This window comes from Antennarius striatus, chromosome 1 (genome assembly GCF_040054535.1).
Source record: "Antennarius striatus isolate MH-2024 chromosome 1, ASM4005453v1, whole genome shotgun sequence".
In the NCBI taxonomy this organism is placed as follows: Eukaryota; Metazoa; Chordata; class Actinopteri; order Lophiiformes; family Antennariidae; genus Antennarius; species Antennarius striatus.
The window spans coordinates 20,278,666-20,344,849 of record NC_090776.1 but is presented as its reverse complement, the minus strand read 5'-3'; the positions used below and the strand labels follow the sequence as shown (position 1 = coordinate 20,344,849).

General features: G+C 39.8%; 6 protein-coding genes across 9 annotated transcripts in view; 2 read left to right on the top strand and 4 right to left on the bottom strand.

Annotated features, from left to right (window-relative positions):
• pde8a (phosphodiesterase 8A) overlaps positions 1-2,440 on the bottom strand; it is a 45,830-nt gene extending 43,390 nt beyond the window's left edge. Inside the window, exons 1-3 of one of the 4 annotated variants that reach the window (XM_068324044.1) lie at positions 2,209-2,440; positions 1,889-1,964; positions 1,311-1,428 (exon numbers count right to left, since the gene is read on the bottom strand). In XM_068324044.1, coding sequence (XP_068180145.1) covers positions 1,311-1,428; positions 1,889-1,905 — 135 coding nt within the window. In that variant the 5' untranslated portion in view covers positions 1,906-1,964; positions 2,209-2,440. Of the gene's footprint in view, positions 1-1,310; positions 1,429-1,667 lie in introns of all 4 variants that reach the window. The other 3 variants (XM_068323876.1, XM_068323960.1, XM_068324196.1) reach the window with 3 other exon arrangements.
• Positions 2,441-15,611: 13,171 nt separating this feature from the next.
• Positions 15,612-20,550, bottom strand: gatm (glycine amidinotransferase (L-arginine:glycine amidinotransferase)). Its single transcript, XM_068318358.1, has 9 exons — positions 20,415-20,550; positions 19,386-19,604; positions 19,039-19,234; positions 17,974-18,164; positions 17,583-17,720; positions 17,188-17,352; positions 16,999-17,062; positions 16,806-16,922; positions 15,612-16,655 (listed from the first exon to the last, which is right to left on the bottom strand). The coding sequence occupies exons 1-9, from the start codon at positions 20,481-20,483 to the stop codon at positions 16,543-16,545; spliced, it is 1,272 nt and encodes a 423-aa protein (XP_068174459.1). The 5' UTR covers positions 20,484-20,550; the 3' UTR covers positions 15,612-16,542.
• A 7,226-nt stretch (positions 20,551-27,776) lies between these two features.
• Positions 27,777-36,824, top strand: LOC137600576 (long-chain fatty acid transport protein 2-like). The gene is made up of 10 exons (XM_068322280.1): positions 27,777-28,822; positions 29,812-30,021; positions 30,120-30,278; positions 30,485-30,609; positions 30,733-30,927; positions 32,466-32,556; positions 32,655-32,853; positions 33,005-33,102; positions 33,389-33,519; positions 33,609-36,824. Exons 1-10 carry the CDS (start codon positions 28,342-28,344, stop codon positions 33,780-33,782), a joined length of 1,863 nt encoding a protein of 620 aa, XP_068178381.1. The 5' UTR covers positions 27,777-28,341; the 3' UTR covers positions 33,783-36,824.
• A 1,832-nt stretch (positions 36,825-38,656) lies between these two features.
• Positions 38,657-45,631, bottom strand: hdc (histidine decarboxylase). Its single transcript, XM_068316651.1, has 12 exons — positions 45,562-45,631; positions 45,316-45,488; positions 45,123-45,236; positions 44,444-44,566; positions 44,200-44,337; positions 43,503-43,646; positions 40,851-40,917; positions 40,600-40,762; positions 40,391-40,481; positions 40,208-40,306; positions 39,984-40,085; positions 38,657-39,587 (listed from the first exon to the last, which is right to left on the bottom strand). Exons 1-12 carry the CDS (start codon positions 45,587-45,589, stop codon positions 38,982-38,984), a joined length of 1,848 nt encoding a protein of 615 aa, XP_068172752.1. The 5' UTR covers positions 45,590-45,631; the 3' UTR covers positions 38,657-38,981.
• Positions 45,632-54,638: 9,007 nt separating this feature from the next.
• usp8 (ubiquitin specific peptidase 8) lies at positions 54,639-65,340 on the top strand. The gene is made up of 19 exons (XM_068312666.1): positions 54,639-54,712; positions 55,418-55,578; positions 55,802-55,946; positions 56,087-56,172; positions 56,278-56,416; positions 57,407-57,449; positions 57,533-57,704; positions 57,847-58,009; positions 58,348-58,489; positions 58,994-59,280; positions 59,373-59,870; positions 60,131-60,205; positions 60,331-60,626; positions 60,853-61,074; positions 61,160-61,370; positions 62,350-62,586; positions 62,723-62,865; positions 63,061-63,193; positions 63,868-65,340. The coding sequence occupies exons 2-19, from the start codon at positions 55,475-55,477 to the stop codon at positions 64,024-64,026; spliced, it is 3,255 nt and encodes a 1,084-aa protein (XP_068168767.1). The 5' UTR covers positions 54,639-54,712; positions 55,418-55,474; the 3' UTR covers positions 64,027-65,340.
• Positions 65,341-65,481: 141 nt separating this feature from the next.
• Positions 65,482-66,184, bottom strand: part of LOC137593216 (uncharacterized) — a 6,329-nt gene continuing 5,626 nt past the window's right edge. The window contains exons 7-8 of the mRNA XM_068311926.1: positions 66,165-66,184; positions 65,482-65,763 (exon numbers count right to left, since the gene is read on the bottom strand). The exon at positions 66,165-66,184 is cut by the window's right edge and continues 116 nt beyond it. Of these exons, the coding sequence (XP_068168027.1) occupies positions 65,575-65,763; positions 66,165-66,184 (209 nt within the window). The 3' untranslated portion in view covers positions 65,482-65,574. The remainder of the gene's footprint in view (positions 65,764-66,164) is intronic.

The window sequence follows — 66,184 nt, the reverse complement described above, 5'->3', positions numbered from 1 at the left end:
AGAACAGGCTTTAACCATTTCCATCAGGAGGAGATTTGTATACCATTAGCCTAACTAAATCCAGAGACTAATTCAATCAAAGGCAGTGGACATCTTGACGTTGGGGGTGGGGTGTGTGTGTGTGTGGGGGGCATCTGTCACACTGACTTCTCACTGCATCCTTACAGTGACATTTGGCCACAAAATTCATCTTGACAGAGACCTCAAATAGCCCGCGGTCCGACAGACAACCGGCACACAGATGTACCCACGGCCTGCCAAATTCACAACATCACACTTTTTTTTTTCGTACTGGATGTTTTGTGTTTATGGATTCCTGCAGAACATGCAAACATTGCAGCGTGGCCTCTTTTCATATTATTAACAGTGTCCCACTGCTTGAAGTGAAATCATTACTCTTAATTTTGAAAATGGGTTAGCTGTTAATACTGAATTTCTGCAAAAAATGATCATTTTTCTCTCCTCTAAACACAGATCTACCTCTTAATCTGAACAATGCAGTTGGTTGCTCTTGTGTGCATATGCAACCAAATAATAGCATGAATCACCGTGATTAAAAACACCATTTAGTCCCTGGGTAGATGCAGGAGCAGCACATTTTGTTATCCTCTTGTTAGCATCGTTATTTGTGGCCCAGTAAATAAATGGGACTGATATTTATGCAGTGATGTAACACGCCGATGGCAAAGTTTTCACTGTCTTGAATTTAATCCCATTTTTCTACCTAATCCCATTCACGTAACCCCCATCCTCCCAACACACACTTCAGAGTTGGATATTTTAATGAATTAATTGTGTCTTTCTCTCCAGGAAAACAGAAAGATGAGCAGATAAGGCGTCCTTGAGAGTTACCCTGGTCAGAAAGGTGAAGCGGAGGCCAAAAGGAACCACGTTTGGCAACGGATGGAAGTGTTTCACGCTGACGTTTGGGTTCATCCCTACAGCTGTTTTTTAAGTTTACACACATTGTGTACACATAGAAGGAAATAAAACTGCTACACTTTACCAGGAATCTGAACAATAAGTCGAGCAGGCCGGTGCAGCGGCCTCTGACCGTGACCTTTCACTGACTGTGCATCATCATCAAGTTCCTCTAAATTAAAAACGCTGTGATGTCATGCATGTGAGTGAAGGAATGGCTTTCAAAAAAAAAAAAATCTATAGCTGTAACTTTATTGTTTCTCCAGTCTATTATCTACTAAGATTTATTTTTTCATAAGATCGCCATAAAATAGATTTTGAGAAAATGAAAAGTTCATCTCACAGACATTCAAACACACATTTTATGAAATGATTGTAGGTTCCCTCACCTTGCAGCTCAGGGGTTTTAGGGGTAGTCCGGAGGCAGGATTTCCTTGATGCTGAGTGGTATTTGTCTGCTGGGGTGAGTGGGAATCCTCGGACTCTTTTCCACTGTGGTACACCACCCTATCAGAGATATGAATACTTGAAGCACAGCCCATGCTTCAACCCACTTCAGCCTTTTTTCTTTTTGCGCAAGTGCTTCACTTTGAGGCTTTTTGTGTCTTTAAGGTCCACTCTTCCTCTTAAGGGTTCATTTTTTTTAAATATATATAAATAAATATTTACGTATCATCTAGGCCACAGCAAAGCCGGTTCTCCAAATGCTATGACACAAGGCATGAATAATATATTTATCCCCTCACCCCCCAGATCAGGAAGCAGATTTCCTCTCTGTCTTTTTTCACTTGAAGTTAATTGGAGGTCTTTTAATCGGGGCAGCTGTCTTTTCCACGAAAACTTTTCAGCTATTTCTAAATATCCCCAAAGATATCATCCCTCACTCCGGCTCCTCTTTAAGCTTTCTTCGTACCACATCACCATTTTCTCATCAACTTTCCTGCTATCAAGTAGGCCTAAAACACACCATGCAGCTGGCTTCATGCAATAGTTTGATCCATTTTTCTGTGTCCAAGGTTTCACTTGTAGTCATCCTCCCCCTCCTGGAGCCATCCAAAAAAACAAAAAAACAAAAACAAAATAAAAATGATGTTTTTTCTCACTCTTAAACAATCTTGGTTGCTCACTTCAGCTCAAGACACAGTCCTGAGCAGCTCATCATCAACAGGCTGAAATATTCACACAGCAGGCTGTTATTCTGGCCAGTCGCTCCAATGTCAAACACCCTCCATAGATCATAATGCCATGTAGTCCCACAGGACATTCCATTTATCTGCTCAAATTCACCAGTTCAGGGAGCGTAGAGGTCCTGGTGGATATCTGACGGGTCTCCATTCATGCATCTAACCCGGTTGAGGATGATCCGCTTCATGTAAGAGGTCCAAACCTGGGGTGCATTTGGCCAGAGTGTCACCAAGCTCCGCGATGTTCTCTCATGATCTCTGGAAAACGGATGTAGAAGCTGTCTGATTGTAAAATGTGGATGTACCACCTCTGGAGAATGCAATCCCTTGAGAAAGAGAGAGAGGGAGAGAGAGAGAGAGAGAGAGAGAGAGAGAGAGAGAGAGAGAGAGAGAGAGAGACAGAGAGAGAGAGAGAGAGAGAGAGACAGAGAGAGAGAGAGAGAGAGAGAGAGAGAGAGAGAGAGAGAGAGACGCAGAGAAAAAAATACAATAAAAAAAGAAAAGAAAAAGACCGCTCCGTGTTCACAAGTTTCGGATCTGAAATCGTGGATCATCCAGGAGAGCGGAGGGTAAGGCAGACAGGAGCTACATAATGCTGATTTTATGTTGGTTCTTTTTTCCCTGCCTTTTCTGGCGTTTGCCCTTCCAATTCTTCAGCACTGCTTGACAGCGGCACATCCAATAAAAGCACCCGCAAGGATTGACCTACAGCCTTTACTGACGTCAATGCAAATAAGCTCCGTTCAGCCAATCGGCGTCGTGCTCGCCGCCGCTGGGCGGTCCCTCGGTTTATGTGGGAAGTATGAAAGCAGGAAAAGAGCTTCGCTAATGCTGGCTGTCGGAACGATTCCACCACAAGACACACGTTACCCAGACAAAAGCTTCTTCCAGCTGGGCTTCACGCTTCTTTCTGCTGCTAAAGGTTAATAAACTACAGAGGCAATTTAACGCGATTGAATAAACAGGAAAACATTTCGGCTACGGGAAACTACGGGAAGCAGGTGGGTCAAAATTAAATAGGTTTATTTGCGAGTTGTATTAATACCAATCTAATGTTTGTTTCTGATCAGCACGTTTAAATACATATATGCATTTGAATGTTTTAAGTGGTTATGCATGTGGTAATTAAACCTTCATCAATAGTATTATTACAGCTAATATTGGCATAAATCTATGACATTTAATCCATCTGATCAGCTGCATTTTCTCTCAGTTGATGTGTTGCAGAACAAAACTAGGAGCTAATAATTGAAAATCTGGATATTAGGACTAAGAACTACAATACAGCCTGTGTTCCCTTCATATAAGACTTATAATTTTTTTGCGGCTCCCAACAAGTTTGATTGTAGATTTTTGTTGGGTCCAATTTGGCTCTTTGGACATTTAAGTTTGCCAACCCCTGGTCTAGAGACAGTGTCACTCAGGAAAAGACAGGAGACAGAGCTGGAGGTAGCAGAGATGAAGATGCTGAGGTTCTCTCTGGGAGTGACCAGGAAGGATAGGATCAGGAATGAGCACATCAGAGGGACAGCATATGTTAGAGGTTTTGGAGATAAAGTCAGAGAGGCCAGACTGAGATGGTTTGGACATGTCCAGAGGAGAGATAGTGAATATATTGGTAGAAGGATGCTGAGTTTTGAACTGCCAGGTAGAGGAAGACCAAAGAGGAGGATTATGGATGTAGTGAAAGAGGACATGAAGGTAGTTGGTGTGAGAGAAGAGGATGCAGAAGACAGGGTTAGAAGGAGACAATTGATTTGCTGTGGCGACACATGAAGGGGGAAGCCAAAAGGAGCAAAAGAAGAACTAGTTTACTTTGAAGTGTGACACCCACATCCACGAACCAGTTCCTCTAATCCCACAAACTGTGTCAGAATATCATAAACTACGGGAAAGACAGAGCATCAATAACAGTAATAACAATAACAGACAAGAGTTTACTGTGAAATGTGTCGAGATGTGAGAAATTCACTCCAGACAGCAGGTATTTGCTGGTGTCCTGCATTAAGCGGTGAAATCTGGATTTTGCAGTCCTCCTGAAATTTAAAATTAAAAGTTCTTTTTTGATAATAACCTTTAAATTTGATGAATTCACAACCAGGTGAGAGTAATGTTGCTTTCTTATTTTTAAATATTTTATTAAAAAGTTCAGGTGTTAACTACTGAAAATGTAAGCAACATTAAGTGATGAATTTTTTTTGGGGGGGGGGGGTTAGCCGCGCAGCCGGATTATTTAGTACATGTTAGAGTAGCTAAAAATAACACAGGTGAAATAAATGATTATTTACCTCTGTAAAGCAAAGTTGGGGTTCTTCTGTGTGGATTTTACACATTCTCCCTCTTATGTGTGTGTTCTGTCACGGGACACCACCCACAACCAAGCAATTTATGTGAAAGGTTCAATCTATAAAGCTTGTAGGTATGAATTATTGTTTGTTTGTCTTCTATTGAATATCAGAGACATTTTTGAGGGGGAAAAAAGGAGCTGATTTTAGGAAAGTGACTGCCATGTGTCCAACCACATGTCTTCAAGCATAATAAAATCGTTCAACTGATTAATGTTATCTATGTCCACGTTCAGCTTTTATAACCTCCATCTATGGGACAGTAACACTAATGACATACTTAAAGGCTTAGACAAAATAAAAATTTAAAACTAAAATGAGCCTTTGTTTGCATTATGCCCCCCAATGACCTCTTATTTCACAACAAGCTTCAAACAAACAGTCCATTATAATAAAATTAACTGCTTTGTGCAACAGTTAATAACATCATTTTAGGTGACTGATCTGTATTTATTTGTAAATGTTCAATTGCTTTTGTATTTTTATAAAAATCACATGTATTGGTGTATGTGTGATGTTAATGTAAGTGTGAATGAGATTAAATTAATTAAAAACATACGGCTCCACTTCTATCTATGATCAAAGTGAGATTTGAATTGTAATTTCTTTTTTGTGAGGATAATCTATTGATGCATTGCATATACATTAATTGTATTTTTTGTTCAATGTTGATTCTGATGTCATCGCTATGCTTTTCACATCTCAAACAATTAAAGAGAAATTCAGGTTACAGATTTTTTGACTTTATCTCAGACTTTGTGCTGCTTTAATTCATACTTGTTGGATTTCCAAACACGAATAATTTCAACACAACACAACATACCCCAAATATTTTATTTTACTAGTCCCTATGCATAATAATGGTGTAACAGTGTAGTGCTGAGAAACATTATCTAATAAATGAAAATAAATAAGAAAAATAAAAAATAATGACTTTTTTTCTAAATCAAGATTAAAATAGCAGCATGTTTCACAATTTTCAAATAAATTCAGTAATAAGAACGCCTCAAGTAAACATTTTGTGAAGTTTTGAGCAGCTGCAGGGGGGGGGGGGGGACGAGGCGGCTTCAGCTGATCCATTCTCTAATCATTCTGTTTTTCTGATGATAGATCCTCTGCTCACACGTTTATTTGAAATTGCATTTATTCACATTATTGTTTCCCTTGAACACTGTAGCGCTGTGTGGTCCTTATCCACTTTGTTATGACTGATGAGAGTCTGCAGCCTGTCAGGGACACGATTTCTGAGATTTACTCTTTTAAACCTCAATTCTCAGGTCAAAGCTCACCTTAACAAGAATTCCCACTGCTCTGACTTTTATTTTTTTTCAGTGTCTCGGGCTAAGAGGACACCCAAATAATTTCCAAAATTATTAATTCTGTGCAATAATAATGAACATAGGACATATATTAATTATGTTATTATTTTGTTTTGGGTTTTTTTTTACAGCAAACAGATTCAAGAAAAACAAAAACATTTTAATGAAGATCTCTAAAATTGATAATTATGAGTCTTTGCCCTCTTGTGGACAAGCAATGCAACAGATATAATATTTCCTGCTACTTATTCACTAACAATACCCTAACACCACTATCCAGTATCTATTACCTATAAACACACACACACACACAGACACACACACACACACACACACATTGGTCATTCTGAAACCTGGATTGCTCTTTGTCCCTTGCATGTTCTAATTCTTAACACTTCCTGTGGTGGACAGTCATCGTTTAGTTTTAAGCAAACAATCATGAGTATTCCAAAGTTGGTTTTGACAGAACATGAACAGAAACGAAAACATCAGTAAGATTAAATCACCGCCTTAATGTTAAAATGTTAAGTGTTGAATATAAACCCCTGTCAGAGTTGAGACAGACGGTCAGCAGCTTGGATTCTCTACAAATCTTCAGTAAAATTGGATACATGATTCACAAGGGGATGACATATTTACTCTTGAACTCGCTGCACTTTTGCACATTTGTGTGTGTTTGGCTGTCATCACTGTACTTTGTACCGTTTATACAGTATTTATTACGAGCACTGCAGACTTTTTTGTCTGTTTAATTGTTACCTTTATTTGATTTTAAGTCTCACAAAACTTGTGGATTCATTTTCACTGTACACAACTTCTTTCACTTCTGTTTTGTGTTTCAAATGTATTGTACAAATAAAATGATTTGTCTTGACCCGTTCTGCATTACTCTTGTGCTGGGACCCTGTAAAATTAGACTTCCAATATGTCAATGTGTGGTTAACTATCAGGATGCCTTTAGTGCTTAACTATAAAATGAAGATGTGAATTTCAAGGTTTTTTTATACTAATAAGTAGTCTAAAGCAAGCAAGTTTGCATATTTACTGTAATGGAGATCACAGCATTGATTTGTTTTGTAAAAATTCATCGGACAATAACGGAAGCATCTGTAGGCCAGTTATTTTTTACCAAAACAAACTCCTGAATTAAAGGGGTCATAGTATGAAAAACACGCTTTTTTTATAGTTTGTACATATATAGTGGTCCTCAATAACCCTACCAACTCCTAGAATTAGGAAAGCAAACGGGTCCCATATTGGCTGTTCATTTAACCTTTCAGTCTCCAAAATCACAATGAGACTTTTTTCATCAATCTCCAACTAATAAAATTAAAACGACACATTTTTTACAATAGACTAGATGAAAAACATGTCAAACGATGTTAATGACAAACGTCATTGACATTGATAAATTTAGGTTTATTTCTGATCACTTGTGCTTTCAAAGTTAAATGGTAATGATGAATTCATACATATCCGACAACATAAACCGTTTGGCAGTGAGAGGAACGCTGCAGGCTGGCTGACCACAGATCACATTGTGCCGAATGAACGAGGAATTCTAGTGATCCATACAAAACACAAGTCCAAAGACAAAGTTTCCATTCCATTGAGCTACAGTGAATAACATACATGCTTGCAGTATTACAGTGAGTTAGTTACTGTAAATTGCAGGGCCCTGTTTTGTCTGCTTTTCAAGGTCATTATAAACCTATGGGAATCCAAGGACTTGAATAGTCTACCTCACAGTCCTGCACCCTTTTTCTTTTCGGACAATGTGAGTCATTTCAGCACCAAGTTCCTGGGTGTGCACATCTCCGAGGACCTGTCCGGGGACCGCAACACCGCATCACTGGCCAAAAAAGCCCAACAATGCCTCTACTTCCTCCGTAAACTGAGGAGAGCGAGAGCCCCACCCCCCATCATGCTCACCTTCTACAGAGGCACCATTGAGAGCATCTTAACCAGCTGCATCACACTGTGGTCCGGCGCCTGCACCGTTTCTTGCCGTAAGACCCTGCAGCACATTTTGAGAGCAGCTCGAAAGATCACTGGTGTCTCTCTCCCTTCCCTCACAGACATGTACAACACCCACCTCACCCGCAAAGCCATCATCATTGCAGGTGCACCCCTTTCAGCCTGCTGCCATCAGGTAGGAGACTGCAGAGTCTGCAGACCAGAACCAGCAGGCTCAAGGACAGTTTCTTTCACCAGGCGGTCAGGAGGTTCAACTCCCTCCCTGCTCTGCCCCCTGCTATAGCCTTGAACTCTACCCTCACACTTCCCTGCCCTCCCCCCAGCACCTGACTATCTATCTCTCTCTCCCCCCATCAACTCAGGGACTACGCACACGTCACTTCCCCTTCGGGATTAAAGAGTGTATAGAGATGTTTACCATCCCTTGTGTTTTGTCCAATACTCCGTGCTGTACTGTCTGCTGTACTGTCTGTGTTGTACTACTGCCTGTTGTACTGCTTGTGTTGTCCTGCCTGTGTTGTCCTGCCTGCGTTGTACTGCCTGTGTTGTACTACCTGTGTTTTCCTGCCTGTTGTACTGTCTGTGTTGTACTGCCTGTTGTACTGCCTGTTTACCGTGGGTCTGTTCTATCAATATAACAAACTGATCAGCATTTTCTGATTGGCTGCATTAAAAAAATGCTGATGGAAGTTAGCATTTTTTACGTTAATATGACACAAGCCATCAGTAAATGTCTCACAGCCTCACACTCCTGACACGCTACGATAAGTAGGGTCATCCCCAAAGTGACATGTAGGTCCACACAAAATATCATTACAACACTGATTGTACGGGCACCTATGGGCAATTTGGAGTGATTAATTCACTGAGGGTATATGTTTTTGCAGGTGAGGGGAAGCTGGAGAACCTGGAGACAACCCACGAAGACAAAGGGAGAACATACAAACTGCACAGAGCGTAGTTCCAGTGTAGTTCCAGTGTAAACCGTTAAGATCACTTGTGATTCACGCGATCGCTCTGAATTCAAACAGTTTACGATAAACTTTTGCTTTCTAAATACTACATGCTACAGTACCGAAGAGCAAAGAAGGGGGTAATTGTCAGTCAGAGGCAGAGTCGTAATCAGTGAGATCGTCGCCACTACCACTATCTTCACTAGCCTTTGCTTTATCATCCATGATAAACAGTATCCAAAGTACAAAGCCACCACAGAGACAACATACAACAACAAACAGCAACAACAAGAGGATAGACGAGGGCTTGAGATGCACAAACACATCTCCAGCGTTTGTGCACGTGCCGCCATATCCGTACAATAGCCGTACAATAGCCGGATATGGCGGCACGTGTTTGTACTTATCTTTGAATGTTCGTAAGTCAAATGTTTGTAAGTTGAGAACTGCTTGTACTTTAATTTGTGTTTTCCATGTTAACAAATAAAGTTAGTTTCCAAACGATATAATTGATAAAGTTGACCCATACATGTATATTGAACAAGAGGTGCCAGTGTGTCTAAAGATTGTAGGGTTGATGGCTCAGTGTATTTGTCTGAGTTAATGGTTACGTTTATTTTTTTGTGTTTAATTCTATTCTACAATTCTACAACATAAAATTTGAGACAACTTTACTGATTATTCTAATCTATTTGTCTAACTAGAGTAGTATCCTCTTTAGACGAGTACAGTAGTATTTTTCAGCTACTTAAGGTGCGAACCTGTTGATCCTGTCTGGTTAACACTTCTGGACCTAAATCAGATGCACATTACAGCTGGTGTCCTGCAGAAATGGAGACCTGATCATTACCCCTACACCCCCTACACACCACCTTCTCCCAGCAGAGAAGCACCTTCAGCAGCAGCCTGCTGTCACACAGCGCCTCCACAGAGAGGCTGAGGTCCTCCTTCGTGCCCTGTGCCATCAGGGGGAGGTGGCAAGGTCTTCACGCGGTGGAATGGAGGGGATGAGCCTGTGCTGCAGTGTAGTGGGGCCAAGGTGTTGGGATGTTTTGAAATTAGATAGTGACGCCTTTTATTTTTGACCATTGTGAGATATATATTAGATGTTGTGATATGTAATAGTTGTGACATTAGATAGATTTTGTGATATTAGATAGATATTAGATGTTATGATATTAGATAGTGATGCCTTACTTTGTTAGAAGGGTGTACCTTACCCACCATGTTGGCCTCTTGCTAATTTTCACTTGCACTTTTTATTTTTATTAATGCTATATTATTTTATTTTATACTGTTTATATTTTAGTGATAATTTATCTATCTATCTATCTATCTATCTATCTATCTATCTATCTATCTATCTATCTATCTATCTATCTATCTATCTATCTATCTATCTATCTATCTATCTATCTACTAGTTATCAATGAATATTGATAACTGCTGCATTGCACAATTGGATAGCTGCACAAAGAAAGCAGTCCATATGAAGAATGACTGTTCAGCTGTGGAGATAATCATCTTGTCTTCACGTGATCCTGTCCTGACAGACGGTCACCTTCAGTCCAGAGTGTGACACCACAGCTGTAGCCAGACAGCGTTGGCCCAGTAGAACCTGATCCAAGCCACACTGTGGCAAAGGTGAAGCAGTTAAATAGGCAGCATGCTTGCGTTGACTGTCAGAGTACTGTACATAGTCAGTACCATATATGTCGACTGCCAGAAAACTGCTCAGGTCCCATGGAAGGCATTTACTGTCACAGCAGGGTTAGAAAAGAGTTAATGAGACAAAAGGTACTAAAATTTAAGACGGACATAACATAAACTCCTCGCAGTAATAGTCAAGCTTTTAAAAGGAGTAAAGAAGTTGATATTGGTTAGCTGGGCCTTCACTATGTTGCCTTCTCAATATAAATATAATGTTTTCTGCTGAAATATAATGACATTTAATTCACTGTGACTTGTTTGAAACTTTTTTAAATTGTGCTGTGTACACTTCTTACCACTAGATGGCAGCAGAACGTAGCAGACGTCAAGAGATTTCAATTAAACGCTTTTGCTGATTTTAGATTACATTCTAAATGTCATCTTCTTGCAAAGTACATAGATTAAGATTGAGACAGCAAAGTGCCAAAGTCAAACAATACACTTAGTACTATAAGATGCTAAATATATATTTTTTTTTATTTGGCAAGAGTTAGGTATGATGTTTAATATAAAGCAGAAAGGTCGGCCCTTACAATGAGAAAAAACATCAATGGCAGGATCACTTGTTCATTTTGTAAATCTTTTGGCTTTTTCTGGTCTTCAGTTGTGATCTACTGAATTCTCTTTGTAAGCACAATACTTTATGGACCCTTGTAGTATCTCAGGCAGACAGACAAACATTAATTTATTCTATTTAATTTCATTTTGGCGAATGGTCCATCTACACAGAAACTAACTGTTAAGTTACAGAATCACTCAGATATCCAACGTTTGTTAGATATCAGCTAAATAGAGCAAATAGAACACTTTGTTCTCAAATGTGAAAAAAATCCCCAATAATTGAAGCATTGTTTGTTGTTCAGTTGTAAATAATTGACTTGGATGGAGTAACTGATGCAATATTTTTCCGACTGATGATATGATGCTGGTTAATGTTTCCAAACATAATTGTGTTATAATAAATGTGTCATGGAGCAAACTGGTGACATATAAACCAGTTGGACAGACGTAAATTTATGATGCCTGAGTGAAACAGAATGGTTGACTTCATTCAGCTGGAGGTGGGAGAATATGTGTGTGTGTGCGCGTGCGTGCGTGTGTGTGTGTGTGTGTGTGTGTGTGTGTGTGTGTGTGTATATATATATATATATATATATATATATATACATACATATATACATACATACACACACACACACACACACACACACACACACACACAACATGGAGGGACAAGCCCCTACACGGTATGTACCACCGTCAGATAGAGGAAGTGGCTGATATCAAGAAGACCTACCAATGGCTGAATAAAGCTGGACTGACAGACAGCACAGAGGCACTGATCATGGCAGCACAAGAACAGGCCCTAAGTACAAGAGCAATAGAGGCCAATATCTACCACAGTAGATCTGACCCAAGGTGCAGGCTATGTAAAGAAGCCCCAGAGTCAGTCCAGCATGTGGTAGCAGGGTGTAAGATGCTTACCAGCTCAGCATACATGGAAAGGCACAACCAAATAGCTGTGATAGTATGGACTAGAAGTACCTAAATCCCAATCAGCTTCCAGACCGACAAACAGCTGCTGGCTAACAAACCGGACATAGTGGTGATGGACAAAGAGCAGAAGAGAGCAGTGGAGATAGATGTGACGATTCCAGCTGACGCCAACATCAGGAAGAAGGAACACAAAAAGAATAGATACCACCCCACAAGGGTGAGAGGGACTTTTTAAAAAATATATATACTATACACACAAACGTATATATGTATATCTAGTCAATCCTGTATATACTGTATATAGTATATACAGGATTGGCTATATACTGTATATATTAGGATGTTGCTGTACCCTAGAACCCTAGAATCTGGAAAAACAACAGTTCCTGTATGGACAGTACGACAGAACATTGTCCAAGAGTCATAATAAACCTAATTCGTTTCAAATTATCGCCCGTCATGATGTAACAAAAGGAGTGATTGATGGAGTGATTGACATATCCTGAGCCCATCTGCGAGAACACCCACCCCCCCTCTCTGCCCTGCCCTGTGGTGAAGTTTGGTTTCAGGCTAAGGTAGCAGTGTGTGGCAGAGAAATGGCTGAGAGCTAGACACTGAAAGTTCCTCTCAAGCTGTTGAAGTCAGCTAGCACTTGGCTAACTAGTTAACTCTGCTTTGCTTTATGTATGTGTGTATGTGTCTGTGTATCGTGTATCCTCAGCATCATAACAAACAAGCACACACACATCCACACGCCACTTTTTATGTAATTTACAGTTGATTATGACCATAAGTAAAGTCAGCTTGTATTTGGTTCAAGAGTGAGTTCCACTTCGGTCCGTGTTTGTGTGGCCTGACTCTGTTTGCTGGTATGATTGTGTATGACGCACAATTAGCCTTATAGCGAACGCATACACACACACACACACGCAAACACATTCACACACCTCACTTTTCTATCTTATTTACAGTTACTTATGAATATGAGTGAAGTGCTTTGGACATACTTAATTAATTCCCGAAGTGGGAATCTATTTTTGTTATAGTTATTCTGCTCCAGGAAAAAGAAAAAAAGAGAATGTCAGAATAAGGTGAATTTAAGAATGAAGAACTAAAAAGAAAACTTAATAAAAAGAGAATAGATAAGAGAATAAGAATTTATACACAGGTATATACAGTATTTCATAGCTTCCATTCGTCCTCCTCCTCACTGTGACATAGGGTTAGCGGACGGAGGTCATGTAGGGATGGTCTCCAACAGTTCAATGTAAATTCATGAGAACAATGCAAGACCTCCATGTTTGGTTTTACCACTCTGGTACCATCCATGTTGGCACAAAGTCTGGAAGCCCTCAATGCAGCTGTGTGAAACTCATTAAAAAGAATATAATAAGGAACCTTTGAAAATACTTGTTTAGTACCATGAACTTGAGTTGCAGGATTTTCATTTTTGTAACCATGAATTAACAGATATTATATAAAGATGATGTTTGACATCAAGGAACCATCACCTTATCGTGGTGGAGAGGTTAGTGTGCCCTAAGGACCCAGAGAGCTATGTTGTCAGGAGTCTTGTACTTCTAGTAGGGTCACCCAAGGCAAACAGGTCTCAGGTGAAGGGCCAGAAAAAGAATGGTTCAAAAGATCCCATGAAAAATCAGAAAGGGAAAAATGTGACCCTGCTCGGAGGAAGCCTGGGGCCCACGTCTGGAGCCATGACTGGACGCAGGGCCCGTCAGCGAGCGCCTGGTGGCTGGGTCTGCCACGGGGCCCGGCCGGGCTCTGCCCGAAAAGGCAACGTGGACTCTTCTCACCCCTGTGGACCCACCACCCACAGGGCAGACCGATGGGGTTGGGTGTGCTGCCATATGGGTGGCAGTGACGACAGGGGGTCACGACGGACCAGACCAGGGCGGCAGAAGCTGGCTTTGGGGACTTGGAATGTCACCTCACTGGCGGGGAAGGAGCCGGAGCTTGTGTTGGAGGTGGAGCGCTACCAGTTGGATCTGGTGGGGCTTACCTCCACGCATAACCTCAGTTCTGGATCCAAACTCCTGGATAGGGGTTGGACGTGGTTTTACTCCGGACTTGCATCAGGCGTGAGGCGCAGGGCAGGTGTGGGGATACTCACAAGCCCCCGGCTGAGCGCTGCTGTGTTGAGAGGGTTGCTTCCCTACGCCTTAAGGCTGTGGGGGGGGGAACTCTGACTATTATTTGTGCATACGCACCAAATATTAGTTCAGAGTATTCGGCCTTCTTGGGGTCCCTAAATGGGGTCCTTGATGGGATCCCTGCAGGGGACTCCATTGTTCTCCTGGGGGACTTCAATGCACACGTCGGCAATGATGGAGAGACTTGGAGGGGCGTGATTGGGAGGAATGGCCTCCCTGATCTAAACCCGAGCGGTGTTATGTTGTTGGACTTCTGTGCTAGTCACGGATTGTTCATAACTAACACCATGTTTGAACGCAAGGATGCTCATAAGTGTACTTGGTACCAGAGCACCCTGGGTCGGAGGTCAATGATCGATCTTGTGATTGTATCATCTGACCTCCGACCGTGTGTTTTGGACACTCGGGTGAAGAGAGGGGCAGAGCTGTCAAATGATCACCACCTGGTGGTGAGGTGGGTCTGTTGGCGAAGGAAACCTTTGGATAGACCTGGTAAGCCCAAACGAGTAGTGCGGGTGAACTGGGAACGTCTGGAGGAGGACTCGGTCCACAAGGCCTTCAATTTGCACCTCTGAAGGAGCTTCTCGTGCATCCCTGTGGAGGCTGGGGGCATCGAACCTGAATGGTCGATGTTCAAATGTTCCATTGCTGAAGCTGCAGCTGACAGCTGTGTTCTCAAGGTCTTGGGTGCCTCAAGGGGCGGTAACCCTCGAACACTGTGATGGACCCCGGTGGTCAGGGAAGCCGTCCGACTGAAGAAGGAGGCCTTCAGGGGCATGTTGCCCCTGAGGACTCCTGAAGCAGTTGCAGGGTATCGACAGGCCAGAAGGACTGCAGCCTCGGCTGTGATGGAGGCAAAACAGAGGGTGTGGGAGGAGTTTGGAGAGGCCATGGAGAAGGACTATCGGACGGCACCAAAGTTGTTCTGGAGGACTGTCCGACACCTCAGGAGGGGGAAACGGGGGACCAACCAAGCTGTATACAGCAAAGATGGGACACTGTTGGCTTCGACTGAGGAGGTTGTCGGTCGGTGGAAGGAACACTTTGAAGAACTCCTGAATCCAACTACCCCAACTGACCCGTCCTCTGTTGCAGAGGCAGAGCTGTAGGATGATGGGGGATCCGAGTCAATCTCTCGGGGCGAAGTCACCGAGGTAGTTAAACAACTTCACAAGTGGCGAGGGGCTCAGAGTAGAGCCGCTGCTCCTTTGCGTGGAAAGGAGTCAGCTGAGGTGGTTTGGTCATCTGGTGCGGATGCCTCCGGGACACCTCCCTAGGGAGGTGTTTCTGGCACGTCCAGCTGGGAGGAGACCTCGGGGCAGACCCAGGACCAGGTGGAGGGATTATATCTCAACACTGGCCTGGGAACACCTTGGGATCCCCCAGTCAGAGCTGGTGGATGTGGCCTGTGAAAGGGAAGTTTGGGGCTCCCTGTTGAAGCTGTTGCCCCCGCGACCCGACTACGGATAAGATGGAATGGAATGGATGTTTAACAATAAATGCGCAATAATTAAATGTGACGCACTTCTTTTTAACTTGCATTTAATAGTTTTGCATAACACAGCTTTAATTTACCTTGAATTCATAAGAAATAACAAGGAAGTAAACATTTTATATCCAACTAGATAAGCTCCAAAGGATGAGTAAATGTAAATTTTCACAACATTATTGAAGCATATTTGCTTTGCACACAACAGCAGTCAAGCAATGAAAAATGACAAGTAGCATATAACTGGCCCAGATTTTCAATAGATGTAAACAGAAGAGGCAAAGGTACACAATATCTGATATGGATGCATACATGAATGTAAAAATATAAAAAAGCAACATTTTTTTCGGGAAGTCCAATAAGGAAACTTGAAAACATTCTTTTTTTTCAAATAATATACTGGCTATATAAACTATTAATATTCAATGACCTAACTAAAAACTTTTACACATTTCTTAGAATAGAAAATATTTTTGGAAAAACATAAAGTGAAGGTTTCATGACTTTTCATGAGGAGGTAGCTTTTTTCCTCCTGTGTCCTTGTCTGATGATTTTCACATACCAAATTGTACCTTGTCTTCAAAATCATTATGACTTTCAGATGTTTAAGTTATAAATCATTCAGCTTCACAATTGCCAGGCCAGAAATGCAGTTAATATTGAGATTTTCAAGTGATGAAGTGATTTATTGCTATTGAACGTACTTTGTATGTAAATGTGACCAAAGCTGTTTGTAAATACACAGCAATGTCAGATCAAAAGTTGGAAGAAAAAAACTGTGAAGCGTTTAATTTTCCTTGGCAGCAAATAAGTGTAGTTTTGAAGCGAGTAATTTTGCAGAATTTCCCACTCTTAATTCACCCGTGAATACATGCATGATTCATTGGCAATAAACTAATTGACAGTTTCAGTGCTATTAAGAGATTGAGGCTATGATTTTTCAAAGCTCAATATAAACTGCCTATTTCTGGCAAGGCTAATAGAAGTAGGACTGCAAGGTACCACGGCGGCGGACATCAGTTGTCCAGCAGTGGAAGCCGCCACCCAGGGAATTGGCATGACGAATGCTCACCTTTATGGTTTTGATACCTGCAACAAAAAAAACAACACTTTTTGACCCCAGTACACAGCAGACAGGTCTTATTTTCTGAAAGTAATAACTTAAAGTAGAACATTTTCTAGTAAATTTATTCAAAATATCTGTTAATATTAAAAATAAAATGGAAAATATGGACTTACCAAGATTTTCAAACATTTTTTGAATGGTGCTTTCATTGGCATCGACCATAACGCGCTTCTCATCCAACATCAGAACGTTCATGGACAACCATTTGGAGGACATCCACAAGGGGTGGTCTACATAGATAAAGAAGTCCTCTTTTAGTCAATGTATAATATATAAGAGAAGGTAAGTTATAGTTGAAGTACCCACCATCAGGAATCAGAGGTGTTGGAGGTTTCACAATTGTCCAGCCAGCTTTCTTGAACATGTCAACCTGAGGTAAAAATCAAACGGAAACGCAAAATCATGGAACAATTTTATGTTGAGCAGTTAGTCCACAAGAGTGCAGCACAGGGTGAAAAAAAAACAGAAGACAGAAAGCTTCTCTTCTGTAAGTACCTGTTTACAGGGACGATCAGGGTTTGACAGTACCAATCCCGGCCCGATGATGTTAAAAGTGGCATCAATGTGCATGGGGTTGGGGTCCTTGAATGAGACTATGTGGATCTTATAGTCTGGAGCCAGATGACGACGCATCCATTCAATTCCCATGTAGTTTGTAACCTGCAAAGAAATGAATGAGAATTCAGATGAAAGAAGTCCAGAATAATTCTATGTATTTATGTTTTATCTGGATGAATGGTAATAGTTCATTGAGGAAACTACTATTGCATTCCACTAGTAAATATTTCTTTCTCTATCTTTGCTTCTGCATGTGACCGACATTTGAGACAGAAAGAATTTGCTACTCCATCACATTGCAGACATAGCTGTAAGCTAAAAACCCTTCACACCTGACTCCTCTGGACAAAAATATCCCTCCCAGCTCGGATGAAATCAGCAGCATCAAAGCAGGGTTCGTATTCTGTGGTCACAAACTTCCCCTGGGCAGCCAGTTTGTGTCTGTCCTCCACTGTTCGTATCGGGTATTCCTGAATGACAACATATCATTTTGATTTTCAACCTGGGAACCATATATTGATGTATAAAATCTTGGCAGGGAGTGCAACAAAAATAGCACAGAGCAAAGTGTTCAGAGGTCACATGAGGATGTTAAACAAAGCCTTTTCAACCAACGTTATCATAAAGTTAATCGTCTCATTGCATAAAGAAATCATCATACAGTTAATGTGTGGCCAAGTCTGGATTTACAATATCGATAACTCAATTTCCCCTAAGCCTCACCTGATCATAGAGCTCATTGGCCATGGTGGGTTTAGGAGCAGTGGTCCATTTAGCACCTTTTCTGAAATATTCCTTGATCAGAGGTCTGTAGGCTCGGTACTCAAAGAAGCGAGACCTCCAGGCCATAGGAGCTTCGATAATCTCATTTCCCACAACAAGAAGGATGTCTCTCGGCATGGCAGCATACATACCTGCAACAGGCAACATTAAACTCTAAGTTTCCATAGGATTTTCTTATAAAATACAATGCAATGCTTCAACATTGTTCTCATATGCAAATAAATGTGTGACCTGTACTGTAGGTATAAATACTAGAAATATTAAGAGATAATTCTTAAAAGATAATAAAGAAATAATAAGTTTCTGCGCCTTTTCTGTCAAATGGCTCTCTCACAGAGAGGATGCAGCTATTGGTAGCATCAGGTTTAAGCAGATGTTGTATCCATCCCCTAACTACTGATAGTGTCTAGTTAGGGGACACCGTATGTCGGATTTTCGCTTGCATGTCAAACAAAAATATGCTTTTATCTCAAACATCAAGCAGCTTGTATGTCAAGCATAAGCAGTTATGTTGATTTCTATAATCTACAACTGAACAACTTGTGTGTTGTTTTTTCATAAACTGATTATATGCCTTGTACACAAAACTTGCAAGTAACTAGAGATGAGACATATTGAAGCCAACAATGTAAAGGGTTAGGGTTAGGATTTTTTTTTTTTAACCGATATCGTAATAAATTATTGTGTAATCAGCCAAAACTTATTACTTTATGGTTTCAGGACTTTAATTGCATTATTGGCCAGTTATTATGTTATTGGCCTATTATATTTCCAAAAACAGCCAAATTTATTACATTATCTGCTGCTATTACATTAGTGGATTTTGAGTCAAATGCAGCCTTTAATATTCATGGAACGTTATGGAGAGGAATTTGTAGAACTTGTAATACTTTGAGTATAAAGTATCTTTTCACACCCATTTTCCTCATATATTATATACATGAATGGATGTTGAAACTGAAGCTGAATGAGTCAGTAATAGCTCTGCTTCAGTGCTGTTGCTACCTGATGAGGTGAAGTCTGGTGTTTTGTAGTCTTGTGACCAGTCGTTGAGTTCTGGCCTCCTCACAGTGACACCCTCATGGCGTAGAATATTGCACATTTCTTCAATCTCAGCGACGGCTTTCTTTAAGTGGTCCTCAGGAAAAGAGTGTCCCCCATATTTCTGATAGAAGGGCCAATACTTCTCATATGTGTTGGCCTGTCGAGGGTGTTCAGAATATGACAACGTGAAATTAATCTGACTAATAATTCAAATGAAGCATCATGTAGTGTTGATACTTCATCATACAGCAGCAGTAGGACGTAATATGCATGTTTTACATAAAATGCATCTCAATATCACCACTTACTTTCACTTCCACGGTGAAGGCAGGGACATGGGCATTTTCAGCACGACCTACAATCACCTCTTCAAGAGGATCCCACTCATTGTAGCTGGAAACAGGGCATTGTTGCTCAGTGGGTTCAGTAACATGTTCCTCAAAAACTGCATGCTGCGTCTGTGCGGCTGCAGCACTAGAAGTGCTCTGGAAGAGCTTCTGGGTCCATCCAGACACAGATCGGCCAAGCTGAGGGCGGAAAAATGACTTGTTGTTTAATTTTGTGTTGAAATGTGTTGCAGGAAAAAGTTTGGATAGACATTCCCTTTCATTTGAACAAGATGCAGGGTCCGGAAATACATCCACAAATAAGTAGAGAATGAATAGAAGAAGTAGGGTATGAAAAATGCTTAATCTAATGTGTTTTTTTTTACAACTTATATAGTTTATATTTGATTACAATGCGTCCGACCTTCATTTATTTATTGCTCTTTTTTTTTTTTAAGTTTTATGTCAGTGACATTCAGAATGAGCTGTTATTGTTAAATACACGGCAGCTCACATACATCAATAAACTTAAACGGTAGAAAAAATTAGATAAGAGTAATGTTTTGACCTTGGACATAGATAAAATAGATAAATGCCCTCAGTTTATTTGCTGTCGGTGAAGTCGAGACGCGTTATCTCCAGCAGCGCCTGTGTTGGATCAGAACCAGAACCAGTGTCCCGCAGTAATAAAAGGAAAGAAAACACTGAGAAAATAAAAACATATCAGTCATTTCAAATGATTTCTAGACAACTTGACAGCCAATATTTTATTTTTAGCCCAGCTGGTGCTAGTCTGGAAAGCGTTTTCGGGATTTTCCTAATTTAAATCCCTAAAAACGCGATGAATTCTTTAAAAATTGAGCTCCAGTGAGAAGAAGCGGTTTAGTGACCAAAATGTCAACATATATTTTATTCAAGTTGATTTACATGTGCTTTTTAAACAAAATAAAATGGTCTTTCTTTTTTTTTCCCCTAAAATTTATAGTAAAATGAAACCACCATAATACCAACCATGGCTCCGATCAGATGGGCAGCCTCGGCCCCCCTGCTACCTCCTCTCAGACACCTGACTCGCAGCATTGTCCAGTAAAATGGTGAGTGTCAGTAAAATCACACAGCAGTGCAGGATCCGTGTCACGGTTTGGTCCTGGGTGGAGAAGCTCCAGCTTTATAGGAGTCGGTCTCAGTCGATCTCAGGTCATTGGTCGCCGTCGCGTTTGGGCGCAGCGTGACCCGACAAAAAATGTGTCTGAAACCAGATCCCTGGCGCCAGCAGGTTCTCCTCAGGCCGGTTAGTGAGGTTAACAGAGAGCACATATTTCATTAATTGTTGCCAATGTATAGAAGGCATGTGTTCACTTGTTTGCATGGCATTATAAAATATAAATGAGTGGATTACATCTTGTTTTGTTTTGCAGAAAGGTTTATAAAATGAAATTTTCTGGTGACATAAAGTATAGATCTGTTAATACAACAACCAGGTGAATTTAATCCCATAGGTATCCCATTATATATGTTTTAATTCTCTCATTTCATTTGATTGCCGGTTAAACTGGACTTTAAAAAAAACATTATTGCACAACGCCCGATGAACAACAGTGTCAAACTACAAGTTTTCCTTAAAGGTAGTCATGATATACTTTATATGATACGGCACGTATGCTTTTCTGCTATCTGGTCTGAACACTCATTGACATCCAAGACTTACTTTATATCACCCAGACCTGAGGACCAGGAAATTCAGAGTTAAACACAAAAGAATACACAGAAGCCTGACTCCGAAATACTACCTTAAAAATGAATAAACCTTTAAAACATAGCTAGAATGTAAATAAAATTATTATATGATTGCACAAGAACATATCTGAACAAACATCATTCCAGAAGGTTCTTATATCTTAATAATAAAAAGTATATATAGATTAATTATTATTGAGTAAATATCTTAACAGCTTAATTATATGATTGCATAAATATCTTAACAATAGCATCAAACTGCATATTACGGTTATCTCATATTCAATATCATGTTATAGAGTGGGGCAAAGGGTGACAAAAGCGCTTCACGTAGGGAATGACCTCTCGCTTCCTTCATCGTGGTCGAGGTGAGATAATCAGTTTCACAATCTGACGTCCTCAGTGACTCCTGATATTACCTTTAAGGTCCCAGTCTAGATAGTGTCCAAGGGTTCAAAGGATGTCTGCAGCACCCAGTGGTGTGATATGTTAGTTTAAAGTTTAAAGTTATGTCAGCAGGCAGGGCTAATGCAAAAGAGCTGAAACATACAGCAAAGATCTCGAGCATGTAGTTAATTATCTTGTTCGATAAGGTATTTGTGGAACCAGAAAGATCTCAATGTTATGGATCATTTCAATCAAAAAAACAAAAGCTCCTATGTGTCAAGCAAACCAGGAAACACTTGGCCTCCTGTCATATATCTATGAATTGATTAAAATTTATAGTCTTAAAGTTGCACACCTGTCATGTTTATGATTCATTCTAAGGCTGCTCATCCATCCATCTTCTTGAAATTGGAAGATTACCAACTTCAAGACTGACAATTAAATGTTTCTCTTCTTCCTTTGCCAAATCCTTTTAACTCTCTTGAGAGATCTCCACTCTTCATTGTTCTCAAAATCTTTCCTTATGACCCTATCCTTTTGGGGTTTTTTGGGAGTGACAGTTTCCTGATCTGACTGACTGCTTGTACACTTACTCACCATTGGTTGTATGAAAGTGACTGAAGCTTTTTCCTGGCTCTTGTCAGCTCTGTGAGTCCATATATTTTTGATTATACGATCTGATCACCCCATGGACTCTACAGATTCCAGGGAATTTTATCTCTCATCTGACAGGAGGACAGATGACCCTTCATGCCACCAGTGACATCAACCCAACTCTCTCCTACGTTAGTGTCTGAATTCATTAACACAGTTTTGTATACTCACCTTTCCAAACCAAAGCATTCCTTAAGGTAAATCCATGATTGCCAAGCAGTCTTTAGACAATGAAAGCTGTGCCTTGTCTAATTGACCTTAACTGCAAATCAGTTAATTGTACTCATTCAGATGTATAGAAAACTCACCTCAACTCACAAAATCTTTTGTCAGATTGTCAACATTGACAGTCATAAATACCCGTCTGTCTTACTGCTGATGTGGAACACACAGACATTTTTTAAACCTGGTCCACACCCAAACTAAACTCTGCATTGCTTCATGAGCACAATGTGACATAAGCCTTAAACAAGTAAACCAGTTTAAATTCTGAATGGCTCTGTTTCTGACAATGGTATAAAGCTACTGCAGCTGTAATCAGGATGCAAAAGCTCCGCATGTTCTCACTGAAACTATAAGCAACCTCAGTAACCCCCCGAAGTACTGGTAGACCGTTAAATTATTTAATAAAAACTTTGTTAACTACTGTCTCTGGATTCCCCAATTGAATTTTTGCAGATTTTTATCATTATTTTTATTGTCGTCATGAGGCCTGATAAAGGCAGTGAAGCCACACGCAGCTGAGTCCTCTGAAAACGCACCCCCCCCCCACTGACAGAAAAATTTGCGTCCACATGACAATGTTTAAAAAAAAAATCAAATAAATTCACAAATGAATGACTGAAAAAACTGTATTGTCATTGGACAATGGACATAAAAACAGAGTTCCATGGACAATGAGATGAGGACTATCCCCACCCCACCTAGGTACATTTGTAACAAAAGAAAAATGACTAACAAAAAGAGACGGGGCAATTAAGAAATAAGGAAATATATAAACTTGACTCAATATTCAAGTTTCAAAAGTGTTTTTCGACATGTCTTTGACGTGAGTTACACACAAGAAATAGCCGCCCTGTGGCTTTGTTCAATGTGAAGCAGCAGTACCTCGGCTTCAACAACAAGATGGCTAAAACCGCCTGGAGGATAGTTGCCATCAACCTGATTTTAACTATGTCCATTCTCTTTGTATATGTAAACACGGGTCACAAACATATGACATAGTTTTCACTGTAATTTTCATTGCAGGCAAGATATACCCTGACTGAAAAAACCCATAACACATCACCTGTTTTGCATAACATTGAATTATTTCTCCTGTGAACTGCTATCTGTGATAGAACTTTGTGAAGCACAGGGTCTGCAGATCCTTTGTTAAAAATTTTCTGTCATCTCCTGTTATCCTCTTCACAGTCACCTGAAATATAACTATGCTTTACAAAACTTAGCACACTAATTATGAAATAAATTATTATTTTATTTTATTTAGCCAATCTTCTTCTTTTACTTTGGGCTTTTCCCTTCAGGGGTCGCCACAGCGAATCAACTGCCTCTATCTAACCCTGTCTTCTGCATCCTCTTCTCTCACACCAACTACCTTCATGTTCTCTTTCACTACATCCATAAACCTCCTCTTTGGTCTTCCTCTAGGCCTCCTGCCTGGCAGTTCAAAACATTCCTCTCCTTTCCAGGACAAACCTCCACCTCTCTAGCTTCTCCTCCACCTCTTCCCTGCTCTCACTACAGATCACAATGTCATCTGCAAACATCATAGTCCATGGAGATTCCTGTCTAACCTTGTCTGTCAGCCTGTCCATCACCATAGCGAACAAGAAGGGTCTCAGAGCTGATCCCTGGTGCAGTCCCACCTCCACCTTGAACTCCTCTGTCACACCTACAGCACACCTCACCACTGTCTTACAGTCTTTATACATGTCCTGCACCGTTCTAACATACTTCTCTGCCACTCCAGACTTCCTCACACAATACCACAGTTCCTCTCTGGGCACCCTGTCATAAGCTTTCTCCAGATCTACAAAAACACAATGCAGCTCCGTTTGGCCTTCTTTGTACTTCTCTATCAACATCCTCAAAGCAAATACTGCATCTGTAGTACTCTTTTTTGGCATGAAACCATACTGCTGCTCACAAATGTTCACTTCTGCCCTTAGTCTAGCTTCCACTACTCTCTCCCATAACTTCATTGTATGGCTCCTCAGCTTTACTCCTCTGTAGTTGCCACAACTCTGCACATCTCCCTTGTTCTTAAAAATGGGCACCAGCACACTTCTCCTCCATTCCTCAGGCATCTTCTCACTATCTAAGATCCTGTTGTACAACCCAGTCAGAAACTCTACTGCCACCTCTCCTAGACCATTCCAAACCTCTACGGGTATATCATCAGGACCGACTGCCTTTCCACTCTTCATCCTCTTCAATACTTTAACCAAATATTTTCACATGGTGTTGTTCAACCTTGCAAAGCTAATCAGTGAAAAACCTAAAACCAACAAGTACAGTATTTTAAAAAGATAGCATTACCTGAAGTAAATAAAAGAAAACATTCACAGAGAATATAGTTACACTTATCAGGATTTATGTCTGAAGAATCATATTCAAAAATGTATTTTTGTTGTGACTGCAATAAGCTGACACTGTACCTTCGACACAGTGCTGTGAAAGCCATGCCCTGCTCTGCCATCCTCTCATAAATTCCTTTACTTGAGACGTCTGCAGGATGCAGAGACAAACCACCGTGAACCGGTTGCAGCAGGTTGCAGAGTCAAACGCAGGCAGAGGTTAACTTCCTAAATTAACCTCTGCCTGCGTCTGACAGCTTGGCCCAGCTGGCTCACCAGAGAAGATGTCAAAACCCCAGGGCATACTCTGGTTCTCTGCATCATTATATGTACAGTAGACTTTTACAAATGTTTATTTTTGAGTTTTCATTTTCTCCTCTCACTGTATTTAGGAGAACACAGTCAGCCTAGTTGTATGACCATTCACAGTATCTAGTTGCATCACATGAACAGCGGTCTCAAGTTACCACATGACCACGTAGCAGTAAAAGGTTTGTCTGTATCTGGTCACCTCTCGGAATAGATGCTGCACAAGCTACTTGACCATATCAAGTAAGTGGCTGAACATCCAAGGGTCCCATTTATCATAATGAAATGTGTGTATGAATTATATATGTATGGTTTTGGGAGATAATATTTTCCTCCTTATATCACTGAGTTGATGCAAAGGGTCTTAATTTATCTGATTAATGTCTAAGAGGAATTTTATCAACTCACAATGTAACATTACTCAGTGTTCAAGATTTCCAGGGATCCATTTTCATCAATTGTGTTATGTTTTAATTATTGTCCCATGATCACTGATTATATATAAAAATGAAATGCATAAAACAGATGTTAGTCTGGGATTAGGCCCTGTTTCCATCCATAATCTCAAATCAAAAAACAGGCCAAACATGGCTCTGACTGCAAAGTCTTGTCAACTGCTTTTTAAACAACTTAGCCTGACCTCAAATGACATTTTCATGTTAGTGCAGGGAGTCTCCTCCTGTGTTCACATTGCGACACTGCCGTGTCTATGGTCATCCAATTTTGATAAATAAACACTGACTCACTGGAGCTCCTTTTGAGTTTTAGTCATTTTAGGCTGCCATAGTAGTTCTCCTTTATGAAAAAAATGAACAGTGAGGTCATGGATGGTGTTTTGAGTGCAAACTTGAGCCCATTGCTAATGCTGGTATTAAATCCTATTCACTTGACTTTCTATTTATCAGAATTTTTCTTTGAAATAGAGCAAATTTTAAGATATATAGTTTGTATTAGATAGGAAGAAAATAAAAACATGCAATACGAGAAGTTACTAGAGTTGTCAGACAAATACAGAACTAGATAATCAGACATATCAAATGAGGTTTAGTTGCAGTGTAAGGTATTATTTGAAAATACCTGAAGTTTATGCTTGAGTACAGTGTAGGATTAAATGCTTTTGATTTGGCTGATTGTGTTTTATGAAGTTGTGGACCTTCGTATGTATGTGTGCTGAAAATTATTAAGTCTCAAGTCATTAAACATAGTGACATCTACTGGCTTATAAAATTTTAACAGCCATTGAAGAGTTAAACCAAATCCATGACCTCAGTGTCCTCAGTGTTGGATGAAACCAAATCCAAAAGGAATCAAACCCAGATCCTTCTTGCTGTGTGGCAACAGCGCTACCCAGTGCACCATGACATCCACTCGCATAGAAAGAAATTTTTAGTCATGATGCTCCACAAGGTGGAGACAAATGTATGAGACTTTCTTCCAGATCCATCCATCCGTTGTTCAGCCTGGAGCCTTCTCGCTGTGAGACGTTTGTGTGAAATATAATGTGCAAGAAAGAATTTTCCCAGTTCAAGGATTAACAAAGGATCTTTTCCTATTCTTTCTACCCACTGCACCACCATCCTGTCCTTTCCACAAGATTTTGAATGCAAATCCTTTTTTAGCCACTGGAAAAAGTTAATGCAAATAAGATCACTAGACTTGCAATAAGTCAAGCCTCTATGCCTGCAAAACAGACAATTTGGGCTTGAAGAACAAGAAACACACTTAAATAATCCCCCTTGGGTAAAATATCTTTTCACTCTTATCGATATATTCCAAACATGCACACATATGTGTGTGGAGAGGCCCCTGAAACAAAAAGATGGTTGGTTCTGTCATGGGAATGGATTTGAAGTCCTTTGTGGAGAAATCAGAGAGGATGATGCTGAGGAAACTGATCAACCTCAGAATCAACATCTCTCACCCACTGCACACCACACTGGAGGCGTTGGAGAGCACCATCAGCCATAATCTGAGGGCAACTCCTCCCCTTTCTGCACATGGCAATACCCACTGATGTTACCATGTGCAATACTTACTGGTACTTGACATTCTATATTTATTTATTTAGTTTCGTTTTTTCTGTTGTCATTTTAAAACGTTGTTGTTATTGTCATCTGTATTCTGTTCAGTGCATATATGTATATTTTAAATGTTCTTATTTCTTATTTTCTGTAATGTGTAACCACCAGGTCCCCCCGGATTAGAAGAGGCGGGGGATCCTCCCTCTTCCTTCTGAGGTCCAGCACCATCAGGACCTCCTCCCTGTAGGCTGACTCATTATTATTTGTGATCAGCCCCACTACAGTAATGTCATCAGAAAGTTTCACCAGGAAGTTGCTTCTGTTAATCGGAGCGCAGTCATGGGTGTATGGGGTGTTCATGTGCCAGTGTCTTCAATGCAATTATGTCTTTTAGAGTGTCTTACACAATCATGACAACAACAGATATAATAATACACATACAAACATGTGTCCAACCTCTTGGGGGGGGGGCTGAGACCCCCCAACAGGTCTGACTCTATAACCGCACCTGATTACTTGGCCCTGAAGCACAGATGGAATGCAGGGGGAGGGCGACTTGGGAAAGAATAAAACGGTGTTTTCTGTTCTTTAATATCGTCCACCCACCCACCCCCCCGCACGCAAATTTAACACACAAACCCGCAAATAAATTCTGCTAAATGAAAAGCGCACTTTCCTGCAGCGGCAGGCTGAGGTTTGAATAATTGAGGTGGCGCAACAGGAGTTTGCTTTTATTATGAAGTAGTCACAGGAAATGACAAACGTGTGTGTTGTTGACCTGCAAAACAGTCTGCAGAACAAATCCACACATTTTCTGGGTAGTTTTGACCGTGAGTTGGTTCTAAATATTCTGTGGAGTTCTGGAAAAGAAAGTCGCGTTGAGCCGTGACGCACCGAGCGCGCCAACAACACAACGCGCCCTGAATTTGGGTTTCTTTCTGCAGAATAAGATCAGTTAATAATTAGCATAATGTCAACAATCAAAACACAAATCGTTGCTTTGACAAAGTTCAAGAAGGATGGTCACGATGGTGAAACAAAGAGAGAGGAAAAAACCGCAATTAACTATCCGCAATAAACTCTGAAGTAAAGTTGCCCTCGCTAATCCGCGGCTCTTTGTTTACACCCTTCAGGGAAAGTCGCTCAAAGTTCACCGACTGAACCCACATTCATGCGTGGAAATTTGATCCACTCGGAACTCGTTAAACTCCAGGGGCCTGAGTATTTTCTGCGTTTCTACCGCAAAAAACAATGATCGCATACATCCTCTACACCGCTCTTGCGGGTTTGGTGATTTTACCGTTTTTGCTTTATCGTAAAAACCCTTATTTATGGGCAGATTTAAAGCAGTCGATTCTTTTCTTTAAAATCGGGAGTCACCTGGCCAAAGTCGCTAGACAGAAGCCGTTTTACAGTATTCTTGACAGTTTTCTGGACAAAGTGGCTAAACAGCCTCATAAGAGGTTTATTCTGTTCGGGGAGAGCCACTACACCTACAGCCAGGCCGACAAAGAGAGCAACAAGGCGGCCAGAGCTCTGAGCGCGCTGGCCGCCCTGAAGGAGGGCGACACGGTCGCCCTGTTTTTAGGCAACGAGCCGCAGTTTGTGTTCATCTGGCTCGCTTTGTTCAAACTGGGATGTAGGGCTTCATTCCTGAACTACAACATCAGATCCAAGTCCCTGCTGCATTGTTTCTCCTGCTGTGAAGCAAAGGTCCTGGTGGCTGGTGCTGGTGAGTTGGGTTCCTACCCTCATGTAATAGTTTCCTGGTTTTTTTCATTATTATTACTGATATGTTTTCAGTCTTTGTTTCCCCCCACAAAACAACTAACATGAATTGTAACCTTTTTCCTGTGTTGAAAGTTTTACTGACCGATGAAACAATTTCATTCAGAACACTGACATTCTGATTTTCTTTAAGCATATAAAACATCTTTCATTCATCTGGATTTGTTATTATTTTTGACCTTGATTTCAAGGGTAGAGGTGAGTTTAATTTTCGGTGGAGAGAGGTACCTGAACATCATACAGATGTTCTTTATGATCCACAACCAGCGAAAACATTATTATATAGAATGGACAGTACACTATATGAATATACCGTATGTTCCCCTCGTCATTACACATGGATCACCTTAAAAGCAGATGGGCCTAGACTTGATCGGCCCGCCCACAATTCCAGGCCTGGTTGGGAAATAATTTTGTCAGGTTGTCTGAGTAAACCTGCTATCAGCCTTGACACATCACGCTCAATGAGCGCCTTATGGCGGCTTCGGTGCCTTGCTCAAGGGCTCCGTTGTCACGACCCCGGGTTCTGGGTCCTTCCAGGTTGCTGTTTGCTCTGTTTTGCAGGTCTTCAGCTGTGCAGAGTTGTCATCAAGTAACTAAACATCTGGCCAGTGTTCCCAGTTATGTCTAGCGCCATGTTGCTTTGCCATTCATTGCCTACAAACTGGCCGCAACACAGTTTACACTCCATTCTTTTTGGTCCCATGCTGGTCCTGAACCGGCAACCCTTTGGTCCCCAAGCCAAGACCTCGTAGACCGAACTACTTCCGCTGTACTGCAATAATATTTATACTCATTAAACACTTGAGGAACTTGGTTTGATTTAAATTAGTTTCCTTCCCATGAGTTGTGGCATCTGTGTGAAACCTTATTTTTCCATAATATTGTAAATACATCGACCTCCCTGAAGTGTGTTTTTCCTCTTTTTCTCAGACTTGCAGGGTGCTGTTGAAGAGGTGTTGCCTTCCTTGAACCAAATGGGTGTGCGTGTGTTTATCCTCAGTGAGAAAATTCACGTGGAAGGCATCGAAAGCCTCTCTGATAAGATTCAGCTGGCTTCGGACCAGCCTTTGTCACCTCAGCTGAGGGCCAACATTACTATCAAGAGTCCTGCACTATACATCTACACTTCAGGAACCACAGGTATTCTGGTTTTCACCTCTAGTCTTAAATGCAGGCCTCGAGCAACAGAATTAGGACAGTAAAAATTTAGATTTTCCATGGTGGTGATCTCTTTTCAGGTCTTCCCAAGGCAGCTATCATCAATCACGAGAGGCTATGGATGGCATCCTTTCTTCAGACTTTTGCTGGCGTACATTCAGACGATATCATCTACGTATTTCTTCCTCTTTATCATACATCTGGCTTTATGATGGGACTTTGTGGAGCCATAGAAAGAGGTGATTCACAGAGTTACAAAACCATAAAACATCATTTCTAGGTTGCATTTTGAGTTTGCTAATGATTTAACTTGTAATTGACCTAAAATAACAAGTTTAGCTTCAGACCACTATTTATATTTCTAAATAAATTAAAAAACAGTAAACTGAATTGCCAGTGGAAGATGATAATTGTGAAATTTTTTGCGTGTTTTTATTTCATTTAGGTATAACTGTGGTTATAAAACCAAAATTCTCAGCGTCCCAGTTCTGGAATGACTGTAGAAAATACAACGTGACTGTCATTCAGTACATAGGAGAAATTATGCGCTACCTCTGCAACACTCCAGAGGTAAAATTATTTATTATTTTAACACGATTGCTAACAGTGATTTTCACGCAATTTGCACCATCAGTTTAGAGCTTCGAAATTCAGATTCACTGTGTTCTAATCTGGCCTCTGCTTTTGTTTTAGAGGGACAATGACAGAGATCATAAGGTACGATTGGCCGTAGGAAATGGGATAAGGGCCGACACCTGGGCTGATTTCCTCAAGCGTTTCGGAGACATTCGTATCTGTGAATGCTACGGCGCAACAGAATCAAATGTTGGTTTTGTCAACTACATCGGAAAAGTTGGAGCTATTGGCAAGGAACATTTTCTCCACAAGGTAGATTAATGCTGTTTTTCCACTGATGCAATTGATATTCTGTGTTTTATGGTTGGGTATTATTCAAAACTGTGCGATGATCTCGCATCGAAAGTTAGACTTTTTAATACTAAAAACATGTTTGCCCCAGAAATGTTTCGCATCAAAAAAACTGAATATTAGCCAAAGGCAACACAAGTGACCGTGCAGATTTTAAATGAAGGTTTCTATTATTAAGGTAAAAAAATAAATAAATCCAAACCCACATGTCTGTAAAAACGTAATTGCCCCTTAAACCTAATAACTGGTTGGACCACAGCAGCAACAACTGCAACCAAGTGTTTGTGATAAGTAGCACTGAGTCTCGTACAGGACTGTAGAGGGGTTTTGGCCTGCTCATCTTTGTAGAATAGTTGTAATTTATCCACATTGGAAGGTTTTCAAGCATGGACTATCTTTTTGAGGTCATGCCATAGCATTTCAATAGGAGTCAAGTCAAAACTTGGACTTAAAAAATTTGATTTTCTTCAGCCATTCAGAGGTGGACATGCTGGTGTGTTTTGGATCATTGTCCTGCTGCAGCATAAAAGTTTGTTTCAGTTTTAGATCACAAATAGATGACTGGATATTGTCCTTTAGGATTTCTTGGTCGACTGACCAAGCAAGTTTTCCTGAAGCAGCAAAACAGCCCCAGAATATCACCACCACCACCATATTTTACTGTTGGTATGATGTTTTCATTTCTGAAATGTGGCATTACTTTTAAACCAGATGAAAGGGAACACATCTTCCAAAAACTTCAACTTTTGTCTCGATAGACACAAAGTCTGCCATGAAGGGTCGTTTTTTTCCTGTGTCTTTCTGAAGGTGGATTCATGAACACTGATCTTAACTTAAGGGAAGTGAGGCCTGCAGTTCTTTGAATGTTGTTGTGAGGTCTTTGTGACCTCTTGGATGAGTCGCTGCTGCGCTCATGTGGTAATCTTGGTTGGCTGGCCACTCCTGTTTCATGATTTCACCATTTGTGGGTAACGGCTCTCTTTATAAATGGTTTTTCCACCTTTTCCTGACTGACAGATCTCAATTACGTTTCCTCTCATTTGTTTCTGAATTTCTTTAGATCTCAGCGTGATTTCTAGCTTTTGAGGATCTTTTGGTCCACTTTTTATTAGGCAGGTCCCATTTGCATGATTTCTTGATCGATAACAGATGTGGCAGTAAACAGGCCTTGGTGTGGCTCGAGTAATTAAACTCAAGTTAACCACAGTGAAGTTATATTGGGCCATGCAAGTTTTGAATTTTTTTTTCCGTTAAAAAAAAAAAAATCATTCAAAAACTGCATTTTGTATTCAGTTATGTTGTCTTTAACTAATACCTATATCTGTTTGATGATCTGACACATTTAGGTGTGATAAACATGAAGAAAGACATGAAATCAGGAAGGGGGCAGACACTTTTTCACATAATTGTATGTCCTTAAAATCTAAATCTGTTGCATATAGATGCAGTTTAAATGGTGAATTTAGGTCTTTCCCTATCTTTATTGAACTGATTTTTAGATTGGATGTCCATACGCCCTCATAAAGTACGACACAGAGAAAGAGGAACCAGTCAGAGACTCCAGAGGATTTTGTATTAAGGTTCCCAGAGGTAAGCTAGTCTCCTAAAAAAAAACAACAAAAACTGACTCCCTCCTGATCTTGAAGCTCATACTCTTACACATCCCTTGTTTCACGCTGCGCTGGCAGGAGAGACTGGTTTGTTGGTGGGAAAGATCGGAAATAGAACACCTTTCAGTGGCTACGCCAAGAACAAGCAGCAGACCGAGAAGAAGAAGCTGTGTGACGTGTTTGAGAAGGGAGACCTCTACTTCAACAGCGGAGACCTTCTAAATATTGACAACGAGGGATTTGTTTTCTTTCAAGATCGTATCGGAGACACTTTCAGGTCTGTAGATAAAATAAATGTGGAAAACTGATCAACAAATGAGCACAAGAAGCTGGTTTAACATTAAAAAGTTTCCAGGACATGCTTAAGTTCAAGCTAGACCCAACTTTACTGATTGTATTATATTTATTGTGTCATTAAATAAAAACAGGTGGAAAGGTGAAAATGTGGCCACCACAGAAGTGGCTGATCATCTGCTGATGGTTAACTGTATTGAAGAAGCTAATGTCTATGGCGTGAAGGTGCCAGGTAATAATAGCACTCATTCTGAATTTGCATTGATTTTAGATTAAAGAAGGTGAAAGTCTATTGTCTGAGAAATATTTCTCATATTTTCAAATCGAATTATATATATTTTTAGCCTGTTTCAAGCCTTGGACTTAAATAACCATTAACATTCCTAATAATTATTCATTCCCAGTGTCGTGACCCACCTCAATTTACAAACTAAGTTAAAAATAGTGTACCTGAAATAAGAGCTTGTGTACACATTCTGAGATAACCCCGTCTTTTTATTCTGACCTTAACCTATTAGGACACGAGGGAAGGATTGGAATGGCAGCACTGAAGCTAAAGGAGAATATGGACTTTGACAGTAATGCTACATATCAGCATGTCAAAAACTATCTCCCGACCTACGCAAGACCTCGATTCATTCGCATTCAGGTGAGACCTGTTCTGTTGAATTTATTCACAACATTAAAAAAATATATGGATGAAAATATTTTGCAACCGTAACAATTTCTCTCCGACAGGACGCACTGGAATTAACTGGAACATTTAAACAAATGAAGGTGACACTGGCAAAGGAGGGTTTTAATCCTGCCATCACCGGGGATCCTTTGTTCTACCTGGAGGACAACAAGGGCTACGTACCCATGACTCAGGAAATATTTAGCTCTATTGCAGAAGGAAGAATCAGGCTGTGAATGACTTTGTGTTTGTGATAGATCATCAAACTCCAATAGAACATTTGATTTTTTATGTTTCAGATGACACAGGATACAAAATTACAACAAGCATCCAACACTGAGTGTTTGCCTACAGCTACTTAAATTTCTACAGTGAATATTTTGTGTGAAAATCCATAGTGGAATACAGTTTTATTTGAAACGCTATTTTTGTAAAACATTTGTTGTGTTGAAAAGTATTAAACAAGTCAACTCTTCCATTTGTGTGTGGGGAGATACTGTAGACCTGAAAGAAAGAAAACACTTTACCGTAGGCAACAGATATTTTATTCTTTTGCAGGTGGAGTTTAAGTGTTTTTTTGCATGTAAGAACCATCAAAGCAAACACTCTGCTCACATTCTGCTCTCAATAGTTACATACAACTTGACATGCCGTTGGACTTTGTCATTTTTTATGGACCTCTCTGTAATCCTGTTCACTGGATTGGAGCCTGCTTTTGATATTGTGGAGAGGACACCTTTATCTTTGAGACTCATCTTTTATCCACATTTATGACCTGAAATTGAACCTTAAGGCAGATCCACTGTTTTATTCCAACCCTTATCACTCTGCAGCTCAGATTTCTCGATCATAGAACATTTTATTTGTCTTAGGATTTTGTTTTAGAGATGGGGTCTTAGTTTTATGAAGCCCTTATCCCCTAAAATTTTTTCTGGTCTTGGGTAGGTCTCCATTATTCAGACTTGGTGTCTCACAAGAAGATTTGAAGCTGTTATGTGCAGTCCTTAAGGATGCTATCTGCAGTTATGAACTGTGAATGAGATCAAATTTGTTGTTCATTACTGTAACTGAACTGCAAGGCGGATAAGTGGCTGAAAATGAGGCGATTGCAATTGTCTCTTCTTCAAGAAGGTGGATGAATGCAGGGATAAAGAAAAGGTTAGGGATCTCCGTCCTTCTAAGCGGTTCAAGGGTCAAACCATTTTTTTGTTGGCAAAAAAGAAAGTCACAAAAAAAAAAAGCTTCCAAATAAAATTCAAGCATTTTTAGCTCCTTTTAAAAGGCTCAACCTACAGTACTTTCATTTATGAATGAAAAATAGAAATAAGCTTTAAAAATGTGGTTCTCTTGACTTTTCAATTTGAAATCTCCATATGTATTCTTTGCTTGACGAATTGATCCACAGAAGAAGTTAGTTTATGTAGGAATAATTGTGCGTCACCACATTGACACAAGTCAAAGATAAAGGCTAAAAACTCAATAAATGAAGACATTTTCTTGATACAACACAGAACTGTAGGTGTGGATTACACTGTAATGCTTAATTTCTGAGTGAAGGAATAACATCTGCACCTTCTGGTCATTCAGATTCAGTATTGATCTTAAAAAATCAGTGATGACACACTGTTCTTATTTCGAGTTAAGTCCATATATAGCAGCAGTGGCTGTTGAATTTTACATAATTATCTACAACATCTGTTTGCTAGAGAACTAAACCCTGTACCAGTATGAATATGTAACCAGAGAGACACTCTTTAACTCAGAGAAGATAAAGCACTGTTTTACTAATGAAGTTGATTTTTTTATTCTTTTTTCCAAAGACAAATAAAATGTTCAATATTGTATTGTGAGGGTGCATCCTGATAATTTTTTATGAAGGTCTGAGGACAAAGTGGTGTGCTTGGTTTGCAACAAGTTTGTAATTGTGTTACAGATAAATTTGCCTTTTTTTATTTCCTAAATGATGAGGGAGAAAGAGTGACCCAAGCTTGGAGAAGAGATGTTTAGTAAATCCTGTCTGTTGTTTTGTGTTCAGGACCAAAGATGGAACATCCATCAGCCGTGTCATATGGATTGGGCCTAAAGGCTTTCATAATAAGCTCACTATTTCCTGTGGGATCCCTAGGATGTCTGGGTTTTCACACATACTGGAGGACTGACACGGGTCTGGGTTTATTTTAAATATTGGGCAACTTTCCTCCATATCTCTCGGAGATGGGAAATGATGGGATGGGATCAAGCTTTTGGGGGCAGGCTCGATGGTCCACAATTCACCTGTTTTTGCTTTTCAGGCAGACGTGACATTTATAGTCATCTTCAAGATAAAAACATTCTACTTATGAACATTGGTTGGGTTTCTACTTGGAAGCATTAACGGCTGAACGCTGAACTCTTGAATTTTTTGCCGTTTGATGTTGACTATTGATCGAGCGAACTGAGCGTGGGAACCTACACAGGCAGGCAGACAACACAGCTGCATCACATCCGCTCAACAGCCAGGTCACATGTTTTGGGTCCAATTAGGAAGTGATAAATGTTGACGGTAGGATTAGACTCTCCTTTTGAGTTTTCTGTTCACTGGTTGTGGGAGCTGTGCTCACTTGTCTGCAGGTACTTTACGGTAGAATGTTACTCAATGCCATTTGATTTTCTAAATGCCTATCCATTTCATTTTACCAGGATAATTGTGATTGCTTGGAGGACACAGATTTCAGCAATGAAATATGTCAGTGATGTACTTCATTGAGACCTGATCTGCCAGGCAGCACAGAACGTGAACCACGATTTTTCTTGTCCAAATATGCGGTGGGACAGCTGAGGAGACCAAAACGGGTCGGACCAGCCGCTGTTTCTTTTAGGAAGAAATTGTACTTTTAATTTCTTTTTCTGTTCTTTGTTGCCCTCCTGAATTTTATCTTTGTAAGGGGTACTGTCAATGCTGGTGTTTCTCCTTTCTAATTGTGTTTTTGATGTAGGATACCCATTGTACAAGGCCGGACCTCCGCTGATGCCTGCACCTTGTAGGGGGATTGTACTGGTGGGACATGACATTGGCGTGTACTTTTAACCATTTTAACATGGTGTGACATTTTATAGATTTTATTAGATTTTAATTGTGGAGTTTTTTTATTGCATGCTTTGTGTTGGTGTTGGGCTTGTGTTTTTACCTTTGTCTCACCAGGGGCCTCCGTAGCAGGGGTCTCGCATCTGCGGAACTGTTGTTGGACTCAAAGGGGGGTTGCCTTCTCCCCAGGTACCACATGAGAAACTTAATGGAATAAAACAGTAATTAAGTAATTAAACATCAACTGGAATGTCTCGTTTTTATGTCCTCTTATTGTTCCTTGTAAGTCTTAGGGAATTTTACTTTTGTATTTAGAGAAGCAGTGACATTGAAATTACCTCAAATATCGATTATAGATTGAAATCTAATAAATTGCAAATTACAAACAATTCAATTTATGGGAATAGTGGGAATATTTATTTTCAATTTACCATGGACACAAGTTATTCGATTTACGTCGCCATAACAAACCATAACATAACCTGGGGTATATCTGTACTGTCAACAAGGATGACATTTATTGACATTGTTTATGCAGCGAAAACCATCGGCTCTTCATTTGGAGCAAGAAGGCTTTTGTGCTCCGCTCCCAATTCCTCACACAGAAACGCAAATATTTTCACAGGTTGTGTCTTCACAAAGTTCACTCAGCACAAAGTCATCTAACACATGAACTACCTGCTGCCACACGCATGCTGCCACATGCATGCTGCCACCCCGTGGTGTGGTAGAGTATTGCATTACTTTGACAGTCACTGGAATCTACAGTAGATTACACATCACAATTTTTTGGGGGTTTTTTCGATCAATGAAGAGAAATTGGATTATTTCCCGAACACACCTGACATGACAGAAAAACACAGGTTTTTGTACAACTTAGCTTTTTTGATAAATATTTTACTGAAAATTAAGCTTGATTAATGTTTTTTTTAATCCAAATGTTCAGATTTGTTTTTAAAAAACTAGTACATATATGAGTGTGATTTGTCAACGAGTCAACAGGATAGTGGCAGGCCGTACGAGCCTAAGTTCCAACCAGTTTAACATTCATATTTCATGTGAACAGTCTGTGAATTATTAACATTAACACCTCATAAATTAATATTTTCATGTCATGTCAAAATAACTGTAAAAATAGGAGTCAGTGAGCAGTTCTTGTGATGTCAGACTTCATGTGGCCTTTCTCAGTTCCTGTTTGTACGTCATCTGTGCCATTTTGTCTTTCTTTAATTCATATCTCTGTGAACATCTGAGCAAGAAACAAACACACAATTTATTTAAAAATGTATGGGGACGTTCATGAGCATCGAGACCACTATTTTAGTGGTCTCGATGCTGACACTATTAAGGCTATCATGAACAACACCAGCCACCCCCTCCACACCACCTTCTCCCAGCAGAGAAGCACCTTCAGCGACAGACTGCTGTCACACAGAGCCTCCACAGAGAGGCTGAGGTCCTCCTTCGTGCCCCGTGCCATCAGGGGGTACAATGACTCTCTCAGGAGGAGCGGGGGGGAGGTGGCGAGGTCAGCACGGGGTTGAATGGATTTAATTTAATTAAATTTTATACTGTTTAAATATTTTTTTTTTTATACTGTTTTATACTGTTTTATATTTTAATTCAATGCTATACTGTTTATATTTTAATTTTATACTGTTTATATTTTAATACTGTAATATTTTTTAAATTTCATACTGTTTATATTTTAATTTTATACTGCTTATATTTTAGTTATAGTTTAGCATATAAGTCCTATTAGTGCTGCATGTGTCTGTTAGTGTAGTGTATGTCTTGTGGTATGTCCTGTGATGTCAGTGTTTCTTTTTCTCCTGGTGTTTATCCAGTATTATTTGTTATGTAATGCCTGAGCAGTGGATATATACGATTTCCACCGGGATTAATAAAGTATCTATCTATCTATCTATCTATCTATCTATCTATCTATCTATCTATCTATCTATCTATCTATCTATCTATCTATCTATCTATCTATCTATCTAGTGGTAATGTATGAAATCAGTAACTCACACAACTAGACATCTAAAAGGTTGTAAAAGCTTTTTATTAGAAATACTTTTAAAGATAAATGATCAAAGTAATTTCAAATCACTGACACAGATGGTGATTGTTAATGATCCAAGTGTTTGTGTTAGTTATTCAGCGTTGAAACAGCAGGAGCAGAAGCAAACTGCTCACTGTTATTTTGCAGGCGCTGCTTACAGTGTCTGTTTCCAGTGGAGGAGAAGAAGAAGCTGCAATGTCGACAGAAGACTGAAGACATTTAATTCTTCTGTATGTGAAGGTCAAGTGTTTTTGGGGCTGTAACTAGAATCTTAAAAAGAAATCCTCCCCTTACAAACAGCACTCATTATTTTGAGAAACTTGGCACGCTGTTGAACTTTGTCATCTTTTTCTGGACCTGTTTATCCAAAGGTTTTGAAGGGCTCTCTGTGATCTTACTCACATGATCGTGTCCTGCTATCGATCTTTTGGGAAGGAAAACATTGTCTTTAAGACAAGGATTTTGTTCACAGTCATGACCAGATATTGGCCCTTTGTAGGAATAAGGGAGGGGTTCACTGTTGCAGCTGAGGGAGCGCATTGGCCTGCTTGACCCATTCCAAGTTTTGTCAATCCACAAATCCACTTCATGCTTCTTTATCCGATAAAATACGTTTTCTCTCTCCTCAAACCTGGTGTCCATGATGGGGTCTTTGTTAAATTCAGCTCTTGTCACATACTTTCTTTCAGATTTGGGTTGGTCTCCATTGAGCAGACTTGGCGTCTCGGTGAGAAGAGTGGAAGCTGTTTTGGAGATGATGCTCCAGTCTTTGAGAATATCGTCTGCTGTGGTGAACTGTGAGGTCACTGTGAATCTGATGATGCGTTTGTTGTAAATGTCTGCAGGAATGAGGAACAGGGTCCCAAACTGTGTCAGTCTCCTCAGCAATTCCTGGGTCAAAGCATTTCCTCCCTAGAATGAGAGAAAAAAATCCAAAAATTTAAAAAATCCAAAACTTCTGAACAAAATTTTAATTTTTCAACTATATTAAGTAGAATATTCAACAAAGATTCAACTTGATATTATAGCACTGTCACAGACCTGCTATAGCTTGTGATAAACTAGAGATAATCCGCACTGACAAAGCATGATGTCTGTTAACCTTTAACAGAGGTAACGATTACCCATATGACCTCTTTCAAAACGGCAATGAAAAAAAAATCCACAAATTTTGCAAGCTGATACGAGACAAAGATAAAGACTAAAAATGACCTTTGAACATTGTGTGACTTGGAAGTTCATGTGTGATACCATTGATACCATTGACACATTGATACATTGATAGACACACCATATTACAGTACGTACTTTCAGGCAGAAGACCACGAGACCAAGGTGCCTCTTAGCAGGAACCTCAAAATTTGGGTCACTCTTTACATGAGACTCAAAGAGCTTTGCCATCTCAATCCCCTAAAACAGACAAGAAAAATATTAATGTAGATTTTAAAACTAAAAATTATTTATATTTTGATATTTGATATTTGCTCCTAAAACAATTTGTACGTGCATGAAGATAACCGACTAGCACTCACGTGTCTGATATGAGCCTGCAGGTTTTTGAGTCCAAAGGAGCGGATAACAAACCACAGTTTGAGAGAACGGAAGCGTCTGCTGAGTGGAATCTGCCAGTGCTGAACCAAAGGAGCAGTCGTGTTATTGCTTACAATGTTTAACTTATATAACTTATATATTAGATTCTATAATTTCCGACATACCATAAAATCTGTAGCTGCATGTGAGTTTTCATGTCTGAGATAAACAGGATCAACACTGAATGTCTGTTGGAGCTTGTATTTATCCTTTACCCTGAGGAAATAAAATTTAACCTGAAACAACAGACACCTTTCAAACTATTTTGGATTTATGTTTTGCAATGATAGACATTCTTTTACATATATTTCCTTTTTTAGAGGTCTTAACTCACCAGAAAGCTGTGCAATCAAAATGAACCATCATCCACTTGGATGGGTTGAAGACAAAAGAATCTGCAAATTCAATGCCCTCCAGGGACCAGCGGAGCTCAGGACAGAAATACGCTGAGCCAGCATACGCAGCATCAACATGAAGCCACAATCCCTCTTCTGCACCTGTAAAATAGATTCAAACACTAAATTTCTTTACTGACTTTACTTGCAGAGTTGATTTAGACTGTTGGGAATAAATCTGAAGACATACAGACTGGTCCCAGTTCAGATAGATTGTCAAAGGCACAAGCTCCTGTTGATCCCAAAGTTACACAAAGCTGGAGAGGAGAGAAACAAAATCATAGATAAAAATATAAATCTATGTACAGAAATGTAATGTGTTTATTTGTGATACAATCCTCTTTACCAATATTTAATTTGATGTTTTAGCTCTTAATTCTACATATGTAATTTCACCAATGCTCATTTTCCATATTTAACTTGATTCTTAATCTGTTAAATCCTATAGCAGCCATAGTTTCTTTTCCTTTTGAATAATACTGTAACTAAACAGTCATATTTGCTTTAGTAAAACAAGAACCATGATTCTTCGTGAGTTATATAAAAAAAACCATTTCATTATAATGAAATCTTAGAAGACATTCATTCAGAAAAATACTTGAAATAAATATGTAATAAATATGTAATATTAATTTACTAAGTAAGTGACAAAGTAGACTGAGAAAAACAAATAACATAAAACTAGAATACAGAACAAGTACTTCAAAACTTAACATACTTGAATAAATGCATTTAGTTATTTATTCCCACCCGAAACATGAAATGAGCTTGAAAATAAAGTGCACCTCATGTATGTCCATTAAATACTTACTGAATACTTACATTACCGGCCAAGAGTTTGGACTCACCTCATTGAATGGTTTTCTTTATTCATTTTATAGGAATTAAAAAAACTATGAATGAACACTTGTGGAATTATGTAGCAAACAAAACATGTTTTATCACCCTTAGCTTTGATGTCTTCTTTGCATTCTTTCATTGAGCTTCATGATTCTTCTAACGGTACTGACGTACTGTAGTTCTTAGAGGCCCTTTTGTCTTCAGTGTGGTCCATCTCATCCAAAACCATCTTGATTGGGTTGAGGTCAGGTGACTCTGGAGGCCATGTCATGTGACACAACACCCCATCACTCTCCTTCTTAGTCAAATAAATAACCCTTACACATCCTGGAGGTGTGTTTGGGATCAATTGTCCTGATGATGGTACAACTAAACACAAACTGGATGGGATGGCATGTCACTGCAGGATGCTGTGGTGGCCAGACCAGTTTCAATGTTGAATAAATCCCCGACAGGGTCACCAGCAAAGCCCCATCACATCTTCCCCATGATACATGGTGGGAACTCTACATGTAGAGACCATCTGCTCACTTTTTCACTGGTCTAATATTTATTTCTTCTATTTCTTGGCCCAAAGATTTCTTCTTCGGTGGTGTTTTTTCCCCCAGCAGCTATTTAAACATAAAGGTCTGATTCATTCAGAGATGTGTCTGCTACTAGACCTTTGGGTGGCATTAATCTGGGCTCTAATCTGAGGTGCTGCTGACTTGAGATTTTTGAGCCTGCTGGGGTTGGATGTTCTTACCCACAGCAGCAGAGGAGAGACCCTTGGTCTTCCATTCCTGGGGCGATCCTCATGTGAACCAATTTTGTTGCAGCGCTGGATGTTTTTTTGGTTGCACTTGTAATGCAAACTGACTGACCCTGAGTTCATAAAGTCACAATGGACTGTTGGCTCTGTTAACTCTGCTGACTGGTTCTTGTCCTAACGTGGATGCTAACAGTCATTGAATGAGGCTGTCAAATTTGTTACCAGTTTGACTTTTGCACAACACAACTAATAATCCCAACCTCATTAAGGAGGCTTGAAAATACAGAAATGAACCTTGATAAGGATCGAAGGTGAGACATTTCAGCTGACGACCTCATGAGGCTCATTTGAGGGAAGCTGCTATCAAAGCAAAGGTAGCTACTTTGAGAAATCTAAAAAATAAAACCATACTTAAAGTTCTTTAGCATTTTTTTGTTTGCTACATAGTTCCATATATCTTTCCTAATAGTTTTGATGTCTTCAGTTTGCATCTACAATGTAGAAAGTAATAAAAATAAAGAAAAACCATTGAATGAGAAGGTGTGTCTTATGTGTGTACTATGCTACAGAATTATCACCATTATCTCCTCAAATGTACACTGTCACTCTTATTGTATCAGATATGCAGAGCTCAATCTGAAGCAAACGTCATCTACCAATTCTAGTAGTTCGACCTCGATTATTTGCTTTATCTTAACCTGTTGAGTTAGGTATTGAATCATCAATCATTATAGCACTAATTGTGTGGCAGTGATTGAACAGAACCAAAAAAAATCCAAATGCAATATTTGTATATAAGATTTCGCCCATAGTCTACTTGGTCTTCACACAACAATGACCATTTTCTGCCTACTTTTCTGTAAATAACTAATCTCTGCTCAAGATACAACTGCTGAACATCGAGAATTGATTGTTTCAGATAAATAAATTACTGACTGGCACCACGTATTTAAATAAATTTCGTTATATTTTTAATAAAAGTTGTTTCGCTTTATTTCATCTAAATGTTGTGCAGGAATCTGTCATCACTTTTACACAGCTATCCATAGTAAACATCAGTTGAGACTAAATAGCTTTACTTTTACTCTGTTTCCAGGGTGGCTCCCTAATCTTAAAATACATTAATAAAGACTATTTTGATTATCGTAAATCACACTAACATTTGCTTCTGTCAGCAGCATACAAAATCGAGACAAGTAGCATTCATCTTAAATTCTTCAGATAAATACTCCCATGTCACCAAACACTTACCATGCATGGGACCAGTCCTCTGGCTCTGTCTTCTTTTATGGCTTGTTTCAAAGTGTCTCCTCTCAGGGACAACTGCTCATCGGTGGGCAGAAACCTGATCCTGACCAGAGAGATCAATCCTGCCTTCTCGACAGATGAATGCGCCTATATAAATACAGTGTGGTGGAATGTTTAAAATACAATAAAATAATATAATAAAATAATATCATGTCATAGAACCAAAGATCTGGATTGTTGGATTGCTGTTCTGGTGTGATCTGTATTACATCATCGGTATTGCAAAAACGACCCATTTAGGGTCAGTTTGACATATGGTCAGTTTGACATATAGTCAGGACTTCCAATAAGCTACAACTCAGGTCTGAATACACACACACAGCAGAGGCTATAAAGACCATGAAAAGATCAGTTAATACAGAAGAAGGGTTCCAGGTCCTGATGCAGTGATGTGACCAGAGATTTCATTATAATTAGATAAGTATTTGTTGAACTTGTCTGTCTGTCTGTTTATATCATCGATAATATTATTGGACTTCTCCTCAACCTAAGTATGATTTGAATTGGCAAATAAATATCTTGTACTTATAGACTTTGTCCTGTCTTAAGAAAAACGGCACCCCACTACAACAGGCAGTTAATCCTCACATAATTTCATTTTATATATACAAAGTCATCCTACTATAACGTTAACACTAACCTGATCTGATGCGTAGGCAACCAGCCTTGAATTGAGGACCGAGTCGTCCACGTCTTGGTCGAGCTCAGATTGCAGCTGCATTATTTTGTCTTTCCTGGCCGCTAAGAGAGCCACCAGTGTGCTCTCACTGACGGTACCCTGAAAGGACAGGCAGGCAGGAGAGAATGAAAATACATACATAGTCACATTTCCATAGAGATTATGATATTTGGGTTTTAAAGAAATGCAACAAGGTGTTATAAACCTGCAGTATGCCTCCACCTCTGCTGTCAGGATGGTGATGCAGGAAGAATTTAGGGAGCCCCAGAGCTTTGCACAACCAGTCCAATACGTGAATCTCCAGCTCTGTAGAAGCTGGACTGGAGGCCTGTTCATAACCAGGAAAGAGAAAGAGAAATTACTTCAAATTGTAACATTATTGATTATTGATATATTTTTCATTCTTTTAGATAGTGTACAATGTGAACCGTTTCAAGTCAGACCTTCTGCCTTGAAAATATGAGCGCAGTAAACTTGAACTGTCTTGAACTTTGAAAGTTGGTTGACTTGTGTCCCCTTGTTGTGTCGTCGTATTTCTACATTTTAGTATTGTTTAATGTCATACATGAAAAAAGTTTCTACCTAGTTTAACACACATTTCTGTGTTGTTTTAAATTACAATTTTAGATGCACAAACTCTTCTTTATTCCAAATATGACAGTACTCTGAACGGGATAACGGTCCAGCATGTTGCATTTATATATTCTGAATCAAGCCTTATACTGAATACAATATTTTCTAATTAAGACTTGAGTTGAGCCAAAATCATTCAGATTTTAGGATATCGGTATATAATTGATGATTATCAATATTATTATCAATATTATATATATTTGTCAATTTTGGTTGTGCATTGGAAAAGAAAGGGTGGAATATTCCTGTACCCAGGTGAATCCAACACAGTTGAAGGCATTGGAAAGCATTTCTCCGAGCATGGAGGGCCATGACGTCAAACAGGGGTAAAAAGCATGCATGTGAGGGCTCTGCCAGTGAACCATCTGGGGGACAAAATGAGAAAAAACTTGGTTCAGTTTTAAGATAGACATATATAATGACAGATGACACTAAGGAACTTACTCCAGGCATGATTACTTTCTCCACATCACTGAAGATGCTGTCCCAGTCCTCCGGTTCTGTGGGTGCAGAGTCAGGGATAAGGTCCCTCATGTAGCCTGGCTTCACATCTGGAATAACGTTCCTCTCCCTGATGGAGACCAGGTAGTTTGTGATGTAGTCCACCAGCTCCTTACCTGATCAGTAACAGACACTGTAACAGCCAGACAAAGACAAAACCAGTCATTTTAATATAAAATATATGATTACCTCTCTGATTGAATTCCTCAGCTTGCATTGTTTTATGATGAAAGCTCTGCGAGATTATACGTTGAGTGCAACAGGCGGCTGTAGTGATACGTTGTGCGTTCAGTGACACATTTATATACCCCGTTATGAGGAACACACCCTGAAACGGTGACGTATTTGGACCACAAGACAAATTAATTTTCTTCTTATTCTTCTACTTTTCGTCATCGTTATTGTCGATCATGTTAGTAACTCAATCACGATTCAAATATTTACCGAACATTTGAATTAATTACATCTAGCTCAAGTCATGACTTTATGTCATGCGCAAAAACTAGGACGGCGCCAGCGCGCACTGCGCACCCCATCACCAGAGACGCACCTCTGTGCGCCAGGCAGGCGCTGATTTGAAAGTAACCAGACAATATGTGTGAATATACTTACAGAAGTATTAGACTTTAGCCTCTTCATTGTCCAGATACGATTGATTTTATTCTGTTATTTACCAATATCTTGAATGAGGTGTGGATGGATGTTTATGGATCTACACCTGAAGCGTTAATTCTGTTTCTGTCCTGTTAAAGTCGACACGCTTCAGGTCTGCTGTCTGACATGCGCTTCATTTGAATTTACACTTTACTTGGGAAGATAAAACGCATTGATAATCTGTGCAACAGCATCGCGCACAGTACGGGGTGCCATCTGCGTCTGTCAGTGTGCGCAGTTTCGGACAGATCCAAATTAAAAATTTGATTCTTCAGATGTAAATGGATGCTATTTAGGTGACTCAGGATTTCTGTTACGGGGCTATGAGTCTGATTTTGGATAAAACTTGTTAATGGTTGTGTTGACACAACGGAGGTGTATGCTTTGCGTTCCAAATTTGATTATGATGTAGCACACACACAAACAACAAACCCCTTCAAAGCATAGATGATGAGTCATTCTATTGTATGCCTGGAAAATGGTGTCCTATAATGAGGTCACACTTGACCAAAGGACATTTTTATCAAGAAAAATGCTGAGATTAAAAAACAACAACTGGACATTGTTTGTAAAAAAAATTTTTTTTTAAAAAAGACATGGGAAAGACTCATTGAACATAAAGCAAAAAAAAACTATTTAATGAAATATTGTACTTATTTCTCATAGTAACTTTATCAGCATGAAGTGATTGTTTCAGTGCCAAGGGAATGTATTCAAATGCATGTTTAAATCACAATGGATGGATGGATGGACAGACAGACAGGCAGACAGACAGATAGATAGATACTTTATTGATCCCAAGAGAAATTCCTTTGATCCTGGGGGAAGTTCTGTTACTTTTGATAATAATTATGGGTGGCACGGTGGCGCAGTGGTTAGCGCTGCCGCCTCACAACACGGCGGACCCTGGTTCGAGTCCCGGAGTTTGCGTCCCGGAGTTTGCATGCTCTCCCCGTGTCTGCGTGGGTTCTCATCGTGTTCTCCGGCTTCCTCCCACCTCCAAAAGCATGCTCTTCAGGTCGATTGGCTGTTCCAAATTGCCCATAGGAATGAGTGTGTGTGTGCATGGTTGTATGTCTTTGTGTGTGGCTCCGCGGTGCACTGGCGTCGTGCCCGGAGTGTCCCCTGCCTCACGCCCTATGCAGCCGAGATAGGCTCCGGCTCCCCATGACCTGCTGTGGCGGATATGGCGGTGGTAATCTGAAAATGACTGACTGATAGTAATTATAATAACACCAATAATGAAATTGTGAATATTTGCACAATTTATATAAGGAAAACACTACAAATATGAGGGCAATAGCAGCGGCATGGTGGCGCAGCGGTTAGCGCTGCCGCCTCACAACAGTCCCGCTCTGTGCGGAGTTTGCATGCTCTCCCCGTGTCTGCGTGGGTTCTCTCCGGGTTCTCCGGCTTCCTCCCACCTCCAAAAGCATGCGCTTCAGGTTGACTGGCCATTCCAAATTGCCCGTAGGAGTGAGTGTGTGTGTGTGTGCATGATGTATGTCTTTGTGTGCGGTGCACTGGCGTCATGCCCGGAGTGTCCCCCGCCTCATACCCTATACCGCCGGGATAGGCTCCAGCTCCCCATGACCCGCTGTGGCGGATATATCGGTGGTAATCTAAAGATGAATGACTGACAATTATGTGTTTAAAATATGAAAGAAAACCTATGCAAAATATTTGCTTTTCCTGTCAGTCTCTCTGATGTTCAGCTCTGGAACGAAGCAAATAGGAATAAAATTTGAAAAAGAGTTTGAAATAATTGAAAAGTAATAATACTACTAATAATAATTGTAATTAATCCTCTTGGGAACATTACTTTTCCACACAACATGCACACACAAGGGCAGCATGCACGTAAGCATGAAGATAATAGTTTGTGGTAGAGCTGGTGGCAGCTACTGTATTTTCTGTTGTCTTGTCACATCAATTAATGTGTGACACATTCAAAATGATATCTGTTTCAATAGAAATATAATCACAATGCCTTTTATCCCTGGATTATCAGCATTGTCTTTGATTAAGAGGTTCACATCAGGTATTTTGCTTGAGGGCACGATATTATTACTAAAATTACCTATTTACTCTGCCTCATGTCACGCCTAATAAAGTCAGTTAAAATGCTTAGCCTGTGTCCCTCTTATTGTTTTTCAGTGCAATCAAACTGTTGAGGTCTGATCTGTAATCTAATGTCACGTTAAAGCATACGTACATACACAAATATAGCTGAGGAAGTCAAAGCTTTTACACAATGCTGGTATTGACGTGTGTGAAGCATGGAGTCCATCCTGCTCTCCTCATCTTGTGGATGGGTTAATGAGTGTATTAGAACTACAATGCTATGGTAAGCACTGTCGACTATCAAGGTTCAGGGTTCAACCTTCTCTGCCTCACTATTCACTCTGCATTGAGATTGGATGTGTTCCCCCACATTCAGTCTCAACGGTTGGAGTCCAGAGTCCCAGCTCTCACCACAGCCAACCCTGACCCTTTAAAAGATAAGTTGTTATTAATTAAGTAAATGTGGTGAGGGGAATTTGAGGTGAGTGAGTGTATGATAGGCTCAGGGTGTGATTATGACAGACATTTACTGTACTGACGGGATTTTCTCAGATATACTACAGTAGAGTGCTAGACCTATGGGGAGTAAGTGGAACTTACCATTTAGACTTGAGACAACAGATGTTTCATTTTTTCTGCTTTTGCTTGGTTCTTGTTTATTTGCGAGGTTTTTTTTTTATGTACAGTGTTTCTCATGAAAATAACTAAAAGATCTAAAAATATTTCAACGAAAATGTTTTATTTATATTTTAATTTTGCAAAACAGAAAATACACTATATTTTGTCCCATTAATGAGTTTATCCAAAAGGAAACTAACTTTTATTTTTTATAAAAGAGGGCTCTATAGGTCATCTTTTTAAATAGGGCAGCAAATACGTAAGCAGTTACTCACAGGTGAACTTTTTTTTTAAATTTAAGCTACAACTAAGTAAAATATCTATAATTCCATATAGCAAATGATTTATTTTAATTTAATTTTTAAAAAAAAACATTTAATTCCCCACATGAAAAAAATGGCCTAGTACTTGGTATATCTTAAATCAAACCAGTTTCCATCCAATGAAGTTAAGCTCTATAGGTCATGCGATACAGAAACTTTGTCGGTCATTGAACTGTCAGTGAACATTATTAATGCTAGAAAGAAGTCTGCACTGTGGTACCATTCATGCAGTTTTGAAAATCTATTGCATTACTTTTTGATGTTATGGTCAGAGTTAATCTGGCATTCCTTTGCTATGAATGACTTCTTTGCGTGTTTTCAATTTGTTTAAAAGCACAATTTGTGTGTGTGTATTTTTTTTATGACTCTCTGAGCTATCGAAGAAATGGGACAAACTGATGCCTCCAAGTCTTCATATGCGCCCAAATTTTTATCAGTGTGACTATTAAATATATTTGGCAGCAACAATGCGACTACGGAAGAAAAATCTGGTGCGCCTTTTTTTTTCCTCTTCTCTCTCACTCTTTCTCTCTCTCCATAGAGCAGGGGTCACCAAATGGCGGACCGCGGTCCAGATCCGGACCGAGTGATGGTTCTGTCCGGACCCGTGACCACTCCATGATAAATTCACCAGAGTAGATTTTTTTGGCGCATTTTTACTGACAGTTTGCGGCTACAGACGGCGGGTGCTGCTCCTCCAGTTAATACGGTAATAGCTCCACTCAGTTCAGCCAATCAGATCGTTTGTTGCCATGTTACATATATTGAATGTATGCCTTGCTTTTGGGTAGGTGCTCCTAAAGTCTTTGCTGGTGCTACTAACTTCTAAATTTGGGAGCACCAGTGCTACCAAGAAAAGAGTTAATTTCAAGGCCTGCGCATAAGTCTTCCATATGTGCAAGGCATTCTCTCATAAAGTGTAAACTTGTTCATTGGGTCTTTTACATCAGGGTCTGCCTGTCTAAAATGTACAGCTCTGTTTGTCCATCTTGTGATGGGTGCCATCAGTCACCTGCAGTTCTTTGCATATGTTCTGGTCATGTCCTCAGCTGCATAGTTATTGGAGTGAGGCGTTCCCTGCTGTTTCACACGTGATTGGTAGAAAGATTGACCCCAACCCCCTGTGTGCTCTGTTGGGGGTTTTTCTTGGGACCATCATCTTTGTCCTCTTCTCTGAAATATTATTTAGCCGTTATGACTATTTTGGCTAGGAGGGTCATCTTACTCAAGTGGAAGTCACCAGTCACTTTACCATATGCAGTGGCTCAGGGGTACTCGTTACTGTCTGTCTCAAATTTGAGAGAATCAGAATGTGGATCGTCTGATACGTTTTTGCAAATGTGGAGACTGTTGTGGAAGTTAGTCCAAGAGTAGTAGTAAATTCTGTCCTGGAGTAGTTCATTCATTTTTTTTTTAATTTACTAATTTCTGTTTTCATATGTTGTTTATGGGCATTACATAGAGTGAACTTTATTTTGTTTTATTTCGATATAATTTATATTTTTTTATAGTTATTTTGTGTATGTTGTAACATAAGTGGCTGTAGGTTGTTTGTGAGGGGTTTGTGTTTTTACAGTTTATTTTATGTTCTACATTGTGGATGACTTTTTTTAAGCAAAACCTGGTAAACAGTTTACAATAAAACAATTATTTAAATCTAGTCTACAGTGCTTGGTGCAGCAATGTCCTGAGTGAGCAAAGTTCAAAGATAGGTTTAGAAATATATAACACAAATCTATGGTGTGCATGGCATGTGAGAGATTACAGAGGTTATTTCAGATAACTCATCGCTGTACTTTTAAAAGAGGAAAAGTGTAAATCTGAGTCAAAATTTTACATTATTCCTGGAATCATCAATGTAGTGTCTAGATATATAGATTGATATATAATTTATTGATCCCGGAGGAAATTGCACATATCCACTGCTCAGGCATTACATAATGAATACATACTGGATAAAAAAAGAAACACTGACACCAAAGGACATACCACAAGACATGCACTACACTAGCAGACACATGTGGCATTAACAGGACATATATTAAATTATCATTAAAATATAAACAGTATAAAATAAAATAACATAAATAAAAATAAAAAGTCTCCGGGCTAAAGAGAAGACAGACCATGTGGCTTGATTTCAATGCAGTTAAAAACCTATAAATAATGGTATGGGGTGTCCAATTACTGTACATTGCATTTGGAATGTCTTGTTCCAAACTGATATGTGTTCGCAATATCTTTGATTGAATATTGATAAAATCACTTCGCCCCGAAACACTTCGTGCTAATGAGTGTGCCTCTGAGCTGTCTCTATCAACACAAACACACATGCACACACACATGTAACTTGAATGTAAAGAAACTTGAGATAATGTAAAGAAACATGAGTAATGTCGTTAGAATTAAACAATAACATAAGATGTGTGATGGATAAGAATTTCTTAGCTTTAAAGGTGTTAGTACGTGTATTTCAGTGCCTTTGAATTAATCCGTGCTTTTTGTTGCTTACATGTCCAGATGCTGGGCTAAGCTAAACTAACCTTCTGTAGGCTCCAGCTATATTTATAACAATATACTACAAAATCAGCCTATGAACAATGTATTAATCAGTAAAGAAAACATATTTTACATGTTATTCCATTCATTTTAATAGTATTAAAGATTTTGCTGACATAAATTCCTATTATTATTCTATACATTATTTCCACCATCAACCTGGCAGCTTAAATGTTCATGTTGTCAGAGGTGACATAATAACATTCTTTCCTCTCATCATCTTGACTGAATGCATCACAGATGATGACAAAGGACAAAGCAATATTTGTTCTGGATAATGACTTTTTGCTAACAAACACAGAGGTAAAGTATAAGGTGCATTCTATGAAAAATAAACAATGGATGGATACACTAAAAGGTAAAAGGATGATGGAGGCAAAGCCATCTATGTCACAGCTTATCACTTCCTTTTCAACTCTGACAAAAGCTGGAGATGCACCTGGACTTTTCACACACTGTACTGTTTACTATGTATTGTACTCAACACTCAATAGCACTCCTGTGGGTCGTTGGGGATGAAAATCTAACCAGAATTCAATGCAACGAGCAAGCACACCTCAGTGTTACACCACTGAGACACAATCAGTTCATTCCAGTGATTCAGTTTCATAAAAAAATGCATTACACAATAGTTATTTATCCAACCAATTTGAAAACTAATCCATTTCATTCATTTGAAACTATAAATTTTAGAAAATTACATATTGTGTCCAGGAAATTCATTTGAACTGCATCCAAGGGATTCTTCAGACACACCTTTTATTTTCTTTTATTGCATCACACCCTTTAATATTCCGTCCCACTCTAACAGCACCTATAAGAGTGGGACTTTCCCTCCCATCCGATTGAAATTCATCTAAAATGATGGTGCGTGTAAAGCACAATGTGCTAAACAAGAGCAATTGACTAATTGACCACACAAAGTGCTTTCCAACACAAGTTTGTTTAGCCCGAGTGGAAAAACCAAGTTCCTTCATATTCATATTCACCCACTCACACACATATTGACAGTGTCCACAGCAGAGGCTACCAGGAAGTGGTACAAAGCATTCTACCAAGTTCAAAAAGTGTATTGTGTCCTTTAAGACAGCAAGTGACACTAATGCCCACAAGGCGTTTGAGTCGTCAATCCACTGAATTTCATGATTTTTTTGACTCTGAGCAGAAACTGCAGCCCTGACATTTGATCTCATTGAAGAAAGGAAGCCCAGGAACAGGCAGTGATTAAAGTAATTTCAGCCTGGCTGTGTGTGTGGTAATGATACACGTGAAGACCTTATGTGATACGTGGGACAGGACACTGTGACTATTGTGCTCCTTGTGTGCCTTGACGTCCAGGAGCCAGTCTGATGAAAGCAGGTCTAATCATAATTGTGCGATTGAAGCTCAAGCTCTGTCTTGTGACATCAAAGTCAAAGTACCTCCTGATGGATAATATTCTTTCCTTTAATTCAAATAAATGTAAAATATCCACGTGGTATCGGGTTATGACAAATAAAATCTTTGGCTTGATAAATGAAACCACAAGTCAAAAATAAACTACCTGAAGAGGGTTTAGTCAGACACTGACTAACAATGAGACCGTCTGTGCTAGAAGATGAAAAAGGCCAAAAAGAACTCAGCAAGGATTTTAGACATACATTATTATTTCTAGGTGACACCTTTTTTCATTTTTTTTCAATGATTATTAGAAGCAGCTGTTTGCTATCGATGGTCACTGTCAGGGTTGAGAGCAGACCAGAGTTCTCTGGTCCTCTGACTCCATTATACTAGCTCAACAATGAATGAATTTTTTAAGGCATAGTTTTAATAGGTTAGTAATATCATTGATTATGTGATTATGTCTTAACAATATATATTGATTAATTATATGACTGAGTAAATATCTGAACACTACTCCGTCAGTATCCCCTGACATCCCCCAACATGCTTAAAACAGATTCATCCGTGAAGACATATCTCCCATTACTTTGGAGAGCCTCAAGTCATTAATCGTGTTTTTCACAAATAATAACTTTAGTTGAAAATTCTCTATTGAAAGACTGAACTACTTACAGAGGAGTAACTGTTGCTGAAACTTTTATGTATAATTTGTTAGATGTCATATAAAATGGCCACCATTCAAAATCAAAGAAAACAAACTGTTTCCATGGAAACTGCAGAAAATAACATTAGTGCAAAATTCAAACTATCTGAAGGCACAGTTATGCTAATTAATAGCTAGTTAATTGATGTGCATAGATTGGAAAAGACAGATTTTATACAGTACTTTTCAAGATGCATTATGTACAAAAATCATGTTTCTGTGGGAGTAACAAAACGTTTTGCTCGTTTAAAATTTTAAATGTAAAAAGACACAACTTTTAAAGTACAGTAAAGTTTGGTGAAGCCGATATGTGTAGTTCAAAAGTTCAAAACTGAATGTTTTGAAGTAGAATACCAGATTGTCACTAAACCAGGTGGTGACAATTTCCTCAAAGTATGGCTTTCATTATGTTTGACTTCCTGCTGTTCCTCCTCTCTCCCTGTATGCGCTGCCAGCCAAATACCAAAAAACAACAGGATTATTTACAAGAAAATCTTATCAGGTAAGAGTACAGGGAAAATCTACTTAGTCAGGCATCGTCACCTGAAACTGGATGTTTGAAGTGCGTAAACTGACTGATTACTTAAAATTTCTATGACAGATAATATATACATTTTGAGGGATGTAGCTTATATGTTGATTATATTCTTTAAAAACATCAAAGTTTTTGACATTAAAATGAGATAATTCTTTTCTCGTAAAAAAAAAGAATGGACATGAAATAATACATTGGTGCATTTTCCACGTCACCTGTTGTGATTACAATCACTGTGTTGCATAAACTATAAGCTTATGTCATAATTACTGGTCATAGTGGAAAACGGTATTTCCTTATTCAGACTACAGTACTGCGTTAATCCGCCCGTAATGTAACGTCATTGTGACCAGTGTCTCCGGGAGGGGGCAGCACTTTCACATTAAAGGATATCAGCGTCTGAAAAAGCTTAAGAAGAAGACGAGGGGGCGGGGCGAGGAATCAGCTGTCAAAAAAAGTGGCTAATGGATGGATGGAAGTGTAAGCGGCGAATTGGAAAAGGTTAATTTTATGTTCACGTTACCGCATCAAACTGAATTTTTAAGTACATATGTATTACATTTATTTATGTTTTTACTGATGAATGTAATTATAGCCGTTTTACAGTTATTTATGTCACTGCAGCAAGCTTAAAGTCGAGCTGCGTGACCCCAGAGCTTCATGCTAACTAACTTAGCTAACCGGCTAACTCGGAAGGCAAGAAAACTACGTTAGAATTTGATTTGCTAAAATTTATCTTATGGCTGGATCGTTTACGCTCTACTCTGAATGGTAATGCGCGTTAGCTGGTCATCAAGTAGTTAATAGATGTAGATTCTGACCGTCGTTTCATATTAACGTTATATTTTTGTAAACTGTCAATGTTGACATGTACTACGCTAGCTAACTACAGGTACATGCTAAGTGATGTTGGCTAATAGGCTAAGACCGTGAGCAATAATTTCCGGTATAAAGGAACAAGCTAACACATAAACGACTCCTAATACATAAAAATAACACAGATACCAGCCACTTGTAAATGTTACTTGACAGCTAACAGTTTGCTAAAACTCCACTTATCTCGCCGAGACGTCACTGACACTTTTGGAAGCTAACTAACTTATGCTAATAGTAACGTTACTCGGGTTGTCTGTACCGTGGGAATTGTTGCATGCTTTAATGTCAGTCTGCATGTATTTTGATGTTGCTATTATAAACCTTTTGCAGAGATGATCAGAACACTGACTGTCTACGTGTGAGCTGTGACTGAACACATCTGCCAAGATGCCTGCAGTGTCCACTGGGGTCAAAGAGTTATATCTTTCCACATCTCTGGGTGATCTGAACAAAAAGGCTGAGATTAAACCAGACAAAACAAGCACCAGAAGGTGATGTTAAGTTTTAATTTTTCTGGTCTATTTGTAATATGACATGCAGTATGCAGTGCTATGTTGAGACCGTGAAATTCAAAATGATAACAGTGATAATGTCCAGTTTTCCCTGTCTTTATAATATCACATATCGAGGGGTAAAAGTTTGGTATATTGTGCAAAACATGTTCCCAGTCAAATGTAAGTAAGATAATTGTAATAAAAAATTTTTGTCTTGCAGCTATGTACAGAGTGCTTGCAAAATCTTCAAGGCGGCAGAGGAATGCCGCCTGGATAAAGATGAGGAGAAAGCTTATGTCCTGTACATGAAGTACTTAACAGTTTATGACATCATCAAGAAACGACCAGAATTCAAGCAACAACTGGTAATTAACATCGATAAAATTATAAATTATTTCTCTATGTTTTAACTATCACAATGTGTGGAGTAATATTTTTCCATACTCTGACAAGTATATCAAGAAAGGCTTTTTTGTCTAACTATGTTTTCTTCCAATGTACAAAGGACTATTACATGAACATGCTTGGGCCAAACAGCTTTAAAAAAGCCATTGAAGAGGCCGAGAAGCTCTCTAAAAGCCTTAAACTCAGGTTAGATGCTCTGGATGTCATAAACTAGTTTATTATGAAGCGCACAAAATGCGTATCACAGTACATACATACAAACATACATACAAATGAATATTTTTTCAACAGGTATGAGGAAGTTGAGGTCCGAAAAAAACTTGAGGAGAAAGAAAGACAAGAAGAGAAGAAAAAGAGGGAGGAAGTGACAGAGAAAGATGGTCGTAGCTCTCCAAACTCATCAGTAGCAAACAAGAAGGACAGCAAAAAGGTAAGTATGACACATGTGATGACACACCACAATGCTGTGATGTTACAGTCAAATCTGGTAGGCTGACTAGCCTAGTAAGATGACTCACTGCTAATGAGAGACACTTTTTCATGACCGGCTTGACACTGTATTGTACTTGGACATAAATGTTTAGAGTCCTGCAAGAAAACATAATTTTGCCCATGTGTTTCCGCATCACTGCTGATCAAAAGGTGGAAGGGGGGTAGATAGCAGAGTAGATTAAGCACACACACCTAACATACAGAGGCTTCAGTCCTTGTGTGTGCATCACAAGAATTCGAAAATGTATTTTTAGGTTGAATATTTTTAAACAATATCAAAGGTGTACAAACCACACCTTGTGTACATCTTTAAAAAACACCGTCTTCTACTCCTTTCGGCTTTTCCCTTCAGGGGTCGGCACAGCTAGTCTGTTGCCTCCATCTAACCCTGTCTTCTGCATCCTGTTTAAAAAATTATAGTAAAACATTACTTCTTTTTTTTAATGTACGATGAAATAATATGATTAGTTTTTATTTGAATTCACCACTATTGGAAGATCAGTGTCCAAACAATGAATAACAGCAACATCACCAGCTTTATTTCAAAATGCAAGTTTCAATGCTTCATTGTGCTGCAACACAGGGTTGAACAACAAAATGCAAGTTCAAAATGCAGCACCAATGTGCTGCTCACAAAACAAGGCATTCATAAAATAAAATGTTTTTGGAGTGAGCGTTGTAGAAGAGTTTTAAAACTTACAAAATAACCTGGTCTGGTGTGACAGGAGCACCTTTCTGTTTTTCTTGTAATCACCTGGTAGACGTCTTTATATTTTACAAAAAAAATTCAAAAACCTTCTCAGTGGCAGTGTCATAAATAATTATATCTGTTGTCATTAAAAGAATTATTATGTAAGATTAAATCAGTGTCCTTAATGTACAAATAATATGATCCAGTCAAATCATTTGTTTTATGTTTGTACATCAGGTTAAAGGAGAACAGAATGAACTTAAGAATTCAACCTCAAAAGGTAAGAAAAATAACAGAAATTAATTTCTTCCTTTTGCAGTTGTTTGTCTTACTTCTTTTTAATTTGGTTACTTTTTCTGATAGCTGCAGGGACAGCTGGTGGCATCACTGCTGAGAAGCTTTTCAACATGATTAAGGACCAGACAATTGCAATAATAGTCATGGATGCCCGTTGCCAAAAGGACTTTGAGGAGTCTCACATTCAGGTCCCGTCCCAGACCTGCATCTGCGTGCCTGAGGAAGCCATAAGGCCAGGGTGAGAAAGGATGTATTGTAACTTGTGACCTGGTTTTTGGGACATTATCAGTAAAGTTATTATCTCAGCTCCTTTGTTGAACCTGTTGCCAGTAAACAACGAAAGAGTACCGACATTAACCACCAGAGTCTTCACTTTTTAGAATCACTGTGAATCAGATTGAAACACAGCTGCCAGAAACATCCAAAGACCAGTGGCGACGGCGGGGATTTGTGGATTACGTAGTCTTGCTGGACTGGTTCAGTTCTGTCACTGACCTTAAACTGGGCACCACATTGCAAAGCCTCAAAGATGCCCTCTTTAAGGTAACCATGTGTGTGTGGGTGTGCTTGGGTGGGTATGTGTGTTTTTTGTGCATTTGAGGAGTCTCACCACAGATTCTTCTGTTATGTGTTGTAACAAAAGAATCTGATTTTCCATTCATTTTTGGTGTGAAACACAGTTGTGTTGTTTTGCTGTGAGGAATGCAGGTTTATGAAAATGACTTTTGTTGGTCCTAAACAAGCAGCTGGAAATGAAGCACTGTTCAGACTTTTAAGGACCTGTACATTACTTTTTGAATAATACGTTATCCAGACCCTTGCAACCCAGGGCTAATGACTATGACTCCAAATGACACCTAATTGCTTTGCGCACTCCTCAGTGGGACAGCATCACCATCCTGCGTAGTGAGCCGCTAGTGCTGGAAGGAGGCTACGAGAACTGGTTGTTGTTCTACCCCATGTACACCACCAATGCTAAAGTCCGGCCCCCGAGACAGAATATCGTCAGCTCCCTCCCTCAGTGTGAGTCCCACCGACAAGTGATGGCTTATTCTTTGGTTACTGGACTGAACCATTTTTTAAACCAGGATTTCTATCAGTGTAGCTTCTGTTATATTAAGAGAGACATGAATGATAATAGTAAATTAGTAGACAAAGAAAGTAGACTAGATTTACTTGAGGTGTCATGAAAATTACAAACACTGGTTTCAGATTTAGAACAAAATCTTTTTTGAAAATTGCATCGCACATGAGGCTCGTCTGATTATACAATCAACAAATCAAAGCTGTTAAATTTTGTTTTTTCTTAATGTAGCAAAATTAAGTCGATTTTTTTTAACCTTTTTTTTGTTATTTCTCTCCTGTATATTAATCATTTTGTGCATTGTGACTGGTTCAGATCCTACATTATACACCCTTGAGCAGTGATAATGAATGCATTTGATGAATAAAGGATGAAAATAACATATTAAAAAGTATATTTAATTTTTTGTTACTAATGTCTTATTATTTTTTTGGTGTTAATAGTGAATTTTAGCTACCCATCCCTCGAGGAACCAAAGCCTTTGACTCCAGCTCATCCAGAACCCGAGGTCACACTAGAGCCCAAGGAACCCTCCACTGCTGTGTTGGTGAATGGACTTGTACCAGCAGAACCCCCCACGTCTGAAACCTCCGTGGTTGCTAATAAATTGCCAGACACTGTTGATTCCTCCGTCAAAGGCTTCACAAATTCTGGGCCAGACTCGAGTAAAAAGAGCATCTCGGTTGGAACATCCAGCCAGTCGCCTACAGGAGTCAAAGTCACTCCTCAGGTATGAGCAAGTAACTGAACAAAACATTTAAGATCCAAAAGTTTTGAACTGTCACTCACGTTTTGTTTTTTCCTTTCACTTTGGTGTCCCAGTTCGATCGGACCAAGAAACCTTCTGTGCAGGTATCTGACGGGCCCAAGCCCAGCCTGAATGGCTCTGTCACGGACTCCGCCTTGAACGGCCCAGTTGTCCCTGACCGCTCAGTCAAACCGGCCTTAATACCCAGCAGTTCTCTCTCTAAAGAAGAGCGGAGTCATATACACTCTGAGGCAGTGGCAGTGATGGAGAAGGCGAGACAAGAGCAGGAGAAACGCAATCAGTGGCGTCGCGCAGAGGAGGAGAAACAGGAGAGGGAGCAGAAGGAGAAGGAGTTTAAAGAAAGGCAAGAAAGGGAGGAACAGGATCGGAGGAAGAAGGAGGAAGAGGAGAAGGGGCACCAGGAGAAAAAGAAACTTGAACGGCAGAAGGCAGAAGAAGCAGAAGATAATGAGGAGAATGAAAAGAGGGGAAAGGAGCAGAGCTCTGACACCCCCTCTAAGAGTATGTCATTGGACTCGCCTGCTCCCAACCACATAGTTAATGAAACGAAGGTGAGTCTCTTCTCATGTCACTCACAACCAGGAGTGTTTTATTTCACATCTGTGTCCATCGTAGAGAATAAAAGAAGTACTTTTATCGGTTACATCACAATCATCCAATCCAAAAGGATCAGAGTTCCATCCATCGTACCATCACAAATACCTGTGGGGGGGATATGTAGCAAAGGGGATCAGATGCTACACTGATGCTACACCTCTGAGCCGAGTGTCTCAGATGTGTATCGGTAAAGTGAGTGTGTTCTGTCCATTAGAGGGAGCCCCTGGCCAGAGCGAGGAGTGAGGAGATGGGTAGGAGTGTGCCAGGCCTTCCAGATGGATGGATGAAGGTATCGAATGTTTAAATCTGAAATATTCTCAATCATTTGAACCGATGGACAAAAGTTGTCATTTCTAATGATCTGGTTACGACAACGATCCAACCTTTTTATGGTTTACCCCCTTTGCCTGCTAGTTCCTTGACACAGTGACTGGGACCTATCGATACTACCATTCCCCAACCAACCGGGTGCACCTGTACCCTCCTGAGGTCACCATTCCACAGACCCCGCCCTCCACGCCCCCTACAGTTAAACAGAAAAAAACCCAACCTGAGCCGGACGCCAACCAGGAACGAGATCGAGAGCAGTCCAAACTGAAACGCTCCTACTCATCCCCCGATATCAGCCAGGACCTGAGGGAGGAGGCCCAGAAGAAGGCCGTCGCCCCGACCGCTGCTGCCATCATCCCCACCATCAACAGAGACAACAAGTAAGGAGCATAAAGGATTTGGGATCACTTCAAATGTGGAGACTAACTTACTAGATTTAGTCATTTCATCCACCATCCTAAATAGTTAATGTCTGGCTTCCATCATAATTTTTTAGTAGAAACGGGTGGTGCTGACTTCCTTTTATATTGCATATTGGATTTTGTTTCTTGTCTTACCGTTACTGAAACTAACAGAGATTCTCTTCATCCTCCTCTCCCCCCCCAGACCCGCCCCTGCTAAGGTCTATTCCAAAGTGGAGATCGCACGGCCCTCCGCCGCCAAAATCCGCAACCTGAATCCTACATTTGGAGGTTTAGGTGCATCCCTGACTGGCCTTCGTAACCTAGGCAACACGTGCTACATGAACTCCATTTTGCAGTGTCTGTGTAACACCCCAGCCATGGCAGAGTACTTCAACAAAAACTACTACATGGACGACATCAACCGGTATTTTCAGATGAGATAATATCATTAGTCATAAAGAAGGCGGAATGAGGGGAATATTTACATCTGTGTTGTGCTTCTCTGCCAGGTACAACATCCTTGGTCATAAAGGGGAGGTGGCAGAGGAGTTTGGTGTGATCATGAAAGCCCTTTGGGCCGGTTTGTACAAGTGCATCAGCCCACGGGACTTTAAGATCACCATAGGAAAGATCAATGAGCAGTTCTCTGGTTATGACCAGCAAGACTCCCAGGAGCTGCTGCTGTTCCTCATGGATGGGCTGCATGAGGACCTGAACAAGGTAGCGCTCCCACTGTTTCCTGAAAATAAGCATTCAGTATCTTTATATCAGAAAATGCTCCTGATTAATGATTTAGAATGAGTTTACCAGTAATTCACCGCGTTAGACCAGAGCTTCTTAAGGCTCACCTTCTACTTTCCCAGTATGTTGCTGTTCATTTGTCTGTTAACGATAAAAACTTAGTTCTTTATCATTTCCTTCTTTCTTGTTTTTCACTGGGTTTCATTTGGTGGCAAATTAGAGAGTAAGTAAATAGCTGTGTGTCGTTGGTCCTCCTGCAGCAGTGTGAGTGTTGCGTGTCTGCATCTGTCTGGTCTGATGCTCTGTCAGAACCTCTCTGCATGTCGACCCAACACATGTCTCATTGCCTGTGTTGACTGATCTTACTTTCATTTGCATTTGAATGGGGGGTGTGGGGTGGCCAGGTGAATTGATATAAAGATATTTACAGTTAGACGTTTTTTAATTCGCTAAAACATCAAACCTGACCATCCAAATCCTTCACTTTAAGCCGTCTTTAGATGATTCCAGGACAGACCGTGATATTTTTTAACCTGGGGTTGAGGTGACGTACATTCACCCTGTGTTGCTCATCAAGTTCTGAACTCTTTTAAATTTTATAGAATGACAAACAGCTGATGATGTACATTCCTCATCACACACTCCACCTCTCATCACGTGTCTTGTGTGTGACACTCAGATCAGGCTGATCCAGTCCACTTTGTTTCTCTGGAGCTAATCGATCAATCAGTTGTTCTCACTGACAGAATATAATGACCAAGTATTAACCTACCTTTCATATCTTCCTATCTACCTTAATGAAAGTGAACTGGCTGAACTACATTCTAATGAGGCTGTGATCAGTGTTTCAGTCTCTGAGCTTAAGCTTCAGTGAGATCATGAAAGCAGGTTTTGTTGACACCTACAGCTTTTGGCGTTTCTACGTACCATCATTTTGTTTTTCTGTCTCTGGTGTCAGGCGGACAACAGGAAGCGATACAAAGAAGAGGAGAACGACCATCTGGATGATCAGACGGCAGCAGACCTGGCCTGGAGCAAACACAAGCTGCTGAATGAGTCCATCATTGTCGCACTGTTTCAGGGGCAGTTCAAGTCTACCGTGCAGTGTCTGACCTGCCATCGCAAGTCACGGACTTTTGAGACCTTTATGTACCTGTCGCTGCCTCTGGCCTCCACCAGCAAGTGCTCCCTGCAGGTCAGTCGCATGTAAAACATTGTGTATTAAAGCATGACTCATTTTGGTTGTCAGCCAGACTAATTCGCTTAATACATGAATGTAGGAAGAGCAGAGGTCGTAATCTTTTGCCTAAAATCATACATTGTCTGGGCAGGAGTGTCTGAGACTTTTCTCCAAGGAGGAGAAGCTGACTGACAACAACAAGGTGTTCTGCAGACACTGCAAGGCCCACAGAGATTCCACCAAGAAACTGGAGATCTGGAAGGTTCCACCCATCCTCCTGGTGCACCTAAAACGGTCTGTAGTCGTATTTGCATAAAAAATAATGGAGACTGACACCACATGTTTATCTAAGAAAAATCTGTTCATGACTGTGTTTTTTATTATTACTTTCGCTACTTGAGGAATAAGCTCAAGAAATGTTTGAATAGAGAGAAGAGTTTCTTTCATTTTTGGGTGTTTTTCTTAAATTAATTTTTATTTTCCTCAAAGATTCTCCTATGAAGGTCGATGGAAGCAGAAGCTGCAGACTTACGTAGACTTCTCCATAGACTGTCTGGACCTGAGTCAGTACGTCATCGGGCCCAGACAGAACCTGAGAAAGTACAGCCTGTTTGGGCTCTCTGTAAGTAGAAGGGGACTTAATTCTTTTTATATCCATGAAATCATAAGCACACATCTGTATTTGAATGTTGTTGGGGGGTTGTTTTTTTTTCAACTTGGCAAACATTACAAATAGTTAATTGTTAAATTGTTAAAAGAGGAGTTTTTGTGTAATGTTGAAAAAAGCCTCATCTAATAGGAATGGTGGAAGATGGTGGAAAAGAAACAAGATTTAGCCCACCCCAAACTGTGTGTGTTCTTTCCTGGCTTGTGGTATTTTTGCCACATTTAATGAAATTTTGTGGTGTAGTTGTTGTTGTTTTTTTCTCATGTCATTCTGCAGAACAACCTGGAGACTTATGAAAATATAACCTCCATGGCAAAGTTTACGTAACATAACATTTCAAGGAAGTTAGAAAAAAGAATGCAAACAATATGATGCAGAAGAGTGTAATTTAGTAACTGCTGTTGTGTATTTATACCACAGCGTCAGTAAGGTTGGCCAGTTTCAATCAGGTTTTCTCTCAGTTATCTCCTCTGTGGCAAAACTGATTTTTGACAACCTTAGACAACAACCAATATTTAGGAGTTCATCCCACAACTGAGCTGTGGTTTGAAGTAACAATAATATAAACAAATTTTCTAGGTATTAACAAAGCCAATATTATTTTAATTTGTTTTTTTTCCATTTCCCAGAACCACTATGGAGGCCTGGACGGTGGCCATTACACAGCCTACTGTAAGAATGCCCTCAAGCAGCGCTGGTATAAGTTCGATGACCACGAGGTGTCTGAAATATCCCTTTCCTCTGTCAAGTCGTCTGCAGCGTACATCCTGTTTTATTCCACGCTGTGATGGAACAGTGGGTCAGAGATAGAAAACACTCCAACCTGAGCGGTGACACTCGAACCTAGAGGTCGTTTTTGTTTGGTTTTTTCTTTATAAAATCACAGCTCTGGCACCTGGCACACGTAGTTGCGGGGTAACTGTGTACGTGCACGCGAGGAAGTTCTTGAGCAGTCGATCGTGAGTTCCGGGCTGCCGCTGGTGTGGAGGAAGGTGCAGGGAAGCTGTGCAGTGCTTCAGCTAGCAGAGCACCCTGTACGTACGTGTTTATCTGTTCATATTACTGATTATCTAGAGACTAAACTGTTGCTCCTTTAACTTCTATTCCTTCATGATTGTGCTGTAGGGCTGACAGCTAATTCATGCTACTCACTGTCATTTCTGCTGCACTCAGCGTGGCCGGCTGTATGGCAGAACTGATCCTAAGCTTTCTCGTATTGTGTATACTCCAGGGGTTAGTAGTTAGACGCCATGTACATACCTAAAAATGCTGATGTTGCACACTGAAACGTGTAAATAATTGAGAGCAAGGTGTTCATCAGTTCAGTGACCAAATGATTTCAAACGTAGCAGCCATCATGACATCACATTCATAAAGACGAATATGTTTCAGGGGTGTAGCTCTAGGTTCTGCTGTTTAATATGGTCATGAGACTGTTTCATTTAGCTTTCTCTCTTTAGAGATTTTTAGGAAATTGAAATTATGGCTTGCACTTACACAATATGCAATCAATCAAAGCTGTTTATGTAGAACACGCCATTTAACAGCAGACGTTAATAATCGACTCTGAATGCTCTACAATGACACTGATGCTTAGATCTTGTCTGTTACTCTCGGTTCAGCCAGTGACAGAAGAACCAATAAATTTTATTCCTCTTAAAACATAATTTACGTTGGTTTTTTCAAAGTTCGTACAGGAAAACTGCCTGGCGTACCCGAGCGTCCTCCATGGCCTCGTCGCGGTGATGCTGGTTGTGATGGAACACGTTTAGGGGAGAGGAAGGGTTGGATGTGATTATTTTGTTTCCAATAATAACGAAAAGAGGTTGATTCACTTGCAGGAACGCTTCAGTGTCGTGATTTGCTGCCTGACTTGCTGACAGAGAAGAGTAAGCACAAAGTTCATTGTTTTATTTTTGTTTTTCTTAATGGTTCTGAAATGTGAGGCAGTGGGATTTGATTCCATTTCCTGAGAACCGTTTTATTGCCTGGCATGAGATCACAATTTTTCTTTATACTTGTACATGTTCATTTTAATAATGCTCTGAAATAACGATTGTATTAACCTCATATGACTATTTATTAAAACTGCTTCAAATTATTGTCTGAATGACTATGTCAGGATATATTAAGCCAGTATAATATTTAAACTTTACACACAGTTGACCTTGAAACCATCGCACGGGTCAAGGATCTTATTTAGAACACGGATATGGAAAAGAGACAGCATGTGGTGGGAAAAAAATGAAGTTACACTTTAACAGAATGCTCGAGTTCATCTTTGGACTTCTTGTCAGCCTCACAATCGGTTGATAAAAAAAAATGAAATCCAGCAATCAAAGTCCGCTGATCTTTGGCTTCTTGAAGGGTTTGCGACTGTAGAGCAACATGTAGGCGTTTGAGGATTGCACGAGGCTGTCCTGTAGCTCTTTAACCGCTGCGTCATCAAAACAGTGCCATGTCCGGGTCAGCGCGTTATAACACACAGATGTGTAGTGGCCCATATTCAGGTTTCCTGTATGATTCTACAAAGAGCCAGAGATGGTGGATGAAATATGTGACCATGAATCACCAAAAAAACAGCTGATGAGATAATAATGTGTTGTTTAAAACAAGTGCTTCTGAAAAATGCTGTGTTTTCAGGCAGGTTTGAGCGTGTGAAAGGTGACTGATCACTAAACCTGAGGATCAGTCCTCATTCTAGACACCTTAGAAACATGTCCAGTTGATACTGCAGCTAATAAAAATAATGAGTCAAAGATTTATCAAAAAGCTAATGTTCTTTGAGTATTGCAAACATCAGCCCCATCATCAGCATTCTCCTCTTAAGGATATCTTGTGATTCGACATAATTTACATTAAATGTACACAAAGATTATACCTAAACAACAAAAGTTGACAACAACATCATCTGTAGCTGACTCACCACGACAGCATACAGCCGGT

Excerpts from the sequence above, each read along its gene's own strand:
- hdc (XM_068316651.1), bottom strand. The coding sequence starts at position 45,589 with ATGCAAGCTGAGGAATTCAATCAGAGAG. Across the intron at positions 40,918-43,502 it reads GAGGACTGGTCCCATGCATG|CTTTGTGTAACTTTGGGATC; the intron begins GTAAGTGTTTGG and ends TCTCCTCTCCAG. Across the intron at positions 40,482-40,599 it reads TTTGATTGCACAGCTTTCTG|GGTAAAGGATAAATACAAGC; the intron begins GTGAGTTAAGAC and ends TTATTTCCTCAG.
- usp8 (XM_068312666.1), top strand. The coding sequence starts at position 55,475 with ATGCCTGCAGTGTCCACTGGGGTCAAAGAGTTATATCTTTCCACATCT. Across the intron at positions 57,450-57,532 it reads TAAGAATTCAACCTCAAAAG|CTGCAGGGACAGCTGGTGGC; the intron begins GTAAGAAAAATA and ends TTTTTCTGATAG. Across the intron at positions 62,866-63,060 it reads CTCCTGGTGCACCTAAAACG|ATTCTCCTATGAAGGTCGAT; the intron begins GTCTGTAGTCGT and ends TTTTCCTCAAAG.
- LOC137600576 (XM_068322280.1), top strand. The coding sequence starts at position 28,342 with ATGATCGCATACATCCTCTACACCGCTCTTGCGGGTTTGGTGATTTTA. Across the intron at positions 33,103-33,388 it reads CTATGGCGTGAAGGTGCCAG|GACACGAGGGAAGGATTGGA; the intron begins GTAATAATAGCA and ends TTAACCTATTAG. Across the intron at positions 33,520-33,608 it reads CTCGATTCATTCGCATTCAG|GACGCACTGGAATTAACTGG; the intron begins GTGAGACCTGTT and ends TCTCTCCGACAG.
- gatm (XM_068318358.1), bottom strand. The coding sequence starts at position 20,483 with ATGCTGCGAGTCAGGTGTCTGAGAGGAGGTAGCAGGGGGGCCGAGGCT. Across the intron at positions 17,353-17,582 it reads TTTTTGTCCAGAGGAGTCAG|GTTACAAACTACATGGGAAT; the intron begins GTGTGAAGGGTT and ends ATTTCTTTGCAG. Across the intron at positions 17,063-17,187 it reads CTGATCGTCCCTGTAAACAG|GTTGACATGTTCAAGAAAGC; the intron begins GTACTTACAGAA and ends TTTTTACCTCAG.